General features: G+C 40.7%; 1 long non-coding RNA gene across 1 annotated transcript; it reads right to left on the reverse strand.

Moving 5' to 3' along the window:
• Positions 1-25,771: 25,771 nt before the first annotated feature.
• Positions 25,772-27,878, reverse strand: LOC308386029. The gene is made up of 3 exons (XR_013969697.1): positions 27,546-27,878; positions 26,944-27,154; positions 25,772-26,021 (listed from the first exon to the last, which is right to left on the reverse strand). It is a non-coding gene; the product is annotated as an uncharacterized lncRNA (long non-coding RNA).
• Positions 27,879-72,089: the final 44,211 nt, after the last annotated feature.

Consider the following 72,089-nt stretch of genomic DNA (forward strand, 5'->3'; position numbering starts at 1 on the left):
GATTTTGGAGAATTGTGGTAGTAAAGAAACAGGCCTGTAATTTGTGAAGTGGCGTCTATCCCCGGTTTTATACAGCGGCACAACTTTAGCTATTTTCATTTTGTTTGGCACTTTTCCCGTCTGAAATGATAAGTTGCAAATATATGTTAGAGGTCCTACAATTCCTTCAATGACCTTTTTGACGATTTTCATGTCAATATCATTACAATCAGTGGATGTTTTATATTTACACATGTGTACAATGTCAATTATTTCTTTTTCCTCCACTGATGTGAGGAACATTGAGTTAGGGTTCCTATCAATCAGGTTTTCACTACAGTCAACTGATGGCAGTGACTCAGGAATTTGTTCTGCCAGTTTTGGTCCAATATTTACAAAATAATGATTAAAGCTGTTGACCTTATCAGCAGTGTTTTCCATAATATTGCCATTATCGATAAAGTATTGTGGATAACTTTGTTGTCCAGAATTATTTTTAATGATACCGTTTAAAACATCCCATATTCCTTTCATATTATGTTTACTGTTGTTCAATATTTTACTATAATACTCCTTTCTACATACACGTATAATATTGGTCAACTTATTTTTGTATTTTTTATATTTATTTTCAGCTTCTTTTGTTCTTTGTTTTAGGTATTCCCTATAGAGTGTATTTTTCTTTTTACATGCATTTTGTAAACCCTTAGTGAGCCATGGTCTATCTGAATATTTGTGCTTTCTGTTGTATTTTATTGTTGGACAGTTTTTATCGTACAACTCCATGAATATTCTTAAAAATATGCCATATGCAATATCAATATCAGCTTCTTTGTACACCTTGTCCCAGTCCTGATTTAATAGATCGTTCTTAAATGCAGTCATAGTTTCTTCTGTCCTTACACGTCTGTATCTCAGTTGTTCTTCATGCTGATTTTTCTTATAATTAGTGTCATAAACTGCAAAAACTGGTAGGTGATCACTGATGTCATTAATTAATATTCCGCTCACAATGTTGTTTTCCATATTGTTAGTGAAAATATTGTCAAGTAAGGTGGCACAATGTGGTGTAATTCTGCTAGGCCTGGTTATTTTAGGATGTAAACTCAAACTGTACATAGTGTTTAGGAATTCGTCGGTCATTTTATGATCAAAACAATTTGTTCCATTGGAGGTGGAGATTATTTGATTTCCATGTCAGTACAGTCCACTCAGTCCGTGTCTTGATTCCCACACACAGCCAAGATGCGATTCTTGACGTAGTCTTTAGCAGCCGTCGGATTGGTGAATATTTCCTCACCAAGAGGGGAAGAAATCCTTAGCTTCGCTGGATATAGCATCCCGAATCTCACAGCCCGACATCCGCGCAGTAGATCTTTAGCTTCTTTAAAGGCCCCCCGTCTCTTCGCGACTGCAGATGGCAGGTTGGGGAAAATTAGGATTCTGTCTCCATTATGCGTCAGGGGACTGTTTAACGCGGCCCTGCAAAGTACCTCCTCCTTTTCTTGAAAGTAGTGAAATTTGACAATAAGTGGCCTGGGTCTCTGGTCTCTCACAGGGACAGGCTGGAGGCTGCGATGTGCCCGATCCAGTGTCGGAGCGGTATCCAGAGCCAAAACCTCCTTTAGTAGCTGGGCCACAGAGGTGACAGGGCGCGTCCCAGTCTCAAAGTGCTCCCTCACGCCAAGTATTCGAATGTTGCATCTGCGCTGTCTCCCCTCAAGGTCTTCGGTCTTGTCCAAAAGAGCTGACACAACTTCTTTCAGATCGTGAACTTGCTTCTCCAAGTCCACAACCCGGTCCGAATACGTGTTTGCATCTTCTTCCAGGCTAGTTAGCCGGCTATGGTGGTCAGTGAAGGTAGTAGCTAGAGCATCAATCTTAGCACAAAGTTCAGTCCGCACTTCATCTGTTTGGTCAGAAACATTGCTGCGAAGCGAATCGATCAGCTCATTAAGAGCTTGGCACTTGGTCTCGACTTTTGCTTCCAGCGTAGAAATTTTGGCGACTACGTTCTTCTCCGAGTTAGCTATGGCAGCCATTAGCGCGGCCGTGTCCGGGGATGTAGCATTGCTATCAGTTGCCTTGGCTCCATCAGTCTTTCTGGTGTTTTTGGATCCTGACATTGTTGCAAAGTTCCCTTAGGTGATGCGCACGTTTGCAGTGATAACTCAGCTGACGACAGATAACGCGCTAGTGCCCAATTTGAAAAAATAGCGTATCCCCACAGAGCAACTCAGCCACGTGTCTTTTCATGTCGCTGCTCCTACGTCACCCCTCGGAAAATTGTTTTATCACTCATCCAGGTGACTTCTCCAGTGTCACGGATGAGTGATGAATGTATCTCCCACTGGAAACCATTGTGTCCAGTTAAAGTCCATCGACTTTTTTAAGGAGAGTTGTTAGATGCTGTGCTCATGAGGACAATGGGTTTTAACTTGCAGCACAACACAAAGCTGCCATACTGGATCAACGATCAAAACACGTAATTGAGCAGAATTAAATCAAAATGTAGTATCCTCATATGACACATCACACATGACCCAGCATTGTTCTAAGAATGCAAACTTTCTTATTGGAAGTTTCCACAGCTGCCAAAAAGGGCCAGATTTCTGGCTGGTCTTAATGGGTGGTCGTTGCTCTCTCGTTTTCTCTGGAATTGCTGCACGGAGGATGAAACACCCATGATAAGCGCGGAGGTGTGTGTCTTTGTCAGAAATCAGCCATCCTCAGCTTCCAGGTTAGGAAAAGTGGAACCAGAAGATATTCAAATGCATCTCTCCACAGCTGCTGATAAATTCTACAAAAAACAAAGTTTGTTAAAAAACATTTGCAGGTGAATCACCGCTGATTTATCACTGACATCCATTTACTCAAAAAATACTGAAAAGTGGATAACTAGAATATATAGTTTATAATTTCAACAATGTACTGTACAAAATTGAACTTTATATGACAAACGTGGTGCTTGTGGAATTTTTAACAAGGACCCTACAAAACTTTGCAGTACTCATGCTGCCAAACTTTTGATGGCTAGGTGTGCAGTTCCTGCTTTAAATGCATTCACTGTTAAGATTAAGAAATCTAAGTGATAAGAGGCCAGAAATGTTTGAACTCGCTTGAAGTCCAGGTGCTGGTTTTCCAGTGTGTGCGTCTGATGGCCCAAAGCTGCCTCAGAGCCGTAACACCATCCATGGCTGCAGCATGGAACAGATGTGGGTGTGTCCTCATCTCCCAGAGGAGTCCAAATCATCATCAAACAGCCCTACAGACACAAAAACGTGAAAATATAAACAACCAGACTATCAGCAGTGATTTAACTACTTTAAGACCTCTGTGAAAATCATTTACAGTATATATCACAGAATTTAAGGCCTTTAAAATCACAGAGCACACAGAGAAAAGTACTAAACTGAATTAATTTCAGCTTTCGTTTTTCATGATGTATATTGTATTAATAATTACATTTCATTATCTGTGTCTTTACCACACATTTGCCACACAGGTGTAGATACTGTAGGTTCAGTGAATGTTTGTGAATGTTCAGTGAATTGCACTGATTAGAATATACTGGACATTCAAAGCTAAGATTCAGCGCACTGTGTTAGAGGCTGGGATTTGATGAATTCATCATATATACAACCTTTGATCATCGTTTATGTCCAGTTGAGAATGAATCTGTGCACTCACATATTAAATGAACTGAAATCAGTAGTGTGATCTCCAGTCTTGATATAAGGAATGAGAGAACTGACAGCTGTTATTTTAGTCAGCCTGTCTCAGTTGTTTTAACTCTTAAGTATCACAAAGTAATGTGGTAACATCTGGACTGACGAGTTTACTGTCAGCATTTTAATCGCTAGTTTAAAGGCTGTAGGCTGCAGCATTTGCTCTAACACTGTATGAATGTAACAGGACTCAGTGCTGGTTCTAATAGTCTGAGCTGCTTCCAGCTTTATTTGTGAAGAGCACAGCAGCTTACAAAACACGTAGCTAGCTCGTACAGCTGCGACGTAAAATTTTCATAAGCTAAGATGATCTTAAAATAACGGGGCTACGTGTGGTGATGCTAGCGTTAGCAATGTTACCACCTCTTTCTTTCTCCCAGTCAAGTCTGTCCCGTATTCAGTAAGTGAAAATAAAATAAACAATAAAAGGTGAATCAAATGGACCATTACGGCAAGGCTGGGATGGTCAATTTGGTAAAGTAAATCCGTTGGGCATCTTTGTTTGCCTTTAGACAACAATTCTGATGGCAAAAGAGCCAAACGGGACAGGCAAAAAAAAAAAAAAAAAAGCAATGTTAGCACCTTACCTTCACAGGTGGTCAAACTGAGTAAACAGGCACTCAGTCAGAGGTTGGGCTCTCCGTTTGGCTGCAGGGTCCCTTCATTCTTCACATATCCGTGTCGAGCCGAGTGTAAATCCTGAGGCTGAACCGCCTTTGTACAAGCATACACGCTTCTTAGCAGGGCGAAGCTATGAGCTAGAAAAATCCAGGCAGACAGCCTGTGTCTGACCAACCAATCAGAGAGCTCCTTACATCCCAGGAAGTTTCTAATTTGAATAGCAGCAGGATTTTTAAAATGAAGTTGTTAATCCAACAGCCAATCCAAAATTAATCCCTGAGCGAACAGGAACGGGAAATGGATTTTGAAATGCAGTTTATTAAAGTGGAATTCGAAAATGATTTTTGAAATGAAGATTTAAAAAGCATTTTAAAAATCAGTTTATTAAATTAGAATTCAAAAATGAATTTACACATGCAGATTTTATTCTACAATTCATTATTTAAGCACAGAATTCTTTATTTCAATGCGCGTGGCTCTTGTGGTCCTCCATAGCAATCAACTCTGTTTCTCTAGAAATATTTCTAAACAATCTATGATGCAAACAGTCTTCTCAAAGCTGCTGTTCCGAAATGCATATAGCACAGATTGTCTCTGTCAGGCTACAACACTAGACTTGGCACCAGTCTACAATGCATCACACCGATACAGTGTTTGAAAAGCCTTGAAACAGTGGTTGAGTCAATTTTGAAATTAAAAACCAAAAAGTCAAAGGACAAGTTCATTCCAAGCTTCATTAACATTAACAAGTACTGCTGAAAACATGTTAAACACGGTTTATTCAGTGTAGTGTTATTTGTTTTTTTCTTTCAGCAACACATTTTCAGTCCTCAGAGCTTGGCATTCTTGCTCAAGAGATTGGAGGCGTTTAACACATGTTTCAGTGCTAATTAACAGAACATTCTCATGGAGAACAGGCAGGACATCATTTCCAGGTTCTTCATTGATGGAGTCCTTCAAATGCTGTGAGATGGAAGTTTGGTCTGCAGTAGGAGTATTGCTGTTATCTTGGGGATAATAGCTTGGTTGACTGGTTAAAACACAAAAGAAGTATATAAAGAGAGGTGTTAAGATATAAACCGCATTTTTGTTAATCATTCTATTCCTACAGTATACTACTACAGTACATGATACCACTACTAGCTTGTGCTAAACTTAGAACCAATTGTGCAGAAACGTTTTGGTTTATAATTTTACCAAGTAGGATAAAGTGGGGCTGAAGATCTTTTACATACATTAATTTAAGTATGATAGTCAGAGTAAAAGACCAACTTGCAACAGAACAACAAGTAGGTCCAACATATATTACAACAGTTAACTAGAGAAAGACTTTGATATTTTCACCTTGGGGGGGTGCCTTCTGCAGATAGCTTTATTTGCTCTATCCATCGTAGCTCTGCTTTCTGTCTTCTGTTGAACGGTGAGGGGCGATCGTGGCTCAAGAGTTGGGAGTTCGCCTTTAATCGGAAGGTTGCCGGTTCGAGCCCCAGCTTGGACAGTCTCGGTCGTTGTGCCCTTGGGCAAGACACTTCACCCATTGCCTACTGGTGGTGGTCAGAGGGCCCGGTGGCGCCAGTGTCCAGCAGCCTTGCCTCTGTCAGTGCGCCCCTAAAAAATGCAGAGACAACATGTACCCTACAATGTAGCTGCCATCACCAGTGTGTGAATGGGTGGATGACTGGTTGTGTAAAGCGCTTTGGGGTCCTTAGGGACTAGTAAAGTGCTATACAAATACAGGCCATTTACCATTTGAACACATCCAGTCTCATTTTTTTCTCCTCTTCTCTGGAAATGGAACATAGTTGAAAATAGATGGAATAAAGTCCAGACTCAATGGATTATTGCTCTTTCTGACTAGAAAATAAACAAACATTTCAGTATTTCTACTTTACAGCTTGCTAACTTAGAAAGCACGACAGAAAGCCCACGATGCATGCAACTATGTGGTTTTGCACTCATCAGAAACTACAATGATAGTCTAGTAAATAATGAAATATTTATGTTGGAAAGTGTATATCTTGTATGAAATGATCGCTGCACAAACGGAAACCGACGGCTGGAGGGTCCCATTTTTCAGTCTTGTTTTGCTTACTCCTGGCTCGTTTAATGGTGCTAATCAATTTAGCTCGATTTTGGGAATGTGGTAAAACGACGTACCTTTCTTTTTTCCTCGTCTATTTGCACAACCTGGGGCGCGTTATCAACCATGTGTAGCAGCACGAGGTGGAAATAAAGTAAATACTCTTCAGTTTAAAAGACAACGCCACCCTGGGAATTTCACCCAGAGAATACTGGAAGTAACACTAATCACCAAGAAGGCACTTAGGTTTATTATACTCAGTACAGAGACGAGGTTCAATGATAAAACAGTTTGACAATTTATTAATTATTTAAAACAACATATAAAAGCACAATCATAAAGATCAATGTACAAATATGCTTAAAAAAAAGATATTCAGAGCCGAGGCTTACCAGTGGAGGGGCAGGGATGCCACGCACAAAACCCCCAAAAAAGAAAAGAAAACACACCAATACACAAGTGCAGCACACTATCACACACTCACACTAATAAACTAAAAGAAGACAGGTGTGTAACACTCAAAAGTTCCCACCACCAAGGCGCCCCCAGTGTCCTCCACGTCAGCCCTCTGCATCTGAATAAAAGAAAAAATGAAAATTATAATATATTACAACAAAACTAATATGCAGCGCTGGGGTATAACCCAACTGCAGGACCACACTGGCGATCTGCAGCTAGAAAAAGGGCCTCCCACCAGTGGCGTAACAAAAATCCAAACTACAAATCAAAACAACATTCAATCTAGATAAAACTTTAAAATCTGGAGCAGACAGAATCGCCATATTGCTCCAACTTGCCGTCTGCCCAACTATAAGTTAATCATCCATTCAATCAATGTGCAGGCCAGCCGACTCCCGTAGCCGGCATACATATGGTCGCTGTCCACACCGCTGTCCACTTTAAAAGGCTGGCAGCAGCAGGAAAAGAAACCTCGCAACAGGAACAGACGGTAAAAGCAAAGCAGCAGCACTTCAGTTAGCGTAGCATTCTGTAAAACTAAGGCCCACACTTCGGAGTAAACAGCGTCATGAATCATGAACGGAGTGGCTCATAGGAGGCTTCTACAGCTATGACCAGCCGTTATGGAGGCTTCAGAAGGGTAACCCGCAAATGATCTCTGCAACACCAAGGGAAGTCAGGTGACCAAAAAGGAGATCACAGATAAGCGATCCAGGAATGCTCAAATGGCCACTATTTATACTAGCGCCCCCCTAATGCGCCAGGCCGAAAGTGGGTTGAACCGAGAAATAACATTCATCCTGCCACACATGGTTAGCCTCCGTTACCGCGACAGTCAGCCGATTGCTGCCAAAAGGGGGTGGGGGAGTGGGTTTGGGGAAGACCTGTGTGACGTCATCTCCCGGAGCTCTGGGAGACACTTAAAAGAAGTGGAGGATCTATCGGTTTTGTGAGGAAAGATGAGAGGTAAGTGTGTTAGCGTAAGTATTAGCCTAAAAATCTGTCATCAGTATTATATGAATCATGATAAAACACGCTACCATGTTTTTACTTCCTACAACTGGTCCGTCGGGTTATTGTCTCCCCAGAAACACTTCTGTTGTGTTTTTTCCTATTTGTGTTTTCGTTTTTCCTATTTCCATTGTGTTTTGTGTGCTTTTGCAGCGTTTTTCTTATTGCTGGTGTTTTCTGAAGTTGCAGTCCGTTTGGCCTCTCAGGGCCCCCGTAGATATCTCCAAAGGTTGATTCTGTTCATCTGGACGTAGCGTTTTCACTGGGAGAAACGTTTTGTCACTCATCCAAGTGAGTCTCAGCTGACTGCAGGTTTCCCCAATCTTATAAACAGTACATTTGCATAATGACTGAAACCAGCCCACTGAAGGAATAATTGGGCTGTGAGGTCAGTTCCTTCATCATGATTATGCAAATTCTCATGACCATTGATCAACAACCATTAATCAATGGCCATGAGTACCATTCACAGACAGTTGGGCAATGGTTGCAATCACAGCATTGCAAGATGGTGACAGATGTAACCTTAGGCCCCCTCCTTGATTCAGAGATGGTCTTTCCCTTTTCATGTAAATGGCCTCCTTGACTCCTTGACTTAAATGGCCTTCCTCTCCTCCATGCTGATGTTGGATGCTGGGGGCTTTGCATTGCTGAGACAGGCCGAAACCTTTGTCCGTAGTTGCTCTGCTTCTTGAGACAACAGGAGCTGTGCAGTTTTTCAAGTAAGGGAAGAGGACAGCGGACTATCCAATCTTCATCAAGACCCACGTGAAGCTTCTTGAGGCAGCCCGTTCTCACTCCCGAGGCGTAACATGCCGACGTTTTGTCATGTCGAGGAACATGAGGAACGCGAAAGGAGACCTTCCGCGTTGTTGTGGTACGCGCCGGGTTATGGATGAAATCCAGTGTAATGATGGTCCCGCGGTAATAGACGTTCCGGCCCTGTATTCCAGGCCTAAACCTAACCTTATCCCTAGCCCTAACCATAACCTTATTCCTAAGCTTAACCAGGACTTTAATGACATAAAATAGCATGTTTCCAAGCGATTTGAAGAAAAAGAGCGAGCATGTGTAGATTGAGTCCAGACGGTCCTCATATTTCCTCATTTTTCCGAGGTCGTCATTTAGGAACGTGGTGGGTAGCCGAAAACGTAATATGTTGACGATTTGTCACCTAGCGTAAAATGTTATGCTTTGGGAGTGAGAACGTGTTCCTGGAGGACACTGTGAAGAGCATCACCTTCCACCACATCCATTGGCTGGGAGATCAGCTGTTTTCATATTTAGTCACACACAGCTTTTCTCTAACATTATGGACTGTTCCTATCTCTTTTCACTCCCTCTCATCCCCAATCACTTCCCAATTATTTTTTTCTTTTTCTTCTGCTTCTGCACCCTCGATCTTTACACAATGATTATTTCATCTGCACGATTACGCACATACACACTCAGCATCAGCACATCCACTACAGCCTCACAGTGCACACAGACATATAGGACTCACACACAGGCATGCACATGCTCACTGATATAAGTTAATGTGCACACATATAATGACACAACACCAAGCACTACTTGGGTCTATGTATTGCACTCTTGTGGAGCCTCTCACCACACGTGTTTTTTTTACTCATTCTATTCACACTCTGAGCGTCACTCACAGCATTAAACATTGGCAACACACACACAACTATGGGTCCACTAAGATTTATCACATGGAATTTGCATGGAGCTGGTTCCAGAATGAGGTTAAAGATCTTTAATCAGTTTTTAAAAAAAACTACAGGTAGATGTTATCTTACTGAAAGAGAATCACAGACCTGCCACAACATGGGGGCGATCGTGGCTCAAGAGTTGGGAGTTCGCCTTGTAATCGGAAGGTTGCCGGTTCGAGCCCCGGCTTGGACAGTCTTGGTCGTTGTGTCCTTGGGCAAGACACTTCACCCGTTGCCTACTGGTGGTGGTCAGAGGGCCCGGTGGCGCCAGTGTCCGGAAGCCTCGCCTCTGTCAGTGCCCCCCAGGGTGGCTGTGGCTACAATGTAGCTTGCCATCACCAGTGTGTGAATGGGTGGATGACTGGTAGTGTAAAGTGCTTTGGGGTCTTTAGGGACTAGTAAAGCGCTATACAAATACAGGCCATTTACCATGCCATAGCTACAGATGAACTTAAAACACCTGAGTTTCTTAAAGTGTTTAATGTGTAAGCTTGCTATAAGTCTAGGCAAAGGTGAGTAGCAGTATTACAAAAAGTTATGTATTCTACAGAATATATGGCCCAAAGGTTGATGACCCCTCATTCTTGACTCTTTTTAAGTATACTCTAGATTGCTCACTTGTTCTTGGGGGTGACCTCAGCTCAGTATAGCTGGAACTAAGCGCAACTGGCAATCCACAAATATCGTTAAACAAACCATGAGCGACTGGCTCAGTCTGGGGCCTCCCTTGCTAGCAAGTAAAAGATGTTCGTCTTGTTTTTGTCGTTAACGAGAATAAGTTTCTGAACCAGTGGGGCTTGTGGAAACACAGACCCAACAATAGGGAATATACTTTCTTCTCAGATATCCATCACTCTTACTCTCACCCGGATCATCATTGGCACCAGAGCCAAAGGCCACTGCGCCCAGGCAGTAAACACTTTTATTGCGGGTCACAGAATGTTAACATGATTGTCTGTGAAGGTTCTCAGTCATCCAGGTCATCGTAGTCAAAGGAGCTTGCAAAGAAAAGCGTCTGGACTTCTTTAAGTTGCTGGAAGACGTTTCACCTCTCATCATGATTGGTTAACATGATTGGTAGAAAAAGTTGAGGGTGGCCTTATGTCTGGTATTGGTTTGTTTCTTCCTCTGCATCTCATCTCCTTATATGGAGATAAGCCTTCTGCAGAAAACACTCCTATTGCAATGAATTTGGTATTTTTTGGCCTTTGGACAACAACATGATTGCTACACTTCCAAACAAACAGAAAAAACACACTATTTGGTCACAATGTTTTGTGAATATTTTGTTTTAATCTTCTGGCAAGGACCTTGCCATAAAACAACATTCATGTATTTTAAGGTCTAACTTTAGAAGTGGAAGTGGGTGGCAGCTGGATGAGGGCCTAGGATCGTTGCCTGGTTTAAGTACATTAATCCCATATACCCACATAGCAAAATTGGTATGGCCTGGATCTGGCCCACGCAATGTGCTTACACATGGCCCACATACCGCAAAGAATGACGGCCCTTTGGTGACCCCGATCTGGTTTGCCAGATGTGGCCAGCACATGGGCCAGCACAGGGCCAGTTGCAGACACACTGGTGGTCCTTTGCTGGCCCATGTGTGGGCTACCTCTGGAAAACCTTATCTGGGCCACCAAAAGGCCGTCATTCTTTGCGGTATGTGGGCCATGTGTAAGTTGTGTGCAGCCACAGGCCAGTTGCAGACACACTGGTGGCCCTGTGTTGGCCCAGAACAGTTTCAGCTCTGGCCCCAGATGTCACACTAATGTGTACCTTAATCAAGCAATGTAATAACAACATGTGCATAATAGTGCAAAAGTAACATGACAAAACTCTTTTGAGACAGTGAATAGATTGATTCTTATATAGCACTTTTCTACTCTCCCAGATTACTCAAAGTGCTCTATACAACATGCCACATTCACCTAATCAAACACTTTCTCTAAACTGAGTGCTTCCTAACTACATTCATACACATTCACACTCTTGACATGTAGACTGGAGGAGCCAGGGATCGAACCACTAACCTACCAATCAGTAGGGAACCTGCTCTACCTCCAGAGCTACAGCCTCCCAGTGGTAGACATGAGTAAACTCTAGGTTTTGGATAAAGTGTACACTCACAAACCTATCAAAGCTATATTTGAAATGTTGGCTACCATAGCAGTATAGTATTACAACATGGCATTTGGGTTTTCTAACTAAAATAGGAATTTATGAACATAAACAGTGCCATCATTGCCAGACCTGGCCCACATCTGGTTGACATACACTCTGCCATGACATAGGGTCAGTCAGAAGTGCCAGCTTGATGCCAGATCCAGGCTAGACCCGTTTTCTATGGGCCTGGGCCATGTAAAACACAACAAAAAGAAAACAACACAAAAAACACCTGAAGCCTTCGAAACTGCCCAGCAAAGACCTATAGCCTTGAATAGTCACTTGAGGAGGTATACTAGAAGAAGGTCTTATAGGTCGGACAGTCTTGATCCGCAAGGAGCCCCATAAGGGAATAGTCCCATCCAAATACCAGCCAATAACCTGCCTCAGCACCACATGGAAGCCATCATAGCAGCTAAGATGAACTGACAGGAACAACAGAGGGGCAAAACACCAGCTATTGGTAGATAGAACAGTCACTCGAGACTGTACGACAATACTGACCAACCTGTGTGGTCAAGATGCTAGCAGGCTGGGTATACATGGAGCCTAGTAAAGAGGAACACCTGTGCCAAGTATGGCCTGGAAGTCCCAAATTTCAAAATAGGACACCCCACCGAGGGTGGTTGAGAATGTCCGAGCTAAGATCCTGTGGGACTTCTGCATACAGACGGATAAACTGATAATAGCTAACCAAATGGAAATAGTATTGGTGGGCATGCAAAGTTAGACAGCCTGTAGCGATTCAGGTAAAACTGAGGTTATTGTACTCAGCCCTGAAAATCTTAGAAATATGGTATCTAAGCAGATTCTTCCTCTGGATGGCATTACCTTGGCCTCCAGTAACATTGTGAGGAACCTTGGAGTCATTTTTGAACAAGACATGTCCTTCAATGAACATATTAAACAGATATGTAGGACTGCGTTCTTCCATTTGTGCAACATCTCTAAAATTAGAAATATCCTGTCTCAGAGTGATGCTGAAAAACTAGTTTATGCATTTATTACTTCCAGGCTGGACGACTGTAATTCATTATTATCAGGATGTCCTAAAAACTCCCTGAAAAGCCTTCAGTTAATCCAAAATGCTGCAGCAAGAGTCCTGACAGGGACTAGAAAGAGAGAGCAGATTTCTCCTGTATTGGCTTCCTGTTAAATCCAGAATCCAAAATCCTCCTTCTCACATACAAGGGCTTAAATAATCAGGCCCCATCTTATCTTTAATGACCTTGTAGTACCATATCACCCTATTAGAGCACTTCGCTCTCGCACTGCAGGCTTACTTGTTGTTCCTAGAGTATTTAAAAGTAGAATGGGAGGCAGAGCCTTCAGTTTTCAGGCCCCTCTTCTGTGGAACCAGCTTCCAGTTTGGATTCAGGAGACAGACACTATCTCTACTTTCAAGATTAGGCTTAAAACTTTCCTTTTTGCTAAAGCATATAGTTAGGGCTGGACCAGGTGACCCTGAATCCTCCCTTAGTGAGTGAAGAAATACTCTGGGAATCCCAGAGCCACAGCTGTAAAGCTGCTGGTCATGATGTCGGTTTGGATATGTGGTGAGAGGGAAACATGAAGAGGAAACCAGGAGATGTCCTTACTGAATCATCAGAGCTGAACAGGTGATGGAGAAACAGGTTTACCTTTTAGGTGACATGAATGAGTTGAAGTTATGAACTGTTTCTGGGAGACAAATAACACCAGGATCCTTTTCTAAGTAGCTGACAGCTGGTAACTGTGCAGGGGCGGATCTAGCAAAGTTTTGCCAGGGGGCCAGGTAGGGCATTAACAGGGAGAGGGGGGGCACAAAGAAATACTTTTCAGAGACACAGGTCTCCGAGTGTCCAGCATTCAGAGGCTACCTGAGGACTCATGTGAGAGAAAATCTGCTCACACAGACATGTAGAGCCAAATACTGTCAATAAGGCCTCTGCAATGTTCTGAAGACAGTTAAACTTGTCAGGTAGTGATGTCCAGCAGGTGGAAATGCAGCTCCATGAACACGCACAGCTGTGGATTCCAGCTCCGTTCGTAGTTCTGCAAACTTTGACCCCACAGAGTCGAGCTTTTCAGTTCTATCAGCCGCAATTTGATATCGCATTAACTAGCCTTAACTCCGGCAGTTAATGCGAGACAAACCCAGCTGCTCATTAAAGCTTTCTGGTTTGATCAGAAAAGAAAACATTGGTCCATACACCTGAAAGTCCTGAAAACACATTGTGAATTCTGTCTCGAGTCTACGGATGTATCCGTGTATTTCCGTGGTGCCGATGCAGCGCTGAGCGGACAGCTCCTGAAGCATTTGAAGTGTCAGAATGTATAATGATAAGAAATAACTTGAATGTTAATTCATTAAATGGTTGTGAGACTAAATTTTTCCAGTTGTGTGTGGGATCAGGAATGCCTAGTTATGGCCAAACTATAGTTTGACAGGTAGTTAATAGGTCACGCCCACAGGGTGTTCAGTAACACGAGAACATGAGAACAGAGGTTTTCTCCTTGTTGCAGCTTTACTGCCCGCCCCCCCACAAGAGCTCTGGTGTCATTGTTTACAAGGAGCTCAGTCCTCTAATAAGACTTGACACTGTGTGGGCCAGCAGCCTTCATCGCTGCACAAATAACACTGAGTGTGCTGAGTGTGCTCTGTGTGTGTGTGTGTGTGCGTGTGTGCGCGCACGCACATGATCCAGCAAACAACAATGGCCATGAACACACACTGATGTGAGTTTTAGCTCTTTGACAGACCCATTCATCATAGCACAAGTTGTTGAATACAGTATACCCGCATTATCTGCTATTTTACCTTAAACCAGTTGAACCCCAGGAGGAAATGGTTTTTCTACCTGAACTTTGATTCTTTCTGTTCATGCAAATCTAGATACAACCATAAAAAAGACATTAAATGCCACAATGTGCTATTTAAACATGTAAATGTGTTCTGTGTTTAATAGTAGCAAATCACATTTTTGTGGCCTTTCAGTAGGCAGTCTGTGGGAAACAGCAGCCACAGACACATGGCTCTTAGAGAGATCCGTTTGCATAATCACTGTTGTCCTGTCCACTGACCTCACAGAAAGAGAGAGCACATCATCAGTGACTGAAATGCTAAGTCACTCCATCATACTGCTCAGCTTCCTGTTAACAAAGAGAGCCACACATATTAAGAAGAAAAGATGAGGGGGGGGGGGGGGGGGGGGACTGCTGGCATTCATCTGGGTATGAGCAACATATGTGCTGTGCATTTTAATCAAACCAAGGTATGCCTTGTTACCACTGTTCTCTACTAAAAGTGTCAGCAAACCAATAAACGTGGGCTCATATTTGACACAAGCTTATTAACAGTTTAAAAAACATGAATTTCATTGTATTTATTGTAGTTTTGGATTTAAAGGAAACACCTGGGAGTAAATTGTAAATTAAAACAGGTTTTTGATACATCAAAAGAGAAAGCAGAGTGATAAGTAAGATGTGACTCTGCTGCACTGATGTATTACTTCCATAGTTTGTCATCAGTCAGTGCCTCTTTTCCATAAGTACGTACTTGATTCGACTTGATTCGGTTTTTAGGGTTCCAAGCAAACTGAGTCCATTCGAAAATGTGACATCAACGCTGCCGTGTGTGTGTGCTGCGTGCGTGGAGTTTGAATGTTCCCCCGTGTTTGTGCGGCTTCTCTCCGGGTACATCAGCTTCCTCCTACAGCCATGCAGTTAGTGAGCTTAGGTTAACTGCTGAGTCTAACTTGCTCATAGGTGTGAATGGCTGTCTCTCTTTTCAGACACACTTGACCAGGGCGTACCCTGCCTCTCACCCTATGGTAGCTGGGATAGGCTTGGATAAGTGAAAGAGAATGGATGATTGGATGGATGGGTGGTTACATCCAGTTCATTTCAATAATGATAGGATTTAATGATAGGATTTATAGGTGCGTTTGTTTCCAGAGACAGCGAGGCAGCTGAAAGAAAATTAGTGGCCTTGATATGAACAAAAATCCTTCCACTGTACAAACCTGCAATCTGCCCTGTAGGTGGCACAGAAGAACACAAAACATGATTCTTTTTTCATTATGCAGTCTGTGTGATAATGGTGGTATTTATTAAGTCAAATTCAGACATCAGTCGTACACTCTTCTGATCTGTCTCATTAATACCAGATTTTTTAACTTCTATTAGAAAAGTAAAGTAAAAGCAGACTCAAAGTACCTCTGTGTGTGTGTATACGGACCAGTAACAAAAAGACCGATATTTTTCAATTGCTGCATAAATAACTTGCAACCAAGTTAGTAGTTACAGTACAAACCATTCACTCACTGTAACCATTAACTTGTTTTGCTCTATCCATTCATACAAGAGGCACTTGGGTGAGTGGCTTTCCTCACCCTGTCTCTGTTTCATCGAAGTGTTACTGAGATCAGGAAATGATGGGCTTTAAAGACACTTGACCCTGCAACAGGATGGAGGAACAGATGGACGAATGGATTCAGGTTGAGAAATACACGATTTCAGTTTTACAATTATTTTGATAACATGTTCTCCTTCCCCTGCAAATAAATCAGCACTCTTATCAACAATTATAACCCCACTGGGCAGAAAAAGTTTTTTTCAGCATTACATTTATGCCATTTTCCACATACCTTTGTAAATTAACACCTATAAATACTGAGGCCAGCTACACATATATTTCACATATGTCAATGTGCATGCTGACCATAAAGCACTGGTTATGTTACGAAGCTATGAAGATGTATGCAGGACCGAGTAAGTCACTGAAGAATTTAATGAATAAGTAATTAGTTTAGTCAATTAATTTATATATTAATAATGAATAGCTATTTATATTTATAAATTATATCTTGATGCATGCTTAACCCTTTAAGACCTACCATAGAACCAAGTCTGCCAGAGCTTACTTTATATTTTTACATGTTGTAGTGCCATTTTTGGGAGCATTCCAAGTTGCTATACATCAATACAACTGTTATAGCCCATATTTTAATAATACGTATGCATTAAGTCCATATAACTACAATACAATAAACTACAAAACAATTGAAAATCGTTTTTGGTTTTTATACATATATTTCTACTTGGAGAAATTTAAGAGGCTTATCTTATCTTATCTTTTTGCAACAAAAAAGTTTCAAAAAATAGTTTACAACAACAGGAAATTTATTTTGAGTGTCTTCATAGTTTTATTTTTGAGATACACCAACTTTTATATACTGTAGGAAAAACGAAAAACAATCCTATGATGCAAATTTGCAAAGAAAACAGCATTTGCATCAAAATAAACTATTTCCAGCAGTGCAGTTCGATTTCTAAGCATCCCAGCAACTATTCAGAAAAGCATAAAGTCAAACATGACTTATAAAAACACCAGTAGTAGGCTTTTAAGGCCTACAAGTAAAAAAATGACATCACTTCCGGTTTCGGGCAGGAAATGGCGGAAATGCGATCGTTAGCGCTGACCTCTGTTTCAATGTGGGAAGTGTTATCAACAGCTGATCGGATTGGCAAAGCGTGTTTCTGGAATATTATGTTTTTGTTCCTGCAAGGGCTTTTTATCCAATTTTTGCAAAGCTATATGTGGAAGGAAACCGTGACCTAGGACCAGCTGATGGCATAAGATGTAAGTACAACTCCTCCGGTTTCATATGCAAAAAAAAATTATTGCGCTAGCTTACGCAGCTCCGGTTCTACAAGGATTTAAAAGGGTTTAAAGGGTTAATCATCCAGGTAAGGAAATCCCCCAAAGTAATTTTTTTTTTATTTGGCCATCCTCTTAGCCAGAGGTTGTTTGGTTTCCCCGGTGCATAAATCAATCCTCCTGGCACTTAACAGCATACACTATGTTACTCTCTTTGTGCCGGGGGACCCGAAATGGCACAACACAGAAGAACTATCTCATCAGGCCAGGACTCTGCAGTCTATTCACACCTACAGGCCAGTGGACACTCTTTCAATGATGAGGATGTAACATCCTGAACAGGGAGGAACGCTGGTTTGAGCGCAGAGTCGAGGAGGCCATTTACGTGAAACGGGAAAGACCATCTCTGAATCGAGGAGGAGGCCTAAGGGTACATCTGTCACCAACTTAAAATGCTGTGATTGCAGCCATTCCCCAACTCTCTGTGAATGGTACTCATGGCCATTGATTAATGGTCATGACAATTTACTTATTACATATTAATGATCAATTAATGCATACTAAATAAATACATTTGATTAATGCAAATGTACTGTATATAAGGTTGGGGAAACCTGCAGTCAGCTGAGACTGAAGAAGTCACTTTTTGGGGTTTACAATTTATAGTTATTTTGTTACAATAAAAAAATCAATTATTAATCCATTGTTAAATATGTAGTAAAAAAAAGTAAGTAAGTAAAATGTATTTATATAGCACATTTCACAGATAAAAGTCACAAAGTGGCTCACAATAAAATCAGAAATACAAATAAAGTAATATAAAACATTGAAAAAAATAATTACAACGCGTAAAGACAACGGCAGGGAGTTCCACAGCCTTGGTGCCTGAAAAGCCCAATCTCCACATGTTTTAAAGCTAGTACGTGGGACCGCCAGTAATCTCTGAGCTGACGACCTAAGTGCTCGGGATGAAGCATGAGGTTTCAACAGGTCAGAGATATACTGGGGATCTTCACCGTGCAGAGCTCTAAAAGTTACAACTAAAATTTTTAGAATGGACCCTAAAATTTACTGGCAACCAATGAAGAGAAGCCAAAACTGGAGCAATGTGTGACCTCTTGTTTGTGCCAGTTAAAAGTCTTGTCGCAGCATTCTGTACAGACTGAAGGCGATCCAGAGCGGATTTGTTGAGACAACTAAAAGACCATTACAATAATCTAAACAAGAAGAAGGATGAATAATCACCTCAAGTTCTGCCTTTGACACCAGTAGCCTGAGTTTAGAAATATTTCTTTGATGATAAAAACAGTTCTGGACAAGTTGTCTAGAGTGTTTCTCAAGAGACATTGAACTGAATATAACACCGAGGTTTCTGAGACTCGACTGAAATGAAGGGTCTAAAAAACTGAGAGCATGTGATCCGGTGCAATAATCAATGTTTCTGTATTATCTGCATTTAACTGGAGGACATTGTCATTTAACCATTGTTTGATCTCAGGAGACATTTATTTAAAAATGACAATTTATAAATCTCAGAAGTTTTGAAAGAACAGTACAACTGAATGTCATCAGCATAGAGATGATAAGAAATATTATTGTAACTTCTGATAATTTGGCCTAGAGGGAGTATATACATCAAAAAGAGAATAGGACCTAAAACAGATCCTTGAGGTACCCCAGAAGGCAGAACTGATGTTTCAGACAGCACATGATTCATACACACGGTAAAAGATCTCTCAGAAAGACATAAACCATTTAAAACAACACCAGTAATCCCAAACAAGTCCTTCAGCCTATTTATCAGGATGCTGTGATCAACCGTATCAAAAGCAGAGCTGAGATCCAACATAACCAGAACAGTGTACTCTTCAGAGTCTGCTGCCATCAGAATGTCACTAGACACTTTAAGTAAAGGGTTTCAGTGGAGTGCAATTTGTGAAAAAAAAAAAAAAAAACAGACTGGAAAATGTCCAGAACATTGTTCAACAAAAAGTTGTTAAGTTGTTCTGCAACAGTTTTTTCCAAGATCTTTGACACCAATGGTAATTTTGATATTGGCCTGCAACTGCTTGGAAGAGATGGGTCCAAATTTGTTTTTTTTTAATATTGGTTCAGCAATAGCTTGTTTTAAATAGCTGGGAACTGAGCAAGTGTAAAGAGAAGTATTAATTATTTCCAGAATATAGGGGCCAATAGTCACATGGAAAGAGGATTTACAGAAACAAACTTTAAACATTGTTTGAAAAACTATTTATGAATTTATTTTTGAGAAATCAAAATCATTGAAAATGCTGTTTAAAAAGAGAACAAAACTGGATTTTATATCAATGCAGATACAGATTTGTTTTCCTGACACTGAAAATGACATTCCTTATCCCCATAAAACACAATACTCATCGTAAATTATGGCACTTCAAATGTGTCTGTGTGCAGTTTCCACTCACACAGAGTGTGGAGAGGGATTTTCACCCATCACAAACATGCTCCTTTGCAGTCCTCCAAAATGTGGATGACATATCCATCAGTCGAATGCTGATTGATTGACGAGTAGGCCGGAACATCAATGGGAGAAGCAGGAGAGTTCACCAGGAACGGGAGAAGCATGAAAAATAATCAAAGATCAAAAACATAGCATGAAAACTGGAGACAGTGTCTGCAGTTAACACTTTTCATTGTTTTTAATACTTAACGTCAGCTTTTTAGCACTTAGCTCTTCTTCTCTTCTCTGCAGATGTACCAACACAATCAACCCACACACTGCTTGTATCAGATATTTTTGCCACTACCTTGATCTGATAACAAAAACTCTCTCACAACTGTCCATCAGCTGCCCTTGTACTATCCCCTACTCAAGCATTAAAGCATCATAAAGCAGCCTTCTCTCTCCAGAGACTGATTAGCTACATTGTTTCTAGCTGCTGTTTGTGCCTAGATTTGCACTGTCAAGGAGAATCTTTCATAGGAAGTGTTTGTGTTTGCACAAGGACATTTTGCTTCGGTATTGCTTCTCTTACAATATTCAACATGAATATACTATGAAGAATGTCAGGGGACACTGCAGTGAAATGGGGCCCGATCCTCAGAGTGTACACCAGTGGAGACACTCTTCTTCTGCTCTCAGCCACTGTGACCCTTTTGCATTTTAAAATACATGTAAAGCCACATAATCTGATATTTTATGAGATTTTTTTTTTGAAACTTTGGAACATCATAAACTTTGGAGTGTGCGGTACAACACCAATAGCAGCCAAAGATGTCATCATAAAAATTAATGTAAAACAACAATCGGGCATGCTGGTTGCATAGCAACACTTATTGTTTAAACACATTTTAAAATATGAAGGCTGCTATAACATGAACCAGAGCTAGATGTGACTAGTGATGTGCGAATCATGAAGGAATCGTTCAATACTCGAGAATCACTTTACTGACTCATCAATCATGATTCACAAGCCCAACTGACTCACTAACTCATCCCCGTTGCTGTTGGCAACAATGTATCTAGCTTATAATTAAAATTGTGGAGAAAAACACAACATCCAGTATCTTAACAAAAAAATTTCTGCTCTGAACTGGAAGAAAAAACCCTGAGTAGAAGCTCACATCAAAAAAATAGCTCCTCGGTTCACAGTAGCATCGCTCTGCTAACATGCTAACAGCACATTTGAGCTGCTCACCCCCTCCCTCCTGTGCTGAATCATAGAGCGAACGAATCACTCGCTCACTCACCCCCTCCCTCCTGGCTCACAGCTTCTTCTTCTTGGTTGGCAACCAATGTTAAGGCGCATTACCGCCCCCTGGCTCACAGCTCAGTGGACATTTAGATGAGAAAATATATATTTGACACACTTAAGAAAAAACTAATAAAATAAAAATAAACAAAATAAATGTTTATTATGCAATTTTGATAGGAAATTGCTTAATTTTAGAAATGTTTTTGCTCTTCTTTACTCTATAAAATAGTTGTTTTCTTTTAGAATCACTCATCTTAGCAGTAGGATATACATGAAAATGTACATTTTTTGCACTTTCTGGTCATCTGACTCAGTGAATCAAATGACTCAAAAAATCCAATTCACTTTGTTGAGTGACTCTTTAAAACTCTTTTCAGTAAAAATAATCAAATTTACCATCACTAGATCACTAAACTGAAATTTAGAGCAGATATGTCGCTTTCAGGCCCGAGGAGTAGATCCAGCGTGGTTTGATGCTGCATTTCAGCCAGTGGTTTCAACCTGTTCTGTGTCAGGTTTAGTCATTAGAAGTAAGGGTAAAAAGTTGTTGGTTTCTCCGTGGCTCCTCCCCTCCTGCTGCGCCTGCACCAGCTGACTGACACTCCCACTCATTTCCTTGTACATAAAGTCGCTGTCAAAGCTTAGAGCGCAGCAAATTCATCTGGAGAGGTTCATGGTTTCACACACATTGGTATGCTGGTCGACATTTGTTTACTAGTTTGTGACTTTTTACAGTATTTCAGTTACACCAGGACGGAGACACAATGATCAGTTCATTGTTTTTTTACATTAATTTCTATGACACTGCCCTGCATTTTTTCAGATAGATAAAACAATTACTGAACTCTATTAACAGTAACTCAAAACACATCTATGCTATGGCTGTAAGAGAGCCTGGGATCAGACTAGTTTAGAAACAATTCAACTGGGAACAGTTTTGTATATTTCTTATCCAGCTATGACAGAAATAATGATATTCTCCATTTAAAAAGAAAACAAGTGAGGGTGTTACATTCCCTCAAGAGATAAAATTTTTACTGAATAATTACTCAAACAATAAAATGGTCATGCACTGTAGCAAAATCAATTTGTATAAAAACCAAGTTGAAGGCAGATCCACCCCGGGGTCTGCTGTCTGGGTGTTTTATATCAAACGTTATTCCTTCTGTGATGATGAGAGTCGGCCTAGCTAATTAAAATGACTCTTTTCTCTCCTCCTACTTTTCGAGATAGTTGTAACGTAATGGAACGCTGACACGTGTTCATATTCCTTGGTCCACTAGATTAAAATGAAGCGCTGCTCTTTACTTCCCTGTTGTCATGGTAAATCTCAGTATCACAGCTCCATTGATGATTTGTTTCTCTACTCACACACATGCATAACTCAGAGTTGATTAACCCTTTAAGACCTACCGTAGAACCAAGTCCGCCAGAGCTTATATTATATTTTTACATGCTGTGGAGCCATTTTTTGGAGCATTTCAAGTTGATATACATCAATACAACCATTATAGCCCAGATTTTAATAATATGTATTCATTAAGTGCATAGTAATTACATAAATTGCAAAAAAGTGCAATAAACTACAAAAAAATTGAAAATCGTTTTTGATTTTTTAACATATATTTGTAGTTAGAGAAATTTAAGAGGCTTATCCCTCAAAACTGTAAATACAAAAAAGTTGCACAAAATAGTTTCCCACCACAGGAAATTTATTTTGAGTGTCTTCATAGTTTTATTATTGAAATACACCAATTTTTATACACTGCAGGAAAAACGAAAATAAATATTATACTGCAAATTTGCAAAAAAGCACCATATGCATCAAAATAAACTATTTCCAGCAGTGCAATATGAGTCCTAGGCATCCCAGAAACGACACAGAAAGTCATAAAGTCAAAGATAACTTTTAAAAAGAGCAGTATAGGCCCTGAGGCCCTGATGGCAAAAAAGACTACATTTCCGCGAAAATGACGTCACTTCCGGTTTCGGGCAGGTAATGGCGGAAATGCAAAAGTTCGCGCTGACGTCTATTCCAACGTAGGAAGTGTTATGAACAGCTGATCGGATCGGTAAAGCGTGTTTCTGGAATATTATGTTTTTGTTCCTGCAAGCGCTTTTTATGCAGTTTTTGCAAAGCTATATGTGGAAGGAAACCGTGACTTAGGACAAGCTGATGGCATAAGAGGTAAGTACAACGCTAGCTTACGTGGTTGCAATGCTACTGGGATTTAAAAATAGTTACGCAAAACAGAGCGTGTCCGCTCCGATCGGCTCTAAAGGGTTAAACTAACTATGATCAGTTGTTCTGGAACAGGAAACTAATCCCAAAGTTGATCAAATCAGTTTATGTTTAAACTCAGTTTGTTGAACACACTTGCTAGAACAGGGCCAGGATGGATACCCATACGGAAAAGAAATAGAAAAAATGTATAAAACCCATATGTTAAAGAAATAGAAAAAACTTAGAAAAGATTTGCATCAGCTTTAGTTTGCTCCATATATAGTGAATCATATAAGGCTTGTATGATTTACTCCTGAAAGTGGCCACTTTCGGGTTACTTTCATACATGATAATAAAGTGGATAGAATAGAATAGAATAGAATAGAATAGAATAGAATAGCCTTTATTGTCATTGTACAGAGTACAACGAAATTGGAGTGCCACTCCCTTGGTGCAAGTTTCAATAATAAATATAAATGTAAAATATAAAAAGTACAAAAAAAACAATCGTAAGTACTCAAACAATAGTATGTACAATATATACAGGATAGCAGCATTAATATGATGACAGTATGAATAGCAGCATAATATAATGACAGTGACGGTATGGAATAGGTTCAATTGTTTTTGTGCTTATTTACTACAGTGGTAGCTCTGGGAAAGAAGCTATCCCTGAATCTGTTTGTCCTGGTTTTATGTGACCTGTACCGTCGGCCTGACGGTAATAGTTCAAACAGTTGGTTGCTGGGGTGAGAGTGGTCCTTGATGATATTGCCAGCTCTGCTGAGGTACCGAGAGTTTGCAGTGACCACCAGGCTGGGCAGAGAGCAGTCAGTGATCTTCTGGGCTGTGTTGATGACCCTCTGCAGTACTTTCCTGTCCGCAGCTGAGCACCCTGCATACCATGTTGTTATGCCGTACGTTAGGATGCTCTCTATGGTGGCTCTGTAAAATGTCACCAGCAGCCTCTCCTCCAGGTTGTTCCTCCTGAGCACTCTCAGAAAGTGGAGACGCTGCTGGGCCTTTTTAACCACCGCTGTAGTATTTGCAGTCCAGGAGAGGTCATCAGATATCTGCACGCCCAGAAACCTCATGGAGTGTACCCTCTCCACACAGCTCCCGTGAATGTAAAGTGGGGCCGGGTCTGCTCTGCCCTTCCTGAAGTCCAAGATAAGTTCTTTAGTTTTCGTGGTGTTCAGTTGGAGGTTGTTAACTGAACACCACTCAGTCAGTCTGTTGACCTCATCTCTGTAGTCCGACTCATCCCCCCTTGAGATGAGTCCAACCACTGTGGTGTCATCCGCGAACTTTATGATGGTGTTTGAGAGATGGGTAGGGGAGCAGTCGGATGTGTAGAGCGTAAACAGGAGGGGACTCAAAAAACATCCTTGTGGAGACCCGGTGCTGAGTGTGATGGTGCTGGACCGGTGGGGGCCGAGTCTGACAGACTGTGGTCTATTTGTCAGGAAGTCCTTGATCCAGAGGCAGATGGGGGTGGAGAGTCCCAGGTGAGACAGTTTCTGGACCAGGATGATATGACTTGAATGCTGAGCTGAAGTCCAGAAAGAGCATTCTCACATAGCTTCCTCGGTGCTCCAGGTGACTCAGCGCAGTGTGGAGCGCTATGGTGATAGCGTCCTCGGTGGAACGATTTGTCCTGTAGGCAAATTGGTGGGGGCAAATTGGATCACATAAGTATCATGTTAAAACTAAGTATGAGTTATATAAGGAAAGTACATGTCAAAGTATGTATTCCATAGATGTTCCATATAATTTTTGCATAGTTTTTAGTACATATTTGTCATAAAGACATATGCTTTACATATATGAACAAAATCTGTTAGATAAATTTTTTTTATATGTAAAGTAAATGTAGTTTGCAGGGCAATAATCTCTTTTTTTTAAATGCTTTTTATACATATATTCTAAGAATATGTTAGATTACATATGTTTTCTCTTTATGTTCCGGCAATACATTTTTATGGTAAACTATTCTTTTTTTTACATTTTTCTTCTAAGAATTCTTAAATCTCAGCTCATAAAAAACCTATAAACTTAATTATTAATTTTATACAAATTAACATTACTAGAAAAAAAAATCTATCACATATGAAAAAGACAACAGTATAATTTGCCCCTGCTTGACCAACATCAGTTAAAAACTAGCAATGCAAAGACAAACTCGTAAGCCAACATAACTTTCTTTGACAGGTCGGCAGTCAATGTATTGTAATACTGAAGAAAACAAAAACAAAAAACATGAATACTGGGCAATCTTTAAATTCAATTAACTTTTATTATTCTGATATAACAGTCACATACTGATATTTCACAGAAATATTTAACCTAATCTAAGCTCTATTGTTTAAAGAGCATGCTAAGCTGCATACCTTTTTGCTGCAAATTTGTGGAACTTTTACCTGCTAACATGAGTAAAACTTTGGAGGGCAAAAAACCTGCCCACTTAAAAAACAAAACAAAACAAACAATCTATCTTTAATAGATAAAACATGAATTGGCATTATAATAACATGCCAAACGAGACATCGAAAGTCAAGTTATGGGGATGCTGTGACAGAGACATTTTTATTTCTGGCCCGGAGTTCTGTGATCTTGGCATTGATTGTAGTACCAATGCTGGAAGGACTTCTCAAGGGTTGCACCTATATATGTACAAAAATGCAGGGGGGGGGGGGGGGGGGGGTGTGTGATGACAAGAACAGAATTAGTAGTGTAAAAGAACCCAATGATCTTAAACAATAATGCAATGATCCTGCTTTAATCAGTCTTAATATCTAATGGTGCCAGCTTTGAAATTTGCAGACGATGCATGGAGAGGTTCACTACATTGACTACATTTACATACAGCCAATATTCAGGTTATGGTCAAGTTAAGCTCACTATTCAGGTTTCTGAAACATTCGGAATAACTCATTCACATGCATGAGATGAGAGAGTCACAGAGAGCCAGACGGCACATACACAAAGTTCCTCTACTCAAAAGACCAGGATTCCGTGGGAATAGAACATGTGCAAAACACAAATCCATTTTCATTTTGATGGCGATATGCCGATAGAGGTTTTACATGACCCTTTTCTCACCAAAATATTTAGTAACTCCAAGATTTATATTTGGATTTTTGCCGGTATTTTAAAGCCATGTGTGACCGGGTTATTGCTAACATTCCAGTTTTGAATGGGTTATCGGCTGCCTGTAAACGCAGTCACTGAAATACATCAAATGCAAGAACATTCAGAATGTAAAATACTTATCTACCATCATTTGTTACTTTGAAGTTGGACAAACAAAATGCACCATAAAGGAAATGAAACACCAGAGAAATCTAAGGCCTACAATAGTATGTCATGAAAAGACCATTCATTCATCTGGATATAACTCAAAAAAGATCAACTAGAATCCTCTATTTGGTGGAGGCCTTTCTTCATCAACAATAATATATGCATAAATGTTAAGAAGATATTCTTCATATGTGTGGCCCTTGTTTTTCATTGGTCCCTTGTTATCTTTAAATGCCAGAAGTGTGGACAACTGCGAAAACATGCCATAAAAAGCTAAAAACTTACTGTAGATGGCATCCAATTTATTTTTGTCGAGCGGTAAACGTGCATCTCCTCTGCCCCGTTTTCCCCCTCGAAGATTGCTCACTAGCAGTATTTCCGCAGGGAAGACTGCTGTGAGCAGATGCCTCACAAAGGTTGTAGATGAATTTGCATTAGTAGCATAGGCCCAGGCCAGTTTCTCTACCATGACTCCAGTCCCAGGATAAATCTCCACCTGTTCCAACAAAAAGACATTTTGGACATACAGGTCATTGTGGAACAGAAGGGTGGTGCAAAGATGTTTAGTTAACCTGTGAGTCTTGCAAATACTGTTTCAGAGTAGTGAAACATCTGTGAACATCTACTACTCAAAGGTCTCTTTCTATAACTCGACATGAGCATGAATCAAGGATATTTCAGAGACAGCCATCTGAAACGCAAATATTAGTTATTTGTTGATTTATCAATCTACAAATCATCTCAACACTCAAGCATTGCGCAGTCTTATGCGTTTTAGCTGCAAATGAAAGGAGATCTGATGATTTGATTTGGATTGCATAACTTTAGATTTCACTGTCTCATCATTCTTATGTTTCAATGCATAAAATTGACTGGTGCCGCCTTACCGTTGCAAGGATTCCAAGGGTGCTGCCTGGGCTACTGGATAAGAAATGTTCATGCAGAAGAGCCAAACGTCAGGATAAGTGCGTCGCTGAAGATAGTGATATGGCCATTCACAATGGTCTGGTCCACAGATGACATTAAGTCCTCGGCTGCCAAAGTAGAGTTTCCTGTTGCGTACATGAACAAGAGACAAGGGGACAAAAAACAAGTCCACACATGACTCAAACAACTAACAGCAATGTTACAACTGATTTATATCAATTAGATACACTGGCATGCAGTTTGGGCCCCCCAGTCAACTGCAAGGTGTCCAAACTTTTGCTGTGGGCCCTTTCCTTTTCTGTTTTTAAAAAAATTAAAAATATGAAAATGATTTTTATTTAAAATTAAATGTCATCTGAAACTTTATGCCATTTGGAAATTATTTTATCTTCCACTTGCTTATCTGTTCATATGAACTAAAATTTTGACCATGGGTGCCCAAACATAATAATAATAATAACTTTATTTATAAAGCGCTTTCAAACAAAGTGCTGTACAACTGTTTAAAACTAAAGAGATAAAAAATAATAATAATAAAAAGCGATACATAGCAATACACGTAAAAGACACAATACAAGTTAAAAACAGTAAGAATTTAAAAACTAAAAGCCATAGAATTAAGACTTGTAAGATAAGGTGAACAAATGTGTCTTCAGCTTAGTTTTAAAAACCTCCACGGAGCATGCCTGCCTAACATCTTGAGGGAGGGTGTTCCACAGAAACGGGGCACGAAAAGAAAAAGCACGCTCTCCAATTGTCTTTTTTCTGGCTCTAGGAACCTTTAGAAGGCCAGAGTCCTGAGATCGGAAAGCACGGGATGGAACGTAAAGATGTAAAAGGTCGGAGAGGTATGAAGGTGCCAGTCCGTTTAAAGCCTTGTAGGTGAGCAGAAGGACCTTAAAATCTGCTCGAACCTGACAAGATAGCCAATGCAGAGATCTCAGAACAGGGCTAATGTGCTCAAATTTCCCAGTTCTTGTTAAAATGCGAGCAGCTGCATTTTGCACCATCTGTAGACCTCTAAAACTTTTCTTTGGTAGCCCAGAAAGAAGAGCATTACAATAATCAATACGTGAGGACACAAATGCATGGACAAGAACCTCTGCAGTGTCGCTTGACAAAACTTGTCTGATTCTGGCTATGTTCCTCAAATGATAAAAGGCGGTCTTTGTTATCTCTTTTACATGAGACTCGAAAGAGAGCACCACGTCAAACCACATGGCCAAGTTTTTTACCTTGTCCCTACAATTTATGACACTGTCATCAATTCTCAAGATTAAATTTTGGGACAAGTGCTGAAATTTGTGTGGCCCAATGACCATCAACTCTGTCTGATCATTATTTAGGAGCAAGAAATTATCTGATAACCAGCCCTTAATTGCAGATAGACAAGATTCTAGATAAGAGACTTCAGCACAATTTCCAATGGTTAAAGGAACATAAAGCTGCAGGTCATCAGCGTAGCAATGAAAGGTTACATTAAAAGAACGTAATAGAACACCAAGAGGCAGCAGGTACATAGAAAACAGCAATGGTCCAAGTACAGAGCCCTGAGGGACCCCATGCCTCACTGCACAGGTCTCAGAGAGATCATTTTTAAAACTAACAGTCTGAGACCTCCCAGACAGGTAAGATCTCAGCCACGATAAAACATTTCCTGTAATTCCAATAAAATGTTCAAGCCTATCTAATAAAATGCAGTGATCCACAGTGTCAAACGCAGCACTTAGATCCAGCAGTAATAAAACTGAAGTGCGATCTTTGTCTGTATTTACCAGCAGATCATTTACCACTTTTACTAAAGCTGTTTCTGTGGAATGATTTGGTCTAAAAGCAGACTGAAATGGTTCAAACAGATTGCTTGTTGACAAATGCTCAGTGAGCTGCTTAAAAACCACTTTTTCAAAGATTTTAGATAAAAAAGACAGATGTGAGATAGGTCTATAGTTTACGACCATATCAACATCCAGTCCAGGCTTTTTCAAGATTGGCACTACCACAGCTGATTTAAAACATTCAGGAAAGACTCCGGTCGTCAGTGAAGTATTTAAAAGAAACAGGATGTAGGGTCCTAATGCTGACCACAGTTCCTTTGTAGCCCAGGCTGGTAGAGGATCCAAAGAACAGGTTGTACATCGAGCTGCTTTTACAACCTTAGTTAATCCATACAGGGAAATGACCTCGAAGTCAGAAAATAGTTTATCAGCACCAACAGGCAAAGCAGCCGAGTAGTCTAATGAAAAGCTTTAGGAGGGAGTAATCTGATTCCTAAGTGTTTCAGCCCTGTCTCTGAAAAACATAAGAAAGTCATGAGCTGTCAAATTCGAACAGCAGAGAGTTGAGTTACTTTCTGTTGCGACACTGTGTTGAATAAGAGTTTTGGGTTATGTTTATGACTCATGATAAGATTTGAGAAATAATTTGCTTTCGCTGCCAACATCGCTGATTGAAAAGAAGACAGTGAGTCCTTCCAAGCCTGGAGAAATACTTCTAGTCTGGAAGATCTCCAGTGACGCTCTGCTTTTCTACAATTTCTTCTCAAGTTCAAGAGCTCCTCATTTAGCCAAGGCATAGGGTTCCTTTTTTGACATTTCGACTTCTTTACGGGAGCAACAGAGTCCAGTAGTTCAAGAAGTGTATTATTAAGGTTCACAGTCAAGGTATCTACACATACTGTAACTCCTGGGTATAAATAGGGTCCAACACATCAGGTAGATGTAATTTAACTCCAAGCAATGCTTCGGAGCTAATATAACGAGATGATCTGAGGGGCAATCTTCCCCTCGCAGAAGCTGGAGATTTAGGGATTAAAATATCAAATAAAATTGCTGAGTGGTCTAAGATAGGTAAAACACAATTTTCAGTCATTGATACATTCACCCAAGACAAGGTCTAGGGTGTGGCCCTTACGTGTTGGCTCAGACACAAATTGTGTGAAGTTTAGGGAATCAATTACATTTAAGAAATCTTTGACCAGGGGTTTATCCTCACAACACAGATGAATATTAAAGTCCCCCACTATAAGAATCTTTTCGTAGTGAGCGATAAAACATGTCAAGAAGTCTGAAAATTCCGAAATAAACGAGTCATTATATTTAGGTGGGCGATAGATGACAATAATTAGAACCACAGGACAGCTTAAAGTCAGGAGTTGGGACTCAAATGAGGTAAAAAACACCAGGACTTTGTATCTGTTTGCATTTAAAACAGTCTTTGATGATAGAGGCTACCCCGCCTCCCCTCCTAGACAACCTGGGGGAGCTGAAAAAGCTGGCATCGGAGGGGCAAAGTTCCAGCAAGGGTGCCACTTCACCAACACGCAGCCATGTCTCAGTTAGGAGCATGATGTCCAGCATATGAGTATCAAAAAAGTCCCGAAGAACATGAGTTTTATTTGATACAGATCTTGCATTTAAGAGAGCTAATTTAACTCTCTGTCCATCCGTGGTAGCAGGCAGTAATTGTAGGTTGTTTATATTTGCTCCACCTCCCCTCATATCCCGTCGGCATGGCGACCAATAAAGCAGCCTCGGGTGAGCGTGCTCCGATGACATAGGGTAAGCAGGAAGAAGGCAGCGCTGTTTGAGGCCAAAATAAAGTCCTAAACAGCCAGGGTCACCGATGGTAAGAACCCGCCGCATCCGAGTTCTGACCCGAACACGCTTCCCAGAGCGTGTTCTGCGCATTCGTCCACTTCTCCAGCGCTTCCGTTTCGAAGGATTCCAGGGGGGATCACGGCGATGCAGTTCCCCCGGTACCGACGCCAGAGGCGGCGGGAGTCTTCCACATCGCTCGCTAACGCTGGGAAAATTCAGCAGTGAGTCACGGATATTAAGCAGCGTCTGTCGCTCATACACCAACAAAGAGTGGGTTTTTAAAACTAGCAGAGACACCACTAAGAACACAAAACATAAATATTGCAGAACCGAGAGACGGCGTGCCATGACACCCGGCGCCATCTTCTCTTGGGTGGTATTTATTCATTTACATTAAAGCACCACAACTGCGACAGGCATAATCTTTTGACATCCTTAAATGCAGTACAATACTCACCTTTACAGCTTACTGATTAAATTTGAGAACTCACGCCACTAATCTGCAGAGGAAGAAAAAAACCCTTATAAATCATGAAACCTGCCAAAATCCAAATACATGTCTGCAATGTATGTTTATATGTAGTCAAATAATTCACCTCAGCTGCTTTAGTCTAATTCCGCTCCACAAAATAAAATAAAATATTTGGCTTATCATTTACATGTCCATTACATTTTACAGGGCAAAGCTAGCACAGTGGGCTACTTCTATTTCCCTCACTTTATCATGCAGCTCATCTTGGTGCGCACAACCTCTCTACAGGAGTGCAGGTGTGCCACTAGAGTGGAACAGCTCGCCTATTAGCTCTTAAGTTGCATACTTAATTTCAAATTAAGACAAATGCATCAGTGGCAGCTGCCGTTGCGGCCCCCCTAATGGGTATTAGTGGTGTAGAAACTATCCGTGTGGCAACTGCTGTGTTTACACGGTCACAGAAAGCTGGCAGCTAACAAATTAGCAAACAACAACTCTGCTAGCCAGCAAGCTAGCCGCTGGTCTAACTACACCTTATACTGACAGACGACGTGCTTTGCCTTCATAGCTAGGGATTCCATGCCTTTCACTGTCTCAGTAAACTATAGTGGTCAAGCAATGCCAAGTTGATTCAACTAAGCTGAGTTTGATATACTGCATGGATGATCTTTCACCATCCTCTCTCTTCCACCACACTTTCCACAGCCATACACGCGACCTTGTGGTTGTTAGTTCAAATTCCTCATGTCATTATGTGTCCAACATCCAATGGCATGTCACATTGTTTTCATGACCACGCCGTCTCACGCCAGGTGCAGAGGCCTATTTCTGTTCAGGAATGTTGTGAATACTTTGAGAATTATTAATTGCAATTCCTACCTCTACATAAATTTTTTTAAATATATAATTAACACAGCGTGGCCGTGCAATGTTTTACATGTGTTTTTAGTTTTTATTCCTATTAATTATATTTTCACTTTTTACCTCTGAATTATTGAAACAGAGCTAGATGACATTTTAAGCAAAATTCTAATTCAAATACTCCTTTAATTATTAATTGTTCTCATTAATTTTTAGACAATTTTATATATTTTTCCATAGTTTTACATTTGAATTTAACAGTTCAATCTTTCAAATAACGGACAAATATTTGTGAAAGTATGATACATTTGTGAATGCATTTTAGCAATCTAAATATGCATATGTACAGAAAAATATATTTAAAAAACAAGAAAATTATGTCTTATTACATTTACAGTGATTTTATGTTATTTTACATTTGACATGTAAAATCACAGTCTATTTATGTAAATTTAATGATATTGCATAAAAACAGTAGAAAACTGTAAAATACACAGTAAAATACTTTGATATTACACTTTTTTTTTTACAGTGTAGATATTAGATTTTTCAGATTTAGTTTTGGAAGTTTTTAAATTTAGACTATAGATGGTTACAGGACAAAATAAGCCACCATGGCTAGCGCTAAACTGGATGCAGACCTGATCTAGTCTGAATGAAGCCATGCAAGTGCACTCAGACACGATTTGCTGCTTGGTTCCAGAGCCTACGATTTCTTCAGGCGAATCCAGTTCCGGGTTTGTCACAGCCCCTCTGTCCTCCCTGACTGACTTCACCAGCGTTTATTTTTGTTTTCCTGCTGTTAATGTCCATGAGCAAGACCCATTCTGGGTTTCTACCTCTGAAGTTACAGACCCGTGTTAATCAACGCACCCGCCTGCAATGATTTCATCTGTACCCACTACTTGAGGTAGAGCCTGTCTGGCATGCTTTGCTGGAACATTGAACTTAAGTTAGTAAAGCCCCAGCTCCTTCGTTTAAAAATATAGAACTTGTTTCTTCTCCCTGTATTGACTTGTTTCAGAAATAAAGCTGCATTTTCTGTTAGAGTCTGCATTTAGGTCCAATCCTGCCTGCCACACAGAGTTGATGACAGTTTCTTGCTTTGTACAGATCTTCCCTGGATTCCCCTCCCTGGAGTATTTCGTGAGCCTGCCAGAGCTGAGTAAGTGTTTTTGGATATTTGGACCCCCTTCTCCCTGGAGCCCTGCCACTGCTGTGTATATATATATCACGTTGGTGTTCACTGTAAATAAATGCACTTGGCTTGACCGCCCAGAATCCTGCTCTCAGAGTCCTCTCAGCCAGGTGTTCGTGACAGAACGTTCCAGCCAGAAATGGACTCAGTGGATTCAGACCCAGGACAACCTGCACTCACTGCTCAGTAAGCGCAACTCAGCTGATATGAGCAGATGCTCTACCGTTTGACCAGCGAGCTCAGCCATGACCCAACCGATGGCCGAAATAAAGAGGTATGTTAAGGCCTCTATCTGTAACCCACCACCCCCTTAGCTTCCAATGTCTCTGCTGTCTGTGCAAAATTTATACCCCTCGAATGTCAGAGCTCTCGGAGTGGCCGTTACCAACACCCTATGTTTTCACGGGTGAGTTGGAGAAGAGTGGTGGCTTTCTCAGAAAATGTGCTTTAGCATTAAGACAGAATCGAAGATCATATAAATCTGGCAGTTCAAGGATAACCTGTATACAACTGATGCATGACTGCACCCTTAAGTGGCTCATGCAGTAACAAAGGCTAACCCTGAACTCTTCTGACCATTTCCCATCCATATTCAAAAGTTTTTGTCAAAGACTTTAATACTGATGCTGCTGCACACTGCCTTTTCTCGTTAAAAGAAGGGAGGCAGAGTATGTGGTGTTATCGTAAGAAAATGGAAAGTAATATGTTAGACTGCAGGTGAAGGCCCCAGACAACAATATCCAATTGGAGGGAAAGTGCGGGAGCGAGGGGTATCGTGTGAGATGGTGTGTTTTTGTTTATATTGCAGCTAAAAGAGGAATAAAAAAAGCAATATGAGTGGATTGAGTCTCAAGCCTGTTTCCTGGTAGAAAACGCAACATGGTATCGGCAGTCTGTCATGAGGTCTGCCAGTCTGCCCCAAAAGAAGGGTAAGAGGACGCGAAAAGTAGGAAAAATAAAAGAATAATGTTCGACAGGGGAGATGACCACGCGGGGAAGAAGTATGTGCACGATCTAGTTTACGCGAACAAGAGTTTCTGCAAAACGCCAAGATGTAAATACCTGTCAGGCTTGGTGGTCTTTGTTTTTTGCCCACTTTAACTTCTCCATTTCTTATCGTCTACAGTCATCCACGAATGTTAAACATGATGCTCTCTTCTGGCAGACTCTGATGAAGAGTACACAAACTTACCACCTGTACTTCTGACCAGGTGTAAAATCAGAGTGGTTACATGGGTGGCGCAGGACGGCATTGATCATGCTCTCCAAACGGAACAGGACCTTGTTAAAGGTCCAGCTAACTGCCTGGCAGCCAAGGACATCCCGCTTCGTTCAATCTCCCGCAACTTGTTTCCACTCTACATCAGCCCTTTTAAGGTGGACAAAATCATCAGTCCAACAGCTCTCAAGTTCTCTCTTTCTCCTACTTTGCGGATCCAGCCTTTGTTCCGTGTTCCCAGGTGAAACCAGTGCTGTCGAGTCCTCTGTGCCGTTCGTCCGACCCTCCACCTCCAGTTCAGCTCATTGATGGACGATTGGCCTTCTCGGTCTGGCGTATCCTGGATGTATGGCAGCAGGGTAGTGGGCAGCAGTTCTTGGTGGACTGGGAGAGGTACAGGCTGGAGGAACGTTCATGGGTGTGTCTATCACTAAATACTTGACCCTTCTTTGATCACTGATTTTTTCAGGTCACATCGCAGGTTGGACGCTGATCGACCGCCAGGAGGCCTCCCTTGAGGGGGGGGTGTACTGTCATGGTCCGTGTGAGAATTTTTTTTCCATAGAGCCAGTGGTTCCACCTCTGGGTGGAGTCGCCGCATTCCAGCGTGTAGTCTACAACTGTTGGCAATTAAGCCACCAGTACTTAAGACTAGCACTCACAACTAGGGAGGGGTATTGTTTAGGTTTTATCCGATACCGGTGCCAAACCAGTACTTTTGAAATGGTGCTGGTGCTTAAACGGTGCTCAAACCGGTGCTTAAAGAATGGAGAACACAAGATTGGTCCAAAAACCTCTCATGTTCAGCTGTTTTTTTGTAAAAAGATAACAATGTTAGCCTTTTCTGCAGCTATGGGGCATATATGGTATCACTCTTAGCTGGAAGCAGTGCTTAAACAATGGAAAACACAAACTTTGTCCAAAAACCTCTCATGTTTAGCTGTTTTCCACTTTTTCTTTGGGCATTTCAGCCTTTTTGGCCAGGGTGAAGGGAGTGTCTGCCATCAAACAAGAAGACAGCTGCATGTAGCTATGATGGTGTTTGCTAGTTCACCTTACATGCATTAATTTAATAACGTGGTTAGCCTACTCAACGTAAATTACACACGAACAACATTAAGCTACTCACACAGAGAAGAACGGCTGCTGCTGCATCATCATCCTCATCATTTCTGCTGCACTGGCAGGGCTAGGGGCCAGGACTCTCCTCTTCCTGTTTTTGGGGGACGTTGCTAAATCCGGGTCCGATAACAGGCACCACACCCGCAGTAGATGCGCTCGGTGTGAGGTCTCGCAGCAAGCTATTAAATACGGCGCATTTCTCGGCTTTTAAAAAAAAACGCTATGCGTCGTCAGGTGTTTCATCGGATTTGAGGTGTTACCTCCTTTGACAGTATCACAGTATCAGCTTAAAGCACTTGTTGCAGGCTGCCGAGTTTGCATCTTTTGCTGTGAAGTACAGCCAGACTTTTGACCGCTTCGCTTTGGACATTTTTAATCTGTAGCTCTGCTCTAAAAGAGCGTACGTACCTGGCCCCGCCTACTATCCTCGGAAACGTAAAATGATTGGCTAGAATCTAAAGTGTATCACAGCTCAGGAAAAAAAAGTACCGAAATAAAGCACCGAAATGTGCGCTGCTTTTCGGTCTGGTTATTACTGTTTATGTCAGAACGGCACCGGATACCGGTACCCATCCCTACTCACTACTACTCTTTGCCAGATCTTCAGCTAACCTTCGTTAGTGTAGGCTGCCACAGATCTCTGCTCACCTTGTGCTCTCTCAGCTTACTGTAATCCACCCGGTCACCACACTCAAAAGTAACAATACTAACCTTCATTTGGACGTTTGTCTTTTTGGCAGCTTCTCGATCACAACGGATCTCACCGGATCCCTTGGATCATCTCTGTCTGGATCTCCAAAAGTTGATTCTGTTCATCTGGAAGTAGCGTTTTCAGTGGGAGAAACGTTTTGTCACTCATCCAAGTGACTTTTTTCAGTCTCAGCTGACTGCAGGTTTTCCCAATCTTATAAACAGTACATTTGCATAATGACTGAAACCAGCCCACTGAAGGAACAATGGGCTCGGAGGTCAGTTCCTTCATCATGATTAAAATTCTTATGACCATTGATCAACAGCCACTGATCAAAGGCTACTGATCAATGGCCATGAGTACCTTTCACAAAGAGTTGGGGAATGGCTGCAATCACAGCATTGTAACATGCTGACAGATGTACCCTTATGTGTATTGTTTGTGTATTTATACACAAGCACTCATATATATTGAAATAATTTTAAAAAATATTCATTTACCTGTTACTACCACACACCAAATCCGGTCGTTGGTACTTCCTGGCTTGTGTAGCCACTAGGTAACAAAAGCACACTGACCCTAGAATTCTGGAGCACTTCTGTTGTCTTTTGTACGTGTTTTGAGTTTGTATGTGCTTCGGAGTTTTTACGTGTTTTGGAGTTTTTACGTGCTTTGTCTCTAGGCGCCACCGTAAATATACTTTTATTTATTCACTCCACATAAAATGTAATAAATAAATCATATAATACAAAAACCAACTATTCACTATTCAAAGCTTTTTCCTTTTAAACAAATTTAAAGTGAAACAACACAAAACATTGCAAACCACAACACAATTAAATATAAATTAAAATATGAAAACAAAAAGAAGATGCACATTCTGTCATGGTCCTGCGGCCATGACTCAGTGACTTTGTGTTTATGTTCTTTATTGTTATTACTTTCATTATTATTCGTGGCTGTTTTGGGATGGTTTGTGTTTGGGATTTTAGATACTGAGTTCTGGGTTTGTGCTCCCTCTATTTGTCCCTGGTGTTAGTGTTCCCCTGTCTCGTCAGGTTAATCAGGTCCAGCTGTGTCTCCCACCTGTGTGTGATTTCCCAGTGTCTCTCTGTGTACTTATAGTGTGTGTTTTCCTCTGCTCCTCGTCGCGTCGTCTGTGTTCATACCCTGTGAAATCCCCTGCGTGCTCTCCCTGCTGTTCTCCCTTCATGTTCAGGTTTGCCACTCCTTTGTGTAGTTTCGCCCAGTTTAGTTCATCCTTAGTTCTGTTTTGCCATCTCCACTTTATGTTTGGTATTATCAATAAATCACCTTCACATCTGAGTAAGTGCTGCATTTGAGTCCTCCTTTCCACTCTTCACACGGCCGCTGCCCCGGACCGTGACACATTCTCTGTCATATGGGTCTGCATGAATAAACTTTCTGAATCCTTTATCATCTGCAACTGAAAATAGTTGTGGATGATTACTATACCTTTCTAATGTGACCTTGTTGTCCCTGGCTCTCTCTCTCTCTCTCTCTCTCTCTCTCTCCCTCCTGCTCTGTTCCTGTGCTACTGCGAGTGTAACTACCGCCCCTCCAACCTCTTCCCAGCGCAAAGCACAAGGCTCGCGTGCAGAGTGAAGCAGAAAAAAGTGCAAGAGAGAGAGAGAGAGAGAGAGAGAGGGTGAGAGAAAAAAAAAAACATGGCTCGCGATAAGGAGCCGGCTCGCGTCGTTCACATCAAAGATCCGGCTCTAAGAGCCATTTCATTCGCGACCGACACATCACTAGTTCCAATATACTCCTGACTCATACGGGATCACTACAGGTTTTTGCTTAGTTAGCGGTTGTCCTTCTCTCCTGGATCGGCTGGGGCTTTCTTTTGGCGGCTTCCCAGCTTTGACAGAAGTCCAGCAAATATACACTGTTCCCCTCGGGATGAATAAAGTACGATCAATCAATCAATCAATCAATCAATCAATCAATCAAAAGTTGACTTTAATCTTACACAGAATGTGACGATTTTATGGATAATTAAAGTCAGTAATATATCCACAAACAGAACAACCTGAAATGTATACAGACTTTGAATACTGCCTGGTTTTCTGTCCCGAATATCACAGTACAAGCAGGATTAATTTCACTGTTAATGTTAGCTTGGTTATTTTGCTGCCTTTGTTCAGTGGTGTCTTTGGCCCACACTTTTGGCCCACGCACCTGGCAGTAATCACACACCTGAAGCTCATTACCTGGGCGGTCTATTGGCCACTATTTAAGATGGTGCCTCAGTGTGTCTTGTCGCTGGACCATTGTATTGACCCACGTTAGTGTAACCCCAACTTTAGTAGATCTCTTGGGACCAGTCGGCTCAGGACGTTTCTCCACTTCAAAGAGCAGTTTGCTTCGGCACCCATCCTTTGCCAGCCAGACCGGAATCAGCCCTTTGTGGTGGAGGTGGACGCGTCTGATTCTGGGATTGGAGTAGTATTATCCCAAAGTAAGGGTGATAAGCTCCACCCATGCACCCATCTCTCTCTGGCAAAGCGCAACTACGAAATTGGCGATCGGGAGATGCTGGCAATAAAACTGGCCCTAGAGAAGTGGAGACACTGGCTGGAAGGCACTATTCAACCGTTCATCGTCTGGACAGACCAAAAAAACCTTGGAGTACCTCCACTCAGTGAAGCAGCTCAACTCTTGGCAGGGAGTTCACTCGCTTTAATTTTTCAATCACCTACAGACCTGGGACCTGTAACGTGAAACCAGATGCACTCTCCTGACAATACTGGACCCCTGTCCTGCCCTTCCCACCTCCTGCTCTATAGGAGCCGTGACCTGGGAAATAGAATCCCTGATTCACAAAACCCAGGAGACGGAATCTGACCCTGGAACGAGCCCCCGAGAACGACTGTTTGTGCCCTTTTCTGTTTTCCTGCAGATGCTGCAATGCTGCACAGCTCAGTTTACCTGTCACCAGGGAGTTAATTGCACAATGTAGTTCCTCCAGCGCTACTTTTGGTGGCCCACGTTGGCCAAAAGCGTGCGGTAATACGTCACCGCCTGCTCAACGTGTGTCCAAAACATACTGTCTAACCAACCACCCTCTGGATTGCTTCAACCACTACCTACACCTGGCCAGCCCTGGTCTCATATAACCTTGGATTTCATCAACTATTTTGACAATTGTTGACCGGTTCTCCAAAGGTACTCATTTTGAAGCACCCACAGAGTAACGGGCAATGAGAGCAGACCAACCAAGAATGCTCTGCGATGTGTGGCTTCCACCAATCAAGCCATCTGAAGCGAACAACTACCATGGATTGAAAAAGCCTGCAATTGTCTCACCTCTTCAGCCACCTTCAGTTTCAACTTTTGAAGCATCCCTGGGCCCTCCCCCATTTCTGGCCATTGAAAGTGAGCAACACCATATGCACAGGTACCACCGGGAAGGGGCCACCGAGGCAGCACTACTCCAGACAAAGGAATGGAACAAGGCTCTCGCAGACCGCCATTGGACTCCATCTCTAGAATACACCATGGGACATGGGTCACTGATGGGCAACCGGCATACACCATCTCCCGCATTATGGACTCCAGATGCCGGGGGGCGGGGGTTCCACTACTTGGTTGACTGGGAGGCCAGAAGAACTTTCCTCAGTGCCTCGGTCAGCTGTTCTAGATAAGTATATGCTCCGAGAGTTCCATCGCCAACACCCAGGTAACCCTGGGTGTTGTGTGTGTTTTGATCTTGTTCCTGCTCTCTCTCTCCCTGTCTCCTCACTGCCTGGGCAGAGCTCATTTTGGGCTTCCACACCTGGCAGTAATCACTAGGGGTGGGTTTTAATAATCCATTCATCGATTAAAATTGATTCTGGCTTGGATAGCGTGATATCGATTCATTAAAATCCTCAATCGATTTTTTTATATAAATATATTTTGCCCAAAATTCCAGAATCTCAGGTGAAACGTCACAAATCTTTGACAACCACCAAACATTTAAAACAGTAAATGAGAACAGGTACACAGCTTCTGCACAAAGATGTAAACACACAGCGCGGACCCGCCGACGGATCAGAATCAGTGAGATGTCGCCTTTCTCATCCAACGGCACGGACACGGTGGGGGCTGAAAGCCGACAGCTCGCTGATTCTGATGTTTCGGCGGGTGTTTACGCCCTTTTTGCGCTGATTCTAAAGCTGTTAGTTTTATCTCTCTCCAAACAATATTGACCGAACCAGCAGCAAAAGAAGATCCAAACTAAGCTTCACATAGACATCCTCATGAATTCCCTCTTACTTTTGCTGTTTTGCTTCCACCACAATAAAATCACATTTCATGCACAGCTCTCTCTCTCTCTCTCTCTCTCTCTCTCTCTCTCTCTCTCTCTCTCTCTCTCTCTCTCTCTGTACTTCAAGAATAGTTTCCCGTCTATCCCCGAAATCTGTTTTCTGCATTATTCGCTTGCTTGTTACGCACAAGACTAACGCTGTCGGCCGATGTTTTTTTTTCCTTTTACTTACTTCCGAAAAGAAAACCTAATTTCTGCCGTTCAACAGGCTTCTGAACAAATTTAAACTTTTTAAAATTTTACAAAATGCAAAACGCCGTGTCTCTAATAAAACCGCTGTAACTTCAGAGGTAATGTTCATAAGTTGATTAATGGTTTTCTTTCGTTTGTGATCTACTGCAGAATATTTTTATAAAATCCCAGGCCAGGAAAATCACCTTCATGTTTTATCTTCAGCTACTTTGACACAAAGGCATCTGCTGTGATGCTCACACCTTTGATAAAGTCTGGAAAGTGTCAGCTTCCTTTCTATAGATACAAAAACATGTAAATGTACTGATCTGAATAATAATATTTCTGACTGTCTGAGGCGAATCAAATTGAATGGAATCATGAATCGAATGAATTCTTCCATTTGTTTGTATATAGATTTCCCTCAATATGTTCCTGGACATTATATGTGTGCTCCCGGTATATCACGAGTTGGCTGAAGGTTTTAGGAAAGACCTTGATTTCTATATTTGCCTCCACATAGACCGTATGATTGTGCAATAGATCTGCTCCCTGGTGCTCCCTTGCTCCTTGAACATAAATGCATGGCGTGAGATACATTAATGAAGCATTAGCTGCTAGCATAATTTGATCCTGGTCCTCTCAGGGTTTGGGTTCACAAAGGGGTAAATCTTTGAGTCAACGTGTTGATTTCTGGGGTCTCAACTCAATCACTTTGAAAAAACAAATGCCCTTGCTTACATCAGTTTTTAAAATTTTATAGGGGGCCACCATCTTACTAAGCTTGACCTGTGTAACATATACCATTTGGTAAGAATAAAGTAGGGGGACAAAGGGAAGACAGCTTTCAATACTCACCTCAGCCATTTTGAATATTTGATCATGCCATTTGGACTAACAAACTCCCCAGCAGTGTTTCAGGCCAGGGGTCGTGACAGGGTTGACCCACTGCGACTGATTTAGGTGATTTTCAATGGAAAAATATCTTAGTGTTCAGACTTTTAATGTTTTAAATGTTATATCACATCATTTAATTACTGAATTCAACTTCCAACCTCTTATAACAGGGAAAGTCATCAGTGATTGATCATAAAATAAATGTTAAGAAACTCACAGTCTGATACTGTGGACATGAATGCAACTGTCAGAAAGAGGGAGAAAATGCAGATTTTATTTTGAGCTAATTATAAATCCATGATGTAATCACCGTCTCAGTCCTAATATATTGACAACTGAATGACTGTAAAAGTGGTTATAAATTCACAGATAACTGGGATTTGAGTTTTGTAAAACCATAAACTTCTGCAGATTAGACTTGAATTAAATTCTCTTTCTGGAATGAATGAAGACCACTTTCCCTCAACTAATCGTTAACAAACTCAAAGTTTTAAGCTAAACCTTCTTCCTGGCCCAGTAGAGCTTTCTATTGTCATGTGATGGTAGAGCGAGTAGGGATGGGTATCGAAACCCGGTTCTTGTTGAGAACCGGTTCCCACTGTTTCAGTTCCTTGGAATTGTTTGCCATTTTTGCAAACGATTCCCTTATCGATTCCAGTTGCCCCGAATGACGTCACCATGTTGCGGAGCGTCATTTACCTGGCAGGAAACATGGCGCCTACGCAGCTCAAACGCTCAAAAGTTTGGTTATACTTTACGAGAACGGATGACAACAGGGCAACTTGCAAAATAGATATTTCATTTAAGGGAGGAAACACTACGAATATGCAAAAAACACGCGATGACCTTAAATGTTTTTAATTCCGCTCCGGACTCGTGAATCTCAACCCAGCAGCAGCGGTAACGTTTGCATGTCCTCTCCCGTTAATGCGGCAGGTAAATAATCAACTAACAGTGCATATTATGTTAGTGCGATCTGCCTTATTACAAACCTGCCATTACTGTGCATTTAGTGACCATGATGAGAGACAGAGTGTGGCTCAGATGCTGGCAGCTCTCGCTGCAGTCTACCGGTAGCGTCTCCTTTCAGGCCAGGATAGACGAATGTCACCGAGCAGTGACTCAGTTTGTGGTCAAAGGCTTGGACCCGTTTGCCACAGCAGATGATTTTCAGTAAGTGAATGTGTTTAATTGTAGGCAGGGACATTACTGGATATTCTTGTGTAATTGCTACAGAATCATTTATGTTGTACTTTGTTATTGCTACAGAAGAATATTTATTTTATTATTTTACATTTACAATTTTTTTTCCTGGGGACCCTGTGACACCCCATTGAAGAGTCGTAGGCTGGATCTCTTAAGATCTCACTGTTGGGTTTGTAAGGCCATGTTACTCCTAAATTTCTATCTTGTTCAAAGAGAAGATATAAAACAAAGTTCTGAGCTAATCAACCTTAGTGTTCTCCTTTTTTAAAAAGAATCGATAAAGAATCGAATCGTTAAACAGAATCAAAGAGAAATTAAAAATGCATGTTGTGGAAGAGTTTGGGTCTTAGGAGCCTAATGTTGTCAGTTTAATCATTTTTCATAATCTGATTTAAGGAACAAGCACAAGGACAGCAGATTTCAAACAGAGTCATATAAATATGTAGCTACCACCATCTGGATTTCCAACCAATCAGAAAGCTTATGTGGCTTGTCATATCATTTATTTGCATTTTGATTCCATGTTTTAAAACCAAGTGATCAAGCTAATCGAGTTGTAAATTGGAACAGGAAATGGGAAAGGAAGTGATGAAGGGAATCTAAATTTTAAATCAAGAAAAAAATCTGCATTTGTAATTTTTGAATTCCTTTCCATGTTTTAAACTGCATTTAAAAATATAACAGTATATATAAGTATTTTCTTGAGTATTTAATTATTATTCTGTAAATCATTTTCCTTTGGTTCTCTGAATGGATTAATGGATTAAGTTTGTGTCATAATCTTTTTATTGTTCATTAAGATATCAAATAATGACTGACTTTAAATGTCATAATAAACAAGCAATGTCTAAATGAATTTACAAATGCATATTTTTTGTGTAATTAATTAGTAATTCATGAGATACATTTTGCCCTAATAGTTGTAAAAATTTGTGGAATGCCACATTTTTCTGACGATGCTGATTTTACCTGACGAAACAACTGTTGCAGCAGATAATTGATCCTTGTCATGTATCCGTTTAAAACAGGGGAACTCCTGCAGTCCATCCCAGTGTAACAGTGTCACATCTTGTTTCCACTTCAGGCTGTGGCCTCCTATGGCTGCTCGGCTGGCTGTCAACAGCAGGAAGCAGGTAATTGGCTGCTTGAATTAACACATCTGCCAGTTCACTGGAAATTATACAACAAGCCTACAGAGATTGAAAATGTGACGTCATTCAGGGGTAAAACCGCAAAGGATTCTGGGAACTCGTGGCAAGAGGTACTAGCGCACGCAGGCTTTCAATTGAAATCGGTTACACATCGATAAAAAGAAACACAAAAAATGGCAAGAAGCTGTTGTATTATTAACTGCAATAGCCGGTCGCATGACAGCCACGGGAAGCCGACGGGTAAAGAGATCGGTTGTTATCGGATTACGTCGTTGAAGAGAAATTGTTCAAGCCATGTTTCCGAAGTAACAAAGAGGCGACGGATGGCCTGGTTTTCAAAGACCAAATATAACGTCCCAGAACACTCCAGCTCACATGTTAGTCAGCTCTGCTAGTCTCGTATCTTTTCTTTGACTTTTCATCAAGTCTGTCTTTGTACGGACCGGCATTGTTCTCCTTTGTTTTGTACATAACTTTTTTGTGGGGCAAAGAAAAGCAAGAATTTATTGGAACCGGAGAATGAACGTTTTGCGGTGCTGCAAATGCTTGCATTTGATGCGGTACTTGGATTATTTTGCCACGAGTTCCCGGCATGCAATGCGCGAAAGTCACGTGGTCTGTCAATCTCTACTGAAACCCTACTGAGTGTACTCATGGTGTCTGTGGGCATACGAGATACGAATCTTCTAAGGAAAATTAACTTCTACAAGGAGATTATGGCAGATTTTTATATTTATTTCACTGCCAGTTTTTTCAGAAACCCATTTTGCTTTAGCAGAGTCAACAGTTGGGGTTTAGGGTAAGTTTAGATACTGGAACTGGACCATCAGAGCAGAGTTGATATTGACATCTAGTGGTAGCAGTAAAAACTACATAATTCTTCCGAGTTATGGGTGACATAAACTGCCTGGAGACATTTCAAGATGGCTGCCGAATGATGAGATTTTCTTTTAGTCTGTCAATGCAAGCAGGATTTGGTTTCCCTAGACACAAATGCTACCTTGAGTGTTCCATACTATCAAATTTGAGTGACTCCACAAGCCCCACACCCTATGACCGCTAAGCAACACCCACCAACTGAGGCAGAGACAGAGAGACTCCAAAACAGTAACCAAAGATCTCCTACACCCAAGCAGCTGCCAGATCCCCGTAGTCCCAGAGACCGGTTTCCAGTACACGAGGATAGTTTTCTTAGTGATGGGGTGGCGGTAGCTCAGGAGCAGGTCACCTACTGATTGGAAGGTTGGTGGTTCGATCCCTGGCTCCTCCAGTCTGCATGTGAAGTATTCTCGGGCAAGATACTAACCCCAAGTTAGCATCCATTGGAGTGTGAATGCCATTAGAAAGCATTCAGTTTAGAGACAGTGCTTGTGAGAATAGGTGTGAATGTGGCATGTTGTACTAAGAGTACTCTGGGAGAGTAGAAAAGCACTATAGAGAGTGATATTATACCCCTTATGTCAAAGTGAGTGATACAAACCCAAGCATAAGCTCACCGCGGCTCGCACCTAACCCGAGACCTTAGGTAACTCAACAGGAAAAATTCCGTCCAGCTTCTCCCGAACTCACACCGCTCCTAAACCCGATACGATAACTTGACAAAACCTTATAATAAGGCAACAGGGAAAACTCCTGAAAAAACCCTTAGTCTTTTTTCTTCAAACGATCTCTCTTCCTAACATCCAGCGCACAGCCTAAATTGTGCCTCTTACTCGTGCCGTCTCACATCCAGTGCACAGAGAAAAGCGACTGTCCTACTCCCCGCCTCAGCTTCCGAATGCTGCTTACCTCTTTCAAACTTTGCGCCCGAGACCAACTCCGCCTCCGAGGCGTGCCTAACTTCGCCCTGCTGCCAATCACATATCAAATGGGCGGCTCTCGCGACACCCCGGTTAGCCAAATTTTACGATCTCAGGCAGAGGTTCAGATTAGGACGGGGCTCCCACAAGACTCCTGTCTCCAGAAATATACAAGTCCATACCAACTGCTCTGCAACCCAGTGTTTCTGGTCCCCTCACCAACATCGCTTTTTGAGATATTTTTTAGGAACCACCAAAAGGGCCATTTTACCCCCAGTACAGAAGACTGCATTTGGATCTGAGGGCAGCAGCGTGTACAAATGACTTTGAAGAAGTGACTGTCCATGTTCATGGCTGGTCTTAGATAATTGTGAGTTATAGTGTCTTATGGTGAAAAGTACATAATTTTGCAAGAGGCATACAAGCACTGTGGAAAAAGTAATTGTGTGTAAGTCCTCTAAAACTGTCTTTGTGAACACTTTGCTCCCTACATGATTATTTTTTAAAAACGTTTATTCTTATGCTTTTAAATTATGTCAGATCATCATAAAACACTTATTTGTATGTTATAATGTTTTTCTTACACCGTGTGTAATTTTTATAGAAATTTTTTTTCATTGTGTCAATATGTAATTATCTATCTTTGATAAATAAAATATTTAATCTTGTATTTGTGTACTTTGTGGTTATTAAAAAAGAGATTGTGACATATTGCACTGATAAACACAGATGGCTGAAAGACATGTTTGATGGAAAAAAGGAAACAGGTGTTTTGCTGCTAAACTTTGAGGTTCTACGTTTTAAATAAGAAAATGCATAGAGGAAACTAGCAGCCCCGAATCTGTATGTAAAACATGCAAACTTCATAGCAGTGATACTTGTTCGCACATAGTTGCACTTATTCTTTGTTACGATAGTTTACTGCTCCAATGAAACAACAAGATCTCATTTTAATGTACATTTTTTTGCCATCCTGCCATCTCATTTGCCATGTTCTCTTAATATCTTAGAGCTGTTTCCAGGGGCAAGAATGTTGATGTTAGATTCTGTTTTAAATCAGCTGGTGATCTTAAAGTCACTCTCATAGCACTGATTTTAGAGTAATGTGCAACAGTTGTAATCTCATTTAAATGTCCAAATTGCCCTTTTCTCCAGTCAGGGTTATGGTGAAATTTAACTTGTTCTTTTGTGTAATTGCACATGGCCAATCACAGGACCCCTTAGTAAGCTGTATAGCAGAAGTTGCAATTCACTTTCATCTATGCATCAGTCACCTGGTAGTGAGACTGTTAGTCACACAAATGGTGGACAAAAAGTAATTTTCCTATTTAGAATAAATCAAATGACTCAATTAACATTTATGGTTTTATTTATTATTATTATTATTACTACACATTTTTTCAGTCGTCTTACATCTATGGCAAAGTGTGCATGGACTGTATGGGCGGGGACTGTACCTTAAGTGTCAAGCTCACATTTTTAACACAATCTTTGTGTGCATTCCCTACATAATACCAGCATGGCAACGAGTTTATGACTTATCTGTTTTTCTTTTCTCAGAAAACTTCACAATATGTGAAGTTACAGCACAGTTTCTCCAAACGTGTGCTTCTCTCTTTCAGTCAGGGGGCTTTTCAGAGCATCTACATTAGCTCAGGTAATAGAAGTACAATCAGTAAGTGTACTTTAACATTTGAGGTTCCGATCGAGTCTTGCTTAGATGATGTGAACTATCTCATGGACCTGTTTTTTTCTTCTTCTTTTTTTTTAAATTATGCATCAAACTTATGCAAATCAGTTGTAATTTATTTGAACAAATGAAGGGACAAGCAACTCCTTTTTAGCTTCTGTGATGCATTTACTTCTTACACATTAAACTAGATGTTAGTGTTCTCAGAGGTAACATGTCTCACGCTACCATCTTGTATTTCTAAAACCCAGCCTCAGTTTTAGCCCTGTAGAGTCTCGGATGGAATCACCATTGAGCTAGATATTCACAAATTTCATCATGACATCTTTAACGTGTTACGTTTTTCTTATTTTTATGTTTTACAAAAAAACCTTCAAATTTCTATATTTTCAAATAAAAGCACAGTGACATGGAAAGGTATCTTTCTTTAATGATGTTGCTGCAGCGATCTCAAATACTATTTTTTTTTATGGTCAAACTATGTGATTTTCCAAATGTGTGTGTGTGTGTGTGTGTGTGTGTGTGTGTGTGTGTGTGTGTGTGTGTGTGTGTGTGTGTGTGTGGAGTAAAGTGACCTTCTTATGATGTTTGTCACCATGAATCATTCAGGATTAACAACGCAAATTGTTTCGATAGCAGAAACAGTCTTATAACTTATAATTCTCAGACGTTAATGCTAGTTTTACAAACAGTCTTCTTCAGGTCTGTTTCTGTAGCTTTTATGAAACTGCTTTTCCATAGTACAAGTAGCATTCAATTTTTCTTTGCTCTCCAGTGTAAATGCAATAATTTTCAGGCTTTATTGAAACTGTCACAAATGTAACACTCAATGCCAAAAATAGGGTTGATTAATGTTTCTATGAACACTGCTGCGTATATCAACAGCTCTGAAACCCCCCTTTATTTTTTTAAAGTAATGCAGGACAGGCTCTCTGTTACTCTCTGTGTCTCTAAAAATCCCAACAAAACTGGCAATCACCTTGTAGAGGAATTCCTTTCATTTATGTAATGATCACATTGTTTAATGCTTTTAGGTCACAGTTTTAGCATGTCTGCCTCATACTCCATTCAAACAGTTAGACAGATGGTGGGGGTCTGGTAAGGAAATTGGGGGGAAGCAGACAACTCCACAGGGAGAGTCTTTTTGTCTTTTCTCCACTGTAAGAGATAGCAAGAGAGTGTGAAACTTTCTTTGGGGGAAAGTGTGAACACAGCTGTGTACTGCCTTTTGTTCCTGAGAGCCATGCTAGGCTCAGTGAGAGACTCACTGTCTGCCCCAGCGATGGCAGTCCCTCACCAAGCTTGGTTTCTGTTCTTTGTCTTGATTAAAGAATGTTAGCTACCACTCATTGCTTGTCTGCAGGCTTTATTAAATGGAAAACTTCCACAACAACCTCTAAACAGTGGTTTATGGCTTTTTGTCACCTGCAACACCATGTAACACTTGGATGTTAGATTCTTTTACCAGTCAGTGTTGTTAGCCCCAACCCCCAGGCTCCAGGTGTCTGAGCTCTAACCCTGGCTGCCAAATGTCCCCCTGAGGCCTTTGTGCCTTTTACCACCACTAAATTTGTAGTCCTATCTACTAATATTATTTTATTATAGCACAAGGTTCGGTTAGGTTACTACTTTGACTTCCTCAATTTGACCACATTTCTGAGCCGATACTTTATCAAACCTTTACTCGAGTGTTTTTGACACTAGCAGCTGTACTTCTACTAATTGCCTGCACTTTTGCCACCTCAGTTGCCACTTTTTCTGAAGTTTGTACAGTTTTTATATTGAAACGTTCAACGTTTTACGTGTTATCCTTGATCACAGTTCTAAACAAGTTAACTTGCTTGACATCAAAGTAACCCAAAAAAGCAACTATATGTCCAGTTCTCTGAAGAGAACTGGACATATAGTCATATAGCCAAACCTGGTTTAAGGCTATGCTGTTGTTGTGTATGGCCATACAAATAATATTAAGTTGAATTAATCTTAAGAAAATATGATTGCTTCATGGCTGTTCAAAGAATTTGCAGGCTTTTATGGAAACTGTTACAATGTAACACTCACAGTGGTGTGTCCAGCGGGGTGGCCTGGGGGGGCACGGGCCACCCCCCCAACCAGACTGGCCACCCCATGTGCCACCCCAAAGGCAAAACAATAAAATTCAATCAAACATCAAATGTCCGATTATGTTTTCACGGTGAAGCTCAGATATCCGAGTGTAAGTGAATGCAGCATCGGCTTCTGCACTATGTGCATCACGTTAGCAAAGGTAGGAGAGCCAAGCACGAAAGACGGCACTGCAGGAAACAATTTTTCGGTGAAAGAAAATGAGGACAGAATAAATGTCCCGGTAAGTAATATTAAGTTTGTTGAGTTCAGTAAACTTCGGTGAAATTAGAATACCAAAGAAAAAATAACACTTGAAGAATTATTGCAGCCGTCGAATATTTCAGACAGTATGCTACTGAGGGCAGCTAACATAAGAGTTATGAGTTATAAGATGTAATCTAAGTCGTAACATTGCTGTATGGAGCTGCAGATTTGGTTGCAGGTTAACATAGCTGGACTGGCCATCGGGCATACCGGGCATATGCCCGGTGACTTATTTTTTATTTATTTTTGTAATGGCATGAACAATGAGAGGTGGTGGATTGGCCAGATGCAGGTCGATGTGTAAAAATAACTCAGTTGTTTTCAGGTTTTATTCAAATCCATGAATTCATGGATACTTTATCAGACTTTTTACTTAAGTGTTTCTGACACTAACAGCTACTTAAGTAATACATTGTCTACACTTTTGCCACCTCAGTTGGCCCTTTTCCTGGAGTTTCTACAATTTTAACATTCACATTTTCAAGGGTTTATGTGTTATCCTTGATCACAGTTCTAAAAAAGTTAACTTGACATAAAAGTAGCCCAAAAAAGACAAATATATGTCCATTTTATTTACTCCAAACCTACTGATGGGAAAACATTATGTGATGCTGGAAGTTTTTATCCTATCCACCTCCAAAACAAGTTTACCTGTAAGCCAACACATTAGACTTAAAGAATTTTGTGAAATTCCTGAACAATATGCTTTGTGCAGTAGCAGTAGTACTAGAACTAGTGCTAGTAGTCCGAGTATTGTGCAGCAACCAGGCTTCAAGAGCAATCACTCTTCTGGCTTGCAAAATGTTGAAAACATGTCACAGTCTTAGCTGCAAATCGGAAATGTTGGTAAATTTAAAAAAGGAGTTTAAACTTCAGGTTTGGCCTAGACACAGACTTTATTAATGCCACACTTGGGAAATTCACATGTTACACGAGCACAATGGTCAGTAAGGAAAAGTGAATCAGAGATAGATAACAAAATACAAAAAAAATTAATAAATAAATAGTGCACAAATTTAAAACAAGCAAAACACCTATGCAAGAGTAACTACTAATGATTTACAAATACTGGTCATGTACAGCCAATACACTCAGAGAATTTTAGCACATCAGTATAAAGCTGTCTGTAATTCCTGGACAGTTCATGAAATAATTTGAAATTCAATCTGCACTTCATTTAACTTTTTTCTAACAACAGGTTTATGTCTTAGATCTACGGATACAGCTAAAACACTCTGCTTGTATAATGCTGTATTCTCTCCTAGCTTACCCCTTTCTCTCAACAGGGTGATTCCCAAAGTACGAGTCAATAAAACAGTGACTGTAAAACCAGAACAGAAAGATAAAGTTGCAAGATCAAAGATTAAGGATTGTGTTTTTATAGCACGTAGTAAACTATCCCCCTTTTCTTCTTGGCCTTGTTGTGTGTAGCTCACAAGTCAAATTATACATTGTGATGGAGCAGTCACAATACACACTCACAAGACAGTTTGATGTTTCTAACACAGAGTTTGTATGAAGTTCACCTTATCAGCTGAAAATATTTAAACCAGAACTTACAACATCAAAAACCTTTTACTTCATGTACAGGGATTCCAAAAAAGTTTTATTTCAGGTATATAAACCATTACATTTGATTCAAGTAAAACAATTACATTCATTCTTGTAAAGTTTCTCCAAAAACGTTTTATTTTACGTAACGGGTTTCCAAAAGTTTTATTTCAAGTAAACAATCCTATACATTTGATGAACTTCATACAAACTTTGTGCTAGAAAAATCAAACTGTGTCTTGTGAGTGTGTATTGTGACTGCTCCATCACAATGTAAAATTTGCATATAATTTCCATATAACAGTTTACTATACGGGATCGCTGCAAAAAGTGCAGCCTTACCTAATGTCCACCCTACTGTTACTCATTTTATATTAAGATTTAAACATCTAGTTGGTACTGGTATGGAGAGTAACCTTCAGTGATAGTAATAAATCACACAGCAACAGGACATTCATGTAGTTGTAAAAGCATGATAATATAATAGGTAATCCAAAGTATTCAGAATACGTTACTGTCATTGAGTAACGTAACGGAATACGTTACAAAATACATTTTGGGGCATGTAATCTGTAATCTGTAGTGGAATACATTTTAAAAGTAACCTTCCCAACACTGGCAGCAAGGCACCAATCTCTGCTCAAGGCAAAAGCTGACGGGAATAAAAACTCTCCCTTTGATAACAAGACTGTGTTGTGACTCTCTTCCCCCTCCTTCAAGGCCACCTGCGTCAACCGAAGATTGTTGACTTTTGCTTAACCGGGTGAAGGGGACAATTTTTTTTCGGCTGAACACGGAACACACACACACACACACACACGCATGTACACATTTTCCATTGTTATACCTCTCTGACCTGTCAACCCCATGTGATGTTTGTGTAATGTATGTATGGTCAGAAGGGTAAGATGGTGCTGGCAAAGGTCGGCAGCCTTAACCCAATTCCCTTTGGGGTCAACCTTCAGGATCAATAAAGTTTTACTGAATTGAATCGAATCTAGGTCAGATTTGGACCAACATCACTGACTAGAACCTACACTGAGAGTGAGAATATTAAAGTGCTTTATTCCTTTATTCACTCACATCAGCCAAGCTTTATTCAACATTTAAAATTCAGCACATTTGTATTCTTGTTTGATAACAAGAGCAGACCCTACCTGGCAGGTAATGTGCAGTACAGCTGACTCTTATGATTTTTAAAAAAAAAGGCATCCCTTGTATTTTAAAATGAATCAATATGCGAAACTATGACACACTCCTTATTAACTCTTTATTAACAGGTTAAACACATGATATTTTCCTACCTTTACTGTGTTTTAAATCATGCAGACAAAGAAAAAGTGTTTGAAAAGCAGAGGTAAGCAACATCCCCCCCGAAGTCTTGCTAATTAGCAACCAAAATCAACCTGTCAAATCTCTTTGTGTGTATCACACAGAAAGAGGTAGAACATGAGTGAAGCAAAGCTAAGCGTTATAGCAGCAACCTCTTGCCAATGAGCAAACATTCTTCTTCACTATGTAGTGGCTGCTACTACCCACACAGCACATATATATGTCAACAACACATCACTCTCAGTTTAGTATCTATCTATCCATGCTTCTTCATTAAGTTCATGTTCTAGTCATTCCACATCTAGAACAGGGGTTGCAACCCTAGGCAAGCGCGCCACAGTTGGCACGCGAAGGGTTAACTGATGGCACGACCATAGCTGGACTGGCCATCGGGCATTTGCTCGGTGGCCCGGTGACTTTTTTTCCTTTGTAACGGTATAAACAATGAAAGGTGGTGGATTGGCCAGATTCTGGTCGGTGTGTAAAAATAACTCAGTTGTTTGGTGGTGGCTATGGCGGAGCTTCCTCAGATTCAGCAAAATTAGCAAGTGGTGGAGGCCAGCAGGTGGATGAGAGAAAGGGGAGGCAGGAGGAGAGCCCCGAGGCGGCCGCCGGTCCGAGTGTCAGGTGAACTGAACTTCAGGTAAGAAGTTATGACCTGCAGTCTATCTGGGTCAGATATAAACCAAGTTCAGGTGGAGTTTATTTTCGTTGTGCTGACTTTTTACCGTCAGTTACAATAACTCGTACTGCGTACTAGCTAGCATGATGGAGTTTCTATACAGCTGGGTGCGTGCTTTGATGTTACTGATACCATAGTGAACTGTATTTTATTCATAAGGTTAATTAGTAGAGTTGCCTGTAAAAAGACGGAATCGTCCCTCATTCAGAGAAAATATCACGCGTTTCGTATTAAGGTGAAAAGGAACAGTTTGTCCCGTACTTCAACTAGAAAAGACGCAAGGATGGAGTTATTCTGTCTTTATGCTGCACAGCTGCCTCTTCTCCTCTCATTCTCCCCCCTCCCTCTCCTGTTGCTACTTCAATCATGAAACTGATCAATGATCAGCTGATCAGCTTTTCTCTCGTTTGTTTATCGCCCACTTTGCACCAGAAAGAGGAAACCAGCAGATGTCGCGGTAAACAACAGCAGCACATTTAAGCTTGATCAGCTGTTGTTAGAATTTATTTAATATTAATTTCTAGTATCAGCTGATGTTTGCTGGAGCCACAGCTGTAAAGCTGCTGGCCATGATGTCGGTTTGGATATGTGGTGAGAGGGACACATGAAGATGAAACCAGGAGACGTCCTTACTGAACCATCAGAGCTGAACAGGTGATGGAGAAACAGGTTTACCTTTTAGGTGACATGAATGAGTTGAAGTTATGAACTGTTTCTGAGAGACAAATAACACCAGGATCCTTTTTTAGGTAGCTGACAGCTGGTAACTGTGCAGGGGCGGGTCTAGCAAAGTTTTTCCAGGGGGGCCAGGTAGGGCATTAACAGGGAGAGGGGGGCACAAAGAAATACTTCCTATTCTCACTTAAAATGTCTGGCTGTTATTAAGCCTTTAAAACCGGTCAGAGCAGCATAATCCGTTTTGCGTAACTATTTTTAAATCCCGGTAGCACTGCAACCTCGTGAGCTAGTGCAATAATCTTATGCCATTAGCTTGTCCTCGGTCACAGTTTCCTTCCACATAAAGCTTTGCAAAAACTGCATAAAAAGCACTTGCAGCAACAAAAACATAATATTCCAGAAACACGCTTTGCTGTTCAGCTGTTTGTAACACTTCCTACGTCCATCAGCGCGAACTATCACATGTCCACCATGACCTGCCCGAAACCGGAAGTGACGTCATTTTGCGGAAATATAGTTTTTTACCATCAGGGCCTCATGAGCCTATACTGGTGTTTTTAAAAGTTATGTTTGACTTTATGACTTTCTGTGTCGTTTCCGGGATGCTGAGGACTCATATTGCACTGCTGGAAATAGTTTATTTTGATGCACATGCTGCTTTTTTGCAAATTTGCATCATAGGATTGTTTTTTCGTTTTTCCTGGAGTATATGAAAATTGGTGTATTTCAAAAATAAAACTATGAAGACACTTAAAATAAATTTCCTGTGGTGGGAAACTAGTTTGTGCAACTTTTTTGTATTTACAGTTTTGAGGGATAAGCCTCTTAAATTCCTTTAACTAGAAATATATGTCAAAAAACCCAAAAATGATTTTCAATTTTTTTGTAGTTTATTGCACTTCTTTGCAATTTATGTAGTTACTATGCACTTAATTCAGACATATTATTAAAATTTGGGCTATAATGGTTGTATTGTATTGTATTGTAACTTGAAATGCTCCCAGAAATGGCTCCACAGCATGTAAAAATATAATATAAGCTCTATTGGACTTGGTTCTATGGTAGGTCTTAAAGGGTTAAATAATTATCTAAAGCTTACAACCAGTTTTTATCTGACATAAAATGTATAGAAATCATACATACAACATCGAAGCAGCTGGAATCCATAGATGCGTGTGTTCATGGAGCTTGCATTGTCACCTGCTGGACATCACTACCTGACAAGTTTAACTGTCTTCAGAACATTGCAGAGGCCTTATTGACAGTATTTGGCTCTACATGTCTGTGTGAGCAGATTTTCTCTCACATGAGTCCTCAGCTAGCCGTCTGAATGCTGGACACTGGGAGACCTGTGTCTCTGAGTGGGAGACCAGAGATCACATTAACATGTGTGTCTCTGTATTAACAAACATGCCATATTGGCCCAGTTTATTTTTCTTATCATTGTTGTGAGGAGACCATAAATAGCATTTGCATTTTCTGTATTTGCTGTTATGAAGTTCTTGTTATAGATAAAAAGTGTCTATTTTTTTGTTTCAAAATAGCTGATAACTATTCGCTGATAGCTGCCAACATCTGCGAGCAAATATAATTCTATAAATTTGTTCTATATAGTGTGTAACTGTTAATATAGAGCGTTATTAAATTTATTGCTAATACAATCATATGGCACACTGACTTCTGAGGAAATTTTAAATGGCACTCGCCATCAGAAAGGTTGCCGACCCCTGATCTAGAATGAGCATCCTCACTGTTCATGTCAGCCTCGTGGTTCTTCAAGAACGTCACCCAAAGCAAGGCTCACGAGGACAAATGAGAAATATGATTTTCCCGTAAAAGGGGGAATCTTTATCTGTGTGAAAGAGCAAACGTCAAACCTTTCATTAGTGTCTTCATTTTGGGACTGGTGACAACAGTGGCATGACCTTTGCTAACTAAACATTGAGCACTTAAACTGGGGGGCAGCTCGTGGTGTCAGCAGGGCCTTGAATGACTCCTGGTTGGTTCTCTTGCTCTTATAAATAGCTTTGCAGTCTTAATAATAGCCATCTTTGGTGCAATTAAATCATCCATTTCCCCCCTTATGGCCTTCACCTCCTGTCACATACATGATTTTTATATCCACCACAGATTGGAAAGGGTCGGGAGAAAGGAAGGAGAAATAGGAGGATTCAGCGAAGGATAATGGAAGAAGGAGGGGGATGATGATAGAGAGGGTGAGGTCAGGAGACACGGGGGTGTAGGTGGGGGGTGGGGGTGGCTGGCTGGAACGACAGGCCTTTTGTGTGTGTGCAGATTAATTAGAATCCTTCTGGACTGCCATTAGAGCTCATTAAAAGAAGCCACAGCCACACAGGCGTCAAACAAAGAGCTGGGACTGAGCCCCAGTACAACCCCCCACCACTGTCTGCCAGATTCACAATAACTGTGTGTGAATGTGTGTCTACATATACTTATTGCCAAGGGTGTTTGAAGAGCGTATATTTATTTTTATTGAGAATCATTCATATGCAGTAAATGCATCCATGTTTGTGTGTGTTCTGTTTGGATGGATCTTTTAGTAGGCGGGTTTGCAGAATGTGCATGTGTGTATATTATAAGACTAAATGTTGTGTATCATAAAAACCACAGCATGTGTGTGTATGTGCATTTGTGCATGTGTGCATACTTGTTATACACACATATTTGTGTGTCTTTGTGTCACTGCTAGGACTGATATTTAAATGAAGCATTATGTTAATTATATTTTTTCTTCCTTTTTGCCTGAGTCTCCACAGGCCCTGTTAGCATAAATGATGTTCCCCAAGCTAGCCTATTGAGGCTTGCCCATTTCTACTAAAGGGGTGAATTAGGCCCAGATCAGATCCCTGTTCATTTTCAGTGAGGACGGGATGGATGTTCCACATGTATTACAATGAGAGTGTTTATGGCTGCTTATTAGCGGGTGCCCAAGGTGGCTCCAAATGATAATCTACTGGAGTTACTACAGCAACATACAGAACAGGCCTGTGGCTGTGACAATTACAGTAATGATCTGAAAAGCTTTAGTTTCAGAAAAAAAGAAAAGAAAAAAGGTAGAAAGCAACTGCTGAAATGCTGCATGTCTACTGCACAAAAGGTCTGCTGTGTCGACGTGACGTCTCAAGAATTAAAATCTCTCACCACAAAAAACATTTTTTAGCTTTAAAAAAAGAAAGTTCCCTTCTAAAACAGCAATAATAATATAGAAATTGCAATAAATACAAGCTATATATTGTCAAATCATACTCTAATGATTGTAGCACATGTATGTATATATGTGTATCAGTAAATTCTTCCTAATGGATGAGCCAATCTGAACAAAGCTTTATACAAACATTGTCACACATACAGCAATTATTAACATCTACATGTTTAAAAAAATATTTATTATAAATCCAAATTCTTTCGATTTTTACATTTAGGCTGTCAAGGTTAACGTGTTAACACGCGTCAATTCATCATCATGATTAGTGCAATTAAAATTTTCAATGCAATGAACCCATCTGGAGCGCAGACTGGACGAATTTTGTACAAACTTCCCAAAATGTGTTGACAGTGACATTTCAGGGATTTTGAGTCATTCTGCGCTCCAGATGGATCTCGCACTGACTGGATTGAACATGATGTTGGAAATGTTACCAATCAATGATTCTATTGCATGCTACCAGAGAAGCGTAAACATTTAAATGCTTCAAAATGATATTGCATACTGCGTTGATCTGATGCGCGGCCACATTTCTTGGGAGGTGCATGTCAGGAAGTTATGGTTTAGAGTAAACCACTAAATCCTGCTTTGGTCTCTGTTCAAAGCCTAAAAGTTTGAGTGTTGGTATCAAACCAACCCGGTGCATGACAAAAAAGTTATAGTTTGCACCTTTTCTGCGCTTGTGTTAGGACAAGTACATTCATGGTGGAACATTTTGTATCCTGAGGGGATACATTTACTTCTTGAGGCATTCAGAGGTGGGTAGTAACGAGTTACATTTACTCCGTTACATTTACTTGAGTAAGTTTTTGAAAAAAAATGTACTTTTAAAGTACCTTTTTTGCACTTTTTACTTTTACTTGAGTACATTTGTGAAGAAGAAATGGTACTTTTACTACGCTACATTTACAAAATTCGACTCGTTACTTCTTAAAAAATAATTAGTTTAACACATTAGATAACATGCCGCAAGTGGAGTTTCCGGTAACTTTTTTACCAATGAGATGTGGCCATGCAGTCACATGACCAGTTTGAAACTGTGGCGGGCAGAGCGGCCCAAGCGTTTCAAAGTAGCGGACACACGGAAAGAAGAAACATTAAAAACATGGCAGAGCCAGTCGTCTACGCTAGAGCTGAAGAGGATGAACACCCTTGGCCTTACATACAAAGGATGTTTTGCTTAAAAGCAGCACAAAAGAACAGCTATGTCTTCAGTGTCGGTGTCTTCAGTGAGAGCCAAAACAACAACTTTTCAGTGTGAAAAAACTCAGCTCGCGTAACCTGAGGAAACGTTAAGTTTTCTCTAAATATCTTTTAGCTGTGGTTAGCTGGATGTCAGTCTGATGTTACAGACGCTGTGTCGAGCTCGAGCTGCGAGTCATATTTTCGGCGCTACGTTGTAGAGAGACAAGTTTGTGGGTGTTTTGTGCAGCTTCAGCTGTCCTGTTAACTGCTGGCTGGTTAGCTAGCGTGAGCTATAAGCTAACAGCTAGCCTGGTTAATGGCGCTGGAGTTAAACGCACATGCAAACAGCTCGTCTCTACTGCTTTAACTGTTAAACAGAAGGCAATACTGCGGCTGACAGGGTTTATTATGTGAAGCAGCAGCTTGTTTAGTTTAAACAGTCTGCATTAAGCTGGGCAAACACTGTGCGATTGTTTTCAGTCGCGTTATTCAGCTCCTGCTCAAACTGTACAATTTAATCTCAGGGGTTAGAAGTTCATAGGTCACGATGCAGGTCTCACACTATACGGCCTGATGCTCTGATGCGACCTGAGTGCTCAAACTGTGCGTTTATAACATGAAGCTTATCATACAAAATCTGTCCCTCGCTCTCCCTCTCTGTCTTTCACTCACACAGACACACACACTATCAACTTTGCTAAATTACTAATGGAAAACATTGACCAGGCAGTGGTGATTGAGCAGCAATGTCCATCCAACTCTTTTCATGGTTGTTGTAGTCGTGATAATTTTGTGAGGTCACATTGAAAAGCCTTGGATACGGAAGCGTAGAGCTGCCACCCAGGCAAAAGAAAAATAGAAAAGTATATTGTTCTAACACTATACCTTTCACGTTTGAACAATATAATATCAGGTTATTACAATATACAGAATTATCACGTTCGTACAATATAAATATTATATAGGCTACATCGCAGCTCCAGTCGCGCTTCCATCACCGTCTTTCTCGTCTTTTCCCAGAGTAACAGCCAAACAGGAGGATCCATTGGCGAGCACTGCTTAGCCTTGGACGCATTCTTATTTTAAACTTAATCTGGAATTCATTGCAAACTGTTTGTGCGGGACATGAATGACAAGATTTTGTTTTTCTACAAGAGTTAGTAAAAACCGTCTCCAGTGTGATCAAATCTTCTTGCCAAACATCCACAGCTTGGCAGCACTATAATGACCAGACCTAATACTTTTGAAAACCTACATCTTTCCACAGGTCTCAACTTCATCAGACATCACCTAGACTCAGAGCTGGATGAGGCCAGCACAAACAGCAGCCTAACCGACGAAGATGATGGATCCATGGGGTCAGGAAAGCCAGAAGCAGGGGAGCTGGAGAGGTACCTTTCATGTCCATTCACTGGAGGTGTGGATCTATTGCATGGCTTTCCTTAGATCAAGATGCTGTTGATCAAAATCAATACAGCTCTTCCGTCATCTGGAGCCTGTGAAAGACTTCTTAGTCATGCAGGACTCCTGCCTACCCCTAACTCCTCCCTAACCCCCCTCCTGTTCACTGCCAAACGGTTACAGCTTCATAGCAAGAACCTTGAGAGTAGGGCTGGGCCATATTATACCGTTCACGGTAATACCGGTATAATGTTAGACAATGATAGGAAAATGAAATATCGCGATAGAATATAAGTAAAACGCGCATGCGCAGTGCCTTTGTTTTCATATGCACATGGCCGATTGTTGAGTGAAACAGATGAACCAGAATTGGTTTGTAAAAATGGTACAACTTCAGTGATGTGGAACTGGTTTGGTGTTTGTCCGTCAGATACACGACAAAGCACTTTTTTTTTTGCAGAACATGCAAGCGGCCGTCGTTATTGTCGTATTTGTCGGACTAAGATGCTCTTAAATCTGGGAGTAATCTGGGTCCTAAACCCCCCTCTTCAGGTCAAACGAACGCTGCACTGAGAGTTAAAAACTGTCTAAATTCTTTCATCTTTAATAAAACGATCAGCATTGCTGCTTTACCAGGTGTAACTATGAAGTTTAACTTCCAGGCATCCATGAAAACAAAATGTATTACATTTAACGGAGTTAGAAGTTAGCAGCAAGCTAGCGGAAGTTAGCTCGCTAGTTTCGCTAGTTACCTAAGCATGATATAGCATGTTCTGACTGAGAGATTTCTGAAAAAAATCAAACGTACAGCTCTGCTATCACTTCCAACATAAATGAAGACAGGAAACTAAACAGCAGTGACGTTTGTAGGGTTACTGAAGTTGGGCTAGCTGGTATATAAGGATGTGCTACGTGATCGCTAGCGACACAGCTATGTTAGCATAACATAAACAGTGAAGCTGGAGGACGAACACTAACACTTTTCCACTTATAAAAGTTAACGTGAAGGTTCCTCATGGTTAGAGACAAATGCAATCGCATGGCAGGATGCTGTAAACGGACCAAACTTCAGTCAGGAGAACAACTGAGATAATCCATCCACAATACGAGGTTAGTCATTAATATACTGCAACAACATGGGAACAGAGCAGCTGCCAGAGAATTCAACATTAATGAATCAATGGTACAGAAGTGGAGGAAGCAAGAAGAATGAGTTTAATAAAGTTTGATTTATCTGACTGCTTTGTTTCGCTTAATGTGCCTTATAATCAATCCCGTGCACCTCATGGTCCGAAAAATGCGTACTGCACACTGCAGTTTAATGTTGCAAAGCACCTTTTTTTAACTTCAGTGGATATTATACATGGTTATGCTCAGGATATGTCAGCCCATTTCTACTGGAAATGCCTTTTGGTTAAACTTTCAGCAAGGAATTTGCATTTGCACTGTTAAATTTTTATAAAGCTTTAATGTACATAAAAACCAGCTTCTTGTTTAAGTGAAAATAAATGGAAGGTTGTCTTTTTGCGCTAGTAATGTTGTGGAGTTGTATTTTGTCTCGCAAATTTTCAAATATATATCGTGATAAATATTTTTGGCCATATCGCCCTGCTCTACTTGAGAGCCAACTGCTGCTGAAGCTGAACCACCATTTCACTAACTGAAGAAACAATTTATGGTAAAGTGAGCCATACACATATGTACATCCACATAGTGGAAATTTGTATTTGTCTTTTATAATTAGTTTTACTCTGATTTCAGTGTTTATTTGTGAGTGTAGTTTTTATTTGAAATATTTTCATTCTGATGTTTGTATCGCACGTTTTTAGTGTTTTAATATTACATTGTGTTAATGTCTATGCTTCAGGGTATTTTAGTATACAAAGAACATTTTATAGTTTTGTTAGAATGTCTGTTCCTGTGGGATTTTAGCACAGATGTGTGCGTATGTTTTGATTTTTGTTTTTTTTTTAATTCCTGCTGTCCGCCTTGGGAATAAACTTTTCCTGGTTATACCTGTTGCATCTCTGTGTCATTTGTTTCTGATTTACTTAATCCCTCATTGTATTTAGAAGAACCACCCCTAGTATGACATTCTGGCTCATCAGCTGCAGTCGTTTATGTTGAAGTTGCCTCGTTCTAATGTTTTCTCTGAGTCTGCTGTAAATGCGAATATATTTACTGTGGGTTTTGCTTGAAAAAGCTTTACGTTGTGAAAAACTGAAATCTTGAAATTAGAATTGTTGTGACTTATTTTGTGGATCTTTTTACATATATTCCTTTTGAAAATACTAAAATTTGTATATTTATTTATTTTTATTTGTCTGATAGCATTTATTTATAAAATAAATCGGACATGTCAAATAGTTACTCGCTACTTACTCAGTACTTGAGTAGCCTTTTCACCAAGTACCTTTTTACTCTTACTCGAGTAACTTTTTTGACGACTACTTTTCACTTTTACTTGAGTAATAATATTTTAAAGTAATGATACTCTTACTTGAGTACAATTTTTGGATACTCGACCCACCTCTGGAGGCATTCAACAGCAGTTGTTTCAGTTTGAGAGTAAAATCTGTCCTGAAGGTTTGTTAAAGTGATGAATAATGTCATGCTATGTTGAAAATTTTAATTTAATCCTCATTTTATAGTTTTGTGCAACGTGCAGAGCAAATTAACATAACTTTATCTGGCTTAGCAGCTGAGCTGACTTCAACTAGCATGTTTGTTGCAACATGGCTATGTGAAGTGTGGGTAAATGTAACTCTTAAATGTTTACTTGTAACCTTCGTGGGACGTCAGTTAAGACACTGAGGGGTTTCAAATCAAATCAAATTCAAATTTTTATTTGTCACGTACACAGTCATACACAGTACGATATGCAGTGAAATGCTTGGACAACTGCTCGTGACCTAAAGAAAACAAAAAAGGAAAAGGCTATGAATAAGATAGGAAATAAATATGAAAAATTAAAAAGGGTAAATTTAACTAAGAAGGAATAAAATATAAATTAAGGTTAAAAATGAAATAACTGTACAACACAAATTAGAATGAAGGGTAAATTTAACTGGGAAGGAATAAGATAAAATATATAAATTAAAGTTGAAAATAAAATAACTGTACAACAAAATACACAATATAGAACTATATAAGAATGTATGAAGAAATATAAATAAATATATACACAATAACAGCAGCATATACACAATAACAGCAGCGTGATTTAAGTAATGAAGTGAAACAATGTCCAGAAAGTCCAGTGTGTGTGTAAGAACCATATGTGTGGGTCAGTACTGTGTGGTGGTGTGATTGAGAGACCGTATCGCCTGCGGGAAGAAGCTCCTCCTCAGTCTCTCTGTGTTGGTCTTCAGGGAGCGGAATCGCTTTCCTGACCTCAGCAGAGAGAACAGTCTGTTGTTGGGATGGCTGAGGTCCTTCACGATCTTCCTGGCCTTGGTCCAGCACCGCCTGCTGTAGATTGAGTGCAGGTCAGGGAGCTCGGAGCGGATGGTGCGCTCAGCTGACCGCACAACCCTCTGTAGAGCTCGTCTGTCCTGCATGGTGCTGTTCCCGAACCAGGTTAAGATGTTTCCCGCCAGGATGCTCTCTATGGTGCACGAGTAAAAGTTCCTGAGCACCTTGGAGGGCAGTTGGAAGTCTCTCAAGCGTCTGAGGTGGTAGAGACGCTGACGGGCCTTTTTCACCACGGTGTTGATGTGACAGGACCATGACAGGTCCTGCGTGATGTGAACTCCGAGGTATTTGAAGCTGTCCACTCTCTCCACTGGGCACTCGTTGATGACGGGGGTCTGGTAGTTCCTCTCCTGCTTAGTGCTGAAGTCCACTATCAGCTCCTTTGTCTTACTGACGTTTAGAAGGAGGTTGTTCCTCTGGCACCAGTTCTCCAGATTCCTAATCTCCTTCAGGTAGGCCGTCTCGTTGTTATCAGAGATCAGGCCCAGGGTTGTGTTCTGCATTACAAACTCCATCAGAGAGAACCACATTGTTGATGCTGTTTGTGAGCAAGCATTTTGCTGATATGAAGCATTTCAAGATCATTTAAAAAAGCCTGCATATGGTTCTTTTAATATCACTGTCAGGATGCCTGGTAACACTGCAAAATGTGCAGTTCTTATGTGAATGCCAGTGTTGAGATGGCAAGGCTCTAATAGATCACTTAAAGGCGCATATTGTGGAAGGACGTCCTATGAGTTGTACAGTGACAGGATGCAAACATGTTTGAAAGTTTAAATTGTCATTTACACAGATGCACATACTTTTCAGACTGCAATCAAATAACCCAACTGAATCTGTTAACTATGGCCCTAAAGTGTGTAAATTTGTTGAAGTTAACATTGCCTGAATATCCACATTGAGGTCCTTCAGAGGTCAGCATTTTCATTTTTTGAGTGAATCACTGTTTACAGTGGTTGATTATGACTTCTTGTGTTCACAATGGTGTGAAGGGCACACAAATTGAACCAAAGAAAAAGAAGACATAACGCAAACCAGAGTGAGCCCAAGAGTCCTCAGCCCTCTCGTACAGTGTCTGTCATACACATACTTGATCACAGACCCAGTACCGTGACACCACTGAAGTGCAGTACCTTTAGTGCCTACAGAATGCTCTAATCGCTGTAATCAAAATGTTTTGGGCAGCCTTGTAGGAATGGAGTCTAAAAGACACAAACAGAAGTCTATGTGCGAGTGGCCTGAGTGATGGGGATTACTCAGACCATGGCCTAGTTTGGTGGGTGGTGGGCAGGGTGGTATGTAGAGGGATAGTGTTTATTTAATGTCCAAATAGCCCTGGGGAAGAAGCTGTTTGTGAATCTGGAGGTGTGGGACCTGATTGATCAGAGGGCAGTGGGTCGAAGAGGTAGTGGGCAGGGTTCAAGGGGTCACGTGTAATGACCCTGGCTTTCCTGTGACAGGAGAACCTGGGGATGGCCTCCAGGGGTGGTAATTCAATTTTAATTCAATTCAATTTTATTTATACTGCACAACGACAGTCACCTTAAGGTGGTTTACATTGTAAGGTAGATACTGCAATAATACATACAGAGAAAAAACCAACAATCATATGACCCCCAATGTGTGACCGGATGGGGTGAGAGAAGGAAGACAGGACAAAAGACATATATGTGGGAGAGAGCCAGAGATTAATAACAAGTATGATTCAATGCAGATAGGTCTATTAGCATATAGTGAGTGAAAAGCTGAATGGGAAATACTCAACAAAATAAATGAGCCAGAGAATCATAGATTTATTAAACTGACCGACAATAATAATTCCAATATTTTATTTTTGTCCATAAATAATTTTTCTCATCCATATTTTAAAAAATACTTGAAGTAACCAAAAAAGGTGAAATTCTTTCCACAACAGTGGGGGAAACAATTAAAGTTGAGAGACAGAATATTAAACAAAATGTGTACACACACACACACACACACACACACACACACGGACGCTGGAGAGATTATATCTCTCGACTGGCCTGGGAACACCTTGGTGTTCCCCTAGACAGGCTGGAGAAGGTGGCTGGGGAGAGGTAGATCTGGGCCTGGCCCCAGATAAGCGAAAGAAGATGGATGGATGGAGATTGATATACAGTCAGTTTATAAGTATTTGATCCGTTGTAGCCTCGCTGACACCATGGACCTGCCAAACACCAATGACTTGTCAAAGGATTGCAGGGACAACATTGCAGACCTGCACAAAGCTGTAATGGGCTACAAGACCATCAACAAGAAGCTTGATAAGAAGACAACTGCTGGGGTTAGTATGCAGAAATGGAAGAAATACAGAATGCCAATCTATTGCCCTTGGCCCAGAGCTCCAAACTGAGCTCTTTGGCATCAACTTGACCCACTGTGTTTGGAGGAATGGATGCAGCCAGAACACAAATGGGTCTTTCAGCACAACAGTGACCCAAAAAGTACTGCCAATGCAATAAAGGAGTGGCTAAAGAAGAAGCACATTAAGGTCATGGACTAACATTGTCAGTCTCTAGACCTCAGTCCTATAGAAAATCTGTGGAAGAAGCTAAAGCTGTTGCCAAGTGGCAGCAAGAAACTTAAAGGGTTTAGAGAGTTTCTGTAAAGAGTGGGCGAAGATCCCTCATGAGATGTGTATAAAGCTGCTGACCAACTACAAGAAATATCTTACTGCCGAGCTTGCCACCAAGTACTAAGTACAATGATAGGAGTAACTTTTAAGTTTAAACTGCAGATGTCTATTATTAAAACATACCTCCGTTATAAAGCTTTCAAATGTATTAAAATGTTCATATATTTTTGTATCACATGCCATTACATCCTGTCACGTACACACACACACACACACAGAACACACACACATGCTGATAAGTAAGCTTGAAAAACAGGAAATGCTATGCAACTGTCTCTTGGTATAAATAAATCTGACTGCAATGCCTCGGTTGTGAGTATCACCCGATCACTCACCCGTGCACGTAGCTCTATGAAACTCCTTTTGACTGTCTTGTATTCCTTCATCGTATTTAAAAATGTCACACACCACTGACATACATCAAAATGAATCTGCCATAAAATGATAGACTTTTCATTTATTTGTAAGTGTACTAAGAATATTTGCAGGTGATTCAAGTGAAAGTATTCTTTAATTAAGCATGTGTGGAGTAAAACATGAAATATGTTGCTATATATTTCTATTAGAAGTGGTAAGAGAGGTGGTGGGACTGCATCTTTAGCCAACAACACACTCACCACCAAACAAATTTTATTTGATCATTTTACCACTTTTGAATTCCATGCTATTGTTTTCAGCAGCCCTCCAGTTTTATCTGTCACAATTTATAGACCACCTAAAGACAGCGCTGCTTTCATCAAGGAATTCTCAGAATTTTTAACAAACATACATTCAAAATATAATATGATAATTTTAACCGGTGATTTTAACCTGCACATAGATAATCCTTCTGACCCTGCAGCAAAAGAATTCTTAAACATTCTTCACTGTTTGGATTTTATCCAGCACGTCACGCAGCCGACTCACAACAGAGGACACACTCTGGACCTGGTCATCACCCATGGGCTGTCCACCAGCGTGTCCTCTGTTGTTGACTTGGCTGTCTCTGACCACTACTGTGTGTTTTTTAACATCACCGGTTTTATTCAGCGGAAGACCTCAGTGCGAACTGTGAGGAGGCGCTATCTAACCTCTGAAGTGGCTGAAAATTTTACCAGGGTTTTAGTCAAATGCCCCCCTGTGATTTTACCTGCACCCTGCGATTTGATTTTTAGTTATTTTAACAGCAAACTGAAGAAAAGCCTTGACTCCGTTGCTCCACTCACCACCAAAAAGATTAACGTAAAACATGCATCACCCTGGAGAAACGAAGAAGTCAAAAAACTCAAAAGAAATTGCAGGGCAGCAGAAAGGAGATGGAGGAAAAATAAAAATAATATCAACCATCAAATATTTTCCGAGCAACTTAAAATGTACAATAATACATTAAGGAAGTCAAGAAATTCATACTTCGCCAAAATAATCAGTATTAACAAAAATAATCCCAAGGTCCTCTTTTCCACCATAGATCATTTATTTAACCCTGATTTTAAAAGCTCCAAAAGAAGCTCACAGACTCGCTCTGTGAGCAGTTTGCAGACCACTTCAGGGGAAACGTCAGCGCCATCAGATCTGATATTTTATCTAATCGCGATATGATTGTAAACACATCTGAGGGCTCGATTGTACCTGAGGAGACACTGGACAGCTTTGTCCTGGTTAATGCTGAGAACTTTCAGAAGGTTTTCTCCACAGTGAGACCCACCACATGTCTTTTAGATCCAATCCCTTCTTCACTCTTTAAAACACTTTATGGATTTTTTGAGGCTGAGCTTTTATACATGATGAATTGCTCTCTTCAGTTGGGTGTCTTCCCTGCTGCCTTTAAAACGGCGGTGGTGAGGCCCCTTCTGAAGAAGAGCAATTTGGATTGTAATGATTTTAATAACTACAGACCTGTATCCAACTTACCATTTTTAAGTAAAGTCTTAGAAAAACTTGTTTTTACTCAGATTACTGATTTTCTCAATGATAGACAGATCCTGGAGATATTCCAGTCTGGATTTAGGGTGAACCACAGCACAGAGACGGCTCTCCTAAAGGTTTTAAATGATCTTAGATGTAACTGGGACGCCCAAAAGCTCTCAGTCCTGGTGCTACTGGATCTAAGCGCAGCCTTTGATACAGTAGACCACGCTATTCTTTTAAACAGACTAAAACACATGGTGGGCCTCTCTGGTGCTGTACACAACTGGTTCACTTCCTGTCTCTCAGACAGAACTTTTATGGTGAGTATGGATACATGCTCCTCTAAGATCCATAGAATGACATGTGGTGTGCCTCAAGGGTCGGTTCTAGGCCCTGTACTTTTTAATTTGTATATGTTGCCTCTCGGCAGTGTCATCAGGAGGCATGGAGTGAACTTCCACAGTTACGCTGATGACACGCAGCTGTACATCTCCGTGTCTCCTGATGACACCAGACCAATGGATGCCCTTTTTAACTGTATCTTGGATATAAGATCTTGGATGGCAGAAAACTTTTTACAGCTTAACCAGGACAAAACTGAAGTTTTAATCATCGGTCCCGAGGCTCAGAGAGAGAAACTCTTGTCTAAATTAGAGGCATTTTCACTATGTCCTTCGCTACAAGTGAAAAACCTGGGTGTTATTTTTGACTCTGAGCTTGGTTTTATCCCACATATTAAACATGTGACCAAAATTGGATTTTATCATCTAAAAAATATAGCCAGAGTCCGCCCTATTCTCTCTCGGGCCAACACGGAGATGTTGATGCATGCTTTTATTACCAGTCGCATTGATTACTGCCCTGCTCTCTGGTCTTCCTAAGAAGAATATTTCAACTTTACAACTTTTGCAAAACTCGGCAGCTCGTGTGCTGACGGAGACCAGAGGGCGGGCCCACATTACACCGGTTTTAGAATCGCTGCACTGGCTCCCCGTGTGTTTCAGGATCGATTTTAAAGTTCTTTTATTGGTTTTTAAATGTCTTAATGGTCTTAGGCCTTCTTATCTCTCAGATCTGCTTTTACCATACGAACCCTCGCGGACCCTGAGGTCCTCTGGTACTGGCCTTTTGACTGTCCCTAAAGTCAGGACACATACTCACGGAGAGGCAGCTTTTCAGTGGTATGGTCCTCGTCTGTGGAACAGCCTGCCGGAGGAGCTCAGGGCCGCAGAGAACGTACATGTTTTTAAGAACAGGCTCAAGACCCACCTTTTTAATTTAGCTTTTACTTAGCGTTTATTTATTTTATGCTTATTTATTCTATCCTGTTATTCTATTATTAATTTAGGCTTTACCTAATATTTATTGATTTTATTCTTATTCATTTTTTAATCTTCTTACTCTATTTATATTTATATTTATATTGTATCCTGTTCTTATTTATTTTATCATTTTACCCTGTATATATCGTTTTGCGTCATATCTCCAGTGTTTCCTCAGAGTGCGCTCTCTGCACCGGGGCTGTTATTGACCGTGGCTGCTGGGTCTCTGGGGGTCCTCTCAGCCTGGTTGGGGGGCTCCTTGGCCTCCCTCCTGCTGTGTGCCCAGCCCGGAGGCTGCGGTCTGTGACCGGCTCCCGGTGCAGACGGCTCTCTGTTATAATGTTTCCTCACTTGGCTCATGCGAGCCCAGCCCAATTTTTACTCTTTAAGTGTGCGCGTGTGTGTATGTGTGTGTGGGTGGGGGTGGGGGGATATATGTGTATTGAGAGTGTGGGGAGTGAGTTGGAGGGTGGGGTGGGCTGCTTTTAACTATGTAAAGCACTTTGTGCTACATTTTTTTCTGTATGAAAAGTGCTTTATAAATAAAGATTGATTGATTGATTGATTGATATAAAAGCTTCAAATTAATTCAGCTGCACAAATGAAGCTACAGAAAACACCAATGACCAATGACCTGCAGGGTTAGAGCACCCCAGTGATTTCAATCCAGTCCTCCATATACAGTACATCTTTAGACACACCGCATGTTTAGCAAGTTTCTAACCAAAATAAACTGTTTTGTTACAGTGTCTTTCTCATACACTTGACTCCAGATTTTACAAATATGACCAAACAACAGCTAATAGGTTATTAGCAGCATGATGGCAGTGCAGCAGTTATGTGGCTAAACTGGAATTATAGGTCCTGATTTCCTCTGAAAAACCAGTAATGTTTAACACAGATCAAGATAAAGGTATCCACTGTGCCGCTGGGTTGCATGAATACATACCTGATTTAGGGCCCATTATGCCATAACAGGTTTCGTAGCTTCCCACTGATCTTCTATTATATGGGTTTTTTAAGTGTGTGAGTGTGCAAGTATATGTGTGAGACATCTCGTTACTGCTCCATCTAAGACAACATTATGTCTTTCACCCCAAGGAATCGAGCACAGTAGATGCGCAGCAACCTGGCTGTTCAAAATCTGAAAATCTTATGGACGTTGCAGGAAAAGCTTTGTTGTTACAGGCTTTGTGGTAATGCTCTTATGCATGAGAGCTGCATTCCTGTATAATATGAAAATGCTGCTTTACAGATTTGGGTCATGGAGAGGACAGGAGATGCCAACTCCTGGTAACTATTCTATATGCCAGTAAATGTTTTGCCTTCTCAATGGGGTTGGGACCATCAGTTGTGTTGTGCAGAGGTCAAGTTGGTACACAGCTGACAGCCCTATTTGACAACTGTTAGAATTCATATTTTGGCAAGAACCAAGTAGCTAAGTAAAGAGGACAGTCCACCATTAGTTTAAGAACTGAAATTCAGTCCATCCAGAATATCGCTAAAACTTGTGCTTGAATGTGTCCCCAAGTGCAGTCGCAAAAACCATCATGCGCTACGATGAAACTGGCTCACAAGACGACTGCCCCAGAAAAGGAAGACCAACAGTCACCTCTGCTGCTGAGGATAAATTCATCTGAGTCACCAGCCTCAGAAATCGCAAGCTAACAGCTCCTCAGATTAGAGCACAGATAAATGCCACACAGGGTTCCAGTAGCAGACACATCTCTAGATCAACTGTTCAGAGGACACTTTATGGTCAAATAGCTGCTAAGAAACCACTACTAAGTAAAAGCAAAGAACAGAAAAGATTAGTTTGGGCCAAGAAATAGAAGGAATGGATATTAGACCAGTGGAAATGTGTGCTTTGGTCTGATGAGTCCAAATTTGAGATCTTTGGTTCAAGTCTTTCTGTTACGCAGAAAAGGTGAACAATGGTCTCTACATGCATGGTTCCCACTGTAAAGCATGAGGCCAGAGGTGTGATGGTGTGTGAGAGCTGATGGAGAGAATGTGAAGAGAAACAAAGGGTGGCTATTTTTGAAGAATCTAAAATATAAAACACGTTTTGAGTTATTTCACACTTTTTTGTTTACTACATAATTTTATGTGTTTATTCATAGTTTTGATGCCTTCAGTGGGAATCTACAGTAATAAAAAAAAAATAATGAAAAATAATTAAATAAGAAGGTGTGGTTTGACTGGTAGTGTATATACATACATATACACACACACACACATATATATACACACACACATACACACACATACATATATACATACATATATACATATACATATATACATATATACAGTGGGGCAAAAAAGTAT

Source organism: Rhamphochromis sp. 'chilingali' (assembly GCF_963969265.1).
Source record: "Rhamphochromis sp. 'chilingali' genome assembly, chromosome: 18".
NCBI lineage: Eukaryota > Metazoa > Chordata > Actinopteri > Cichliformes > Cichlidae > Rhamphochromis > Rhamphochromis sp. 'chilingali'.